The 71,684-nt window shown below is 41.5% G+C and overlaps 5 protein-coding genes across 14 annotated transcripts; 2 read left to right on the plus strand and 3 right to left on the minus strand.

The window, feature by feature from the left end:
• Positions 1-6,042: 6,042 nt before the first annotated feature.
• Positions 6,043-8,382, minus strand: gadd45ab (growth arrest and DNA-damage-inducible, alpha, b). The gene is made up of 4 exons (XM_083767047.1): positions 8,200-8,382; positions 7,669-7,770; positions 7,287-7,500; positions 6,043-6,836 (listed from the first exon to the last, which is right to left on the minus strand). Exons 1-4 carry the CDS (start codon positions 8,247-8,249, stop codon positions 6,723-6,725), a joined length of 480 nt encoding a protein of 159 aa, XP_083623173.1. The 5' UTR covers positions 8,250-8,382; the 3' UTR covers positions 6,043-6,722.
• A 3,566-nt stretch (positions 8,383-11,948) lies between these two features.
• sec16b (SEC16 homolog B, endoplasmic reticulum export factor) lies at positions 11,949-26,184 on the plus strand. 4 transcript variants are annotated; one of them, XM_083767661.1, is made up of 27 exons: positions 11,949-12,256; positions 12,450-12,548; positions 12,784-13,118; positions 13,526-13,623; positions 13,712-13,817; positions 14,492-14,703; positions 15,456-15,613; positions 15,726-15,787; positions 15,995-16,133; positions 16,269-16,499; positions 17,073-17,170; positions 19,008-19,089; positions 19,441-19,558; positions 19,654-19,765; positions 19,873-19,978; positions 20,285-20,422; positions 20,605-20,706; positions 21,024-21,108; positions 21,395-21,525; positions 21,562-21,620; positions 22,526-22,683; positions 22,838-22,866; positions 23,425-23,541; positions 23,627-23,689; positions 23,778-23,871; positions 24,976-25,025; positions 25,298-26,184. In XM_083767661.1, exons 3-26 carry the CDS (start codon positions 12,826-12,828, stop codon positions 24,990-24,992), a joined length of 2,808 nt encoding a protein of 935 aa, XP_083623787.1. In that variant the 5' UTR covers positions 11,949-12,256; positions 12,450-12,548; positions 12,784-12,825; the 3' UTR covers positions 24,993-25,025; positions 25,298-26,184. The 4 variants fall into 4 exon arrangements, with proteins under 4 accessions (XP_083623787.1, XP_083623785.1, XP_083623786.1 ...); XM_083767659.1 differs by having other exon boundaries at positions 21,395-21,620; XM_083767660.1 differs by having other exon boundaries at positions 11,957-12,064; positions 21,395-21,620.
• Positions 22,568-30,540, minus strand: znf648 (zinc finger protein 648). 6 transcript variants are annotated; one of them, XR_014569404.1, is made up of 4 exons: positions 30,397-30,487; positions 28,396-29,988; positions 27,578-27,680; positions 22,568-22,668 (listed from the first exon to the last, which is right to left on the minus strand). XR_014569404.1 is itself a non-coding variant. In XM_083767666.1 (3 exons), the coding sequence occupies exon 2, from the start codon at positions 29,864-29,866 to the stop codon at positions 28,412-28,414; it is 1,455 nt and encodes a 484-aa protein (XP_083623792.1). In that variant the 5' UTR covers positions 29,867-29,988; positions 30,397-30,487; the 3' UTR covers positions 27,266-27,680; positions 28,396-28,411. The 6 variants fall into 6 exon arrangements, 4 of the variants coding, with proteins under 4 accessions (XP_083623792.1, XP_083623791.1, XP_083623790.1 ...); XR_014569405.1 differs by having other exon boundaries at positions 27,578-29,988; XM_083767666.1 differs by lacking the exon at positions 22,568-22,668 and having other exon boundaries at positions 27,266-27,680.
• Positions 30,541-43,799: 13,259 nt separating this feature from the next.
• Positions 43,800-47,782, minus strand: glulb (glutamate-ammonia ligase (glutamine synthase) b). 2 transcript variants are annotated; one of them, XM_083767313.1, is made up of 7 exons: positions 47,524-47,782; positions 46,635-46,832; positions 46,326-46,487; positions 46,088-46,234; positions 45,882-46,009; positions 45,493-45,692; positions 43,800-45,157 (listed from the first exon to the last, which is right to left on the minus strand). In XM_083767313.1, exons 2-7 carry the CDS (start codon positions 46,798-46,800, stop codon positions 44,839-44,841), a joined length of 1,122 nt encoding a protein of 373 aa, XP_083623439.1. In that variant the 5' UTR covers positions 46,801-46,832; positions 47,524-47,782; the 3' UTR covers positions 43,800-44,838. The 2 variants fall into 2 exon arrangements, with proteins under 2 accessions (XP_083623439.1, XP_083623438.1); XM_083767312.1 differs by having other exon boundaries at positions 46,635-46,814; positions 47,524-47,780.
• A 15,974-nt stretch (positions 47,783-63,756) lies between these two features.
• Positions 63,757-64,622, plus strand: LOC310859912 (phosphatidylserine synthase 2-like; the record flags this gene model as incomplete). Its single annotated transcript, XM_083766678.1, has 1 exon — positions 63,757-64,622. The coding sequence occupies exon 1, from the start codon at positions 63,792-63,794 to the stop codon at positions 64,620-64,622; it is 831 nt and encodes a 276-aa protein (XP_083622804.1). The 5' UTR covers positions 63,757-63,791.
• Between the last annotated feature and the right edge of the window lie 7,062 nt (positions 64,623-71,684).

Consider the following 71,684-nt stretch of genomic DNA (forward strand, 5'->3'; position numbering starts at 1 on the left):
CGTGTGTTTCTTCAGACCCGCCCAGTTTGTTGTTTTGAAAAGAGTTCATCTGAGTATTTGTGTCACTGATAATGAGCACCCCTCTGTGTAAATTGTGGTAAAGATAACAATCTGCTGTTGTTGGACGGATGGACTAGTAAAACACACGGATGTTACAAGGAGAGATGCTAAGGAGAGAAATGGAAAGGGTAAAGGTCAATGCCAGTGATGTGCAGAGTCAGACCCCACCCCCACTGCTGGATTTGTCTTTGTGATCAGTTGCTTTAAAATCTATTATTTTTAAAAGCAAAAGTAAATTATGCATCTCTATTTATATGGAATTGCAATTTGCCATGAAGCTCCAAGGAAAAGTATAGAATTGTGCACTTAGTGTTTTAGGTAGACCATTGAGTTCTGGCTTTGCAGCTTTGTAAGAAAATTACATGCCATCTTTCTGTCATTGTGTCTGTAGACTGTGGGCTCCATCTTGCGCCACCCTTATCCCTAAACTTATTTGCCATTTTTTACTATTTTGAAAATAATTTGAATATAGTTCAACTAGCCGATCTACATCTACATGTTGTGAGCTTGTAGATGAGCTATTTTTAAAATATGTAAAACATGGCAAATAAGTTTAGGGATAAAGGTTAAGGGGTGGCGCAAGATATAGCCCTGCATGTTTATCCTTGTTCTTTTCCATGGAGAAAAGAAGTTCACGTTTTAATTGGCCTTAACCAGATGAACCCTAGTACAAACATGCCCCTCTTCTGGGCATGTCATACTTTGCAAAAATACATGAACCTTCTGCTAAATTCGTTTTTTTTTTTTAATTAAATTAAAATAGCCATATTTCGCAAAAATGGGTAAACATTTGTAAGAAATAGCAGATCTACAAACTCACACCATTGCAATGCATTGCGAGTTTGTGGATTTGCTATCTCCACTATTTGACGTACAATGAAGTAGGGTCCAAGCGATTAATGACATTTGATATATGATATATGACATTTTGAGAAACCAAGCAACAAACAATAGAGGTTGCTTGTTGATGCAAAAGGTCTGTTGGTCTGTTGAACTTTTCACAGTTCTATCTACAGTAAGTGTTTCCACTGTAGTAAGCCATTTTCTTATATAATGCATTGTAGTTAGTGTGTGTATTTACTGTATACACAGATGTGGCAAAGTATGCTGACAGCCCCAGTGATGTTTTTAAATCAGGCAGCAAGTGGGTTGATTCTCTTCACAAAGTGTTTCTCAGAACCCAAGTTTTTATTGACTGGCATTGTCATTTATTTTCCTTAGGAATTAATATGTAACAATACATAAAATAATCCTCTTGTTATTCTGTAACATGATACAGGTGGTAAAATGAAATTGATTGCAGATCACGGTATATTCAGATGTGATCCTGTAAATGAAATATGCCTTACATTGATGTAAAAACACACTTGTTGATAAAGAATAGTACATTTCTACTAAAAGAGGGCATTAAGGCCAGTCTTCTTCTCATTAGATGTGCAATCATGCATATTGTTTCTCTTTGTTCTCTGTGTTTTAGTCTGAACAGTTTTGGGTAATCCTAGATGTACTGTGTCACCTACATGGTATTTTACAATCTGTCTAAACGTGAAGACTGTTATGACCTATATGCTTTATGATTTTGAGAGCGGAAAATATAGCTGAGCATTGCTCGGCTACATTTTCATCTCTCACAATGATTATGTATAGCCGTTACTTTGTTGACGTACTGTTTATGTGTGAAAGGGGAAGTGGCTGCCTGTTGTTGATCTTTATGTATTAGCAGCTGTGTGTTTGTGCTCATGGACAACCAAGCCAACTAATTCAGATGCTTATAGCCAGGCTGGACCTTAATCCTACTTTCACCTCTTTAACTACCTTGTTAGTTGCACTTCTCAAGTGCCATTGGTTAATACTGAGAACAACTAAATACAGGCCCCTTTTGATGAAGGGAGGACATCTAATTATAGGCCATTGACACAGCTGATGTCACTATGTTTCTACTGTAAAATGAGTGACTGATGTTAATTGATTTACAACATTAAGATAAGATATCACCTGTTCCACAAATCTGTGGCATTAGCTTGAAATTCATACAAATCCAGTATGATTGTATTAATGCAACCAAATCTAAACTGTTTTTTTTCTTCTGTTTTGTACCTCACATTACTTCACCCTTATGAATTTGATGTTGTTTTGATAGTTGATCTTTGTCAGCAAATAATATAAATGATTTGTGTTTTATATTAGAAAACGTCACTTTGTAATTGATTCCTCGCAAATAATGTGATGTGTGTTAAATCTAAGTAGCATTTTGCTATTTAAGCTACCTTTTAACTGTGTTTTGTAGATGTCAATAAATCTATTAAAAAGCAAGACAATTACCTGATTCATAACTATTTTTGTAAGATAAACTAAATCCCACCCACAAACAGACTTGATATGTTACACTGTTATTGTCTCCACCAGGCCGAAGGCATGTGGGGAGAGTATGTTTTGCACTCCGTCCGTCCGTCCGTCCGTCCGTCCGTCCGTGTGTCCGTGTGTCCGTGAACAGCTAATCTCGGCCACCGGTAACCCGGTCGATGCCATATTTTGCACACACACTCCCTGGATGCCAACCATGAACCTCTGCCTCAAACTTTCCAGAACGGCCTGTTATAGCGCCACCAGGAGGCCGCTTTGTGCAAAACAAGTTTTTGCACAGTACACCTACAGATTTTGTCCAAACATCACGCAAATTGGTACACAGTCTCTCTAGAGCCATTCAACGAAACGGGTCTTTCAGATTTATCAGACTCCATCCTGATTGGTTAAGATTGGCTTCCAAAGTTCACAGGAGTGCTCAGTTTCAAACAAAATGCTGCAAATCATGAACACATCGCGTGATTTCCGTGAAATTGTGCACCCACATTCCCACTAGGCCGAGGACGAAATGCCACATGAACAATTTCAACTCAGCCTCAAGGTGGCGCTATAACTGGCCGAAAAGTGTTTTTACCTCTAACTGCACGGATCTGTGGATAACCTGGTGGAGACCTGTGCCCGGAAGGGCACTTTTTCTAGTTTGATATTCCTTTGCTCTAATCTGTGATGTTACGTGTAATAATAAAAATGTGATTCCTATTTCGTGTTCAATCATGAAAGAGAAGATCTAAATATGCAAATGTGGAAGCTTCACGTCTGACAGACAACATCTTAAGTGAATCAGATATTGACATTTTGGACTCACTGAATATTTTATTCACACTTTATATCAAAACAAATATGTGCCCATAATAACCCTGGAAAAGTACCTACTGTAGGAGTATAGGCCTGATATCACTGTGTCTACACATATTCCCACTGTCAGCGGACCAGCTCAATGTGTGATCATCGCAAAGAAGCCTCTCTTGTTTCTCGCTTTGGGAGATGCTCGTTGTTCACACACCACATATCATGTGTCACACCCTGGCTTCCCACGGATCGTGGAATTTGTGGAATACCACAGAGTTTAGAGAAACCTGTTCTTGACAGGAATAGTAGGAATCCTAATCAACTTAGCAATAGAATGTGCATCAACAAAATCACATGAATTATGTTTAGAGATACCTGCAACCTGCAACTCAAGTGCAATATGAGGTTGATGCATGGAGCATCCTTATCTAAATCAAATGAAAGATGCAGTAAGTGATTATCTTACAAAATGTAACTTCTAATTCTAATAGTAATCATTGCTGTATAGTTTGTTCAGTAACGGGTCTCCCTAGCTGTCTCTCCAGCTCTTTAGTAAACAGAAAGTCAGGTTGGGTACTTGGGATACCAATATTATTATGCAATTAGGGGGATAACTCAAAGCAGGATACATGATAAACAAGTAAAATTAAAAAATAAATGTGCATAAAAAATTGGAACTAGAACATTATACATTTGAAGCTGATAAATGGGTACTATCCTGATTGGCTGATATTGGCAACACACGTGAAAATATATTTTATTTTCTGTTTACTAAGCTGGAGAGACTTCTGTTACTGAATAAACTATACAGCAATGATTACTATTAGAATTAGAATAGTTATGTTTTGTTTTAACCAACCAGTTGCAATACCTTTAAGAAACGTTATTTAAATTAAATTTAACTCTGTGACTGGTTCAAGACCTCAGGTCAAAACACTTGATATGCATTTGTTGAATATCATGAAAGCATATTTGGAAAAAACAAGCACAATCCCTGGATTAAGTGGCCATATTCAAGTACATGGCTTTATCGCTCTTGTGTCTACTCTGGGACATTTATCTTTTTTTTTAAATCATGTGTGTTCCTGTGCCCTGGGGGCAAGGCAGAGCTGTTATGCAACAATCCATGTAACTCTGAGCATCCCTTTCTCTCAATTGGTGTGATGTTACACTCAAAACCAGGTCAGGCCATATTGGTTGGCCCACATTGATGTAATTCTCACACCAGTGCGATGGTGTTTCTGACTGGCTTTGTGGCGATGATGATTGTGTTACCTATCATCTTGGTGGAGAAGCGCCAGGATAACCCAGACTGGGACCAGAGCAGCCATTCAATATCTCGCATATTTGCTCGCATGGTTCTTCCTTTGCGTGACAAGATGTTTTTTGTCAGGTAAAGAGAGCTTCTGTTTAATGATGGGCGTACTGTTTTATAGGACATTGAGTTTCTCCATGAACACAAACTATTTGGCATCACCTATGTCCTTTTGTTTTGAAGGCCTCTGCTTCTGCTAAGATGCATCTCACACTCTGCACTGAATACCATTTCAGTAGTTTATGTAACATTGTCATTCAAATTACAAACTTCTCAACAAACCTGCAAAGACCTTTGGAGAACCAACCTGCTGTGACTACAGTGTTCTGGACATCATGGCCACAGTCTGGAACGCTCACTCAGGGATTGTTGCCAAATCTCTCCAAATTCCAGAGTATACCGGGCTGAAGGAGAGATATGTGTGCCTGACGTAGGTCATACCGTCATAATCACATGCACATGCTGTACCTACGTGCTACCTTCACCCAGTTGCACTCCACACAGCAGACATTAGGCGCTGCCGTATGATGGGACAACAGCATTCCATTGAGGGTGGACTGCATGTGGTGTTGACTCAACTCTTACCCCATCTGTATTCTGCACTCATTGGTTCTATCTGATATCAATATCTCCATCTCTGTTGCTCTTTCAGTGATTTCACAGTCACACCGACATCGCTGCAGCTGGTCAGCCCCCCTACTTAACGTTGGCTATTAATGAGGAGTACTGCTATTGTTATGGCTTTGCTGGTCAGGGTTGCGCCCCTATTCATAGGACTATTTTTAGCCATGTGGTTGGAAGTACTGCACAGTGACTGAATAGCCCTGACTCATGCACTCATTGTTTCATGAGCTTCTATTTAGAAAGCTTTGTCCCACCTCACTCTGCAAAAGCACCCACAAGTACTGGTGTCCTCCAAGAGTACTATTAGGCATTTGCCTTTTATTACCTTTCTGCTATTTTTAGTACTGTAAATAGTTAAGTTTAGCCCCTTTTTGTTTGATGATGGTGTAGACGTCATGGTTGATTGCTGGTTACACGGTACATAGTGGGAATTCCTCTCCACAAGATCTAATCTTCAGTCACCTGCAGTGTGGAACTGACTGTGCACGAAGGCCTGTAGTGAATGTATTGTAACACAGCACTATGGACAGTCCTCTAGCATGTTGTAGAATTAGTCAATTAGACAAGAAAAATGAATTTGTTGTAATATAATAAAAGTATTTAGACCTTTAATGTGATATTGCCTTTGTTACCAGGTTCAAGAGAGGCAAGCTACTGAGTAGGCAGGCTGCCTCAATGGGTTCTAGAAATAAGCAGAATAGGTCCATAGTAGCCGAACACGCCAGGACAAAGCCCCACCCTTATGGAACTACAAGTGTTTCATATAGGCTTGTTAGGGCAACAAAATCTGTTGTTCTTCTGTACTGACAGTTTACAGCTGGCAGTGGCATAGAAAGCCCTGCACTGACTACAAATCATTAATTCAATGACACTTAAACATTTCTCTCTTGTTTGTGTATTTGTTTATTTTTTTCAACGTATGAATAAGGTAGTATTCCATGAACTATGCAAGAATAAATACAATTCATTAAATTAATTATTCAGAATGCAAAACACAATAAAGTTAGTGGACATGTCAATACATTACTCTGGCCTTTTAATAACATGCTAATACTTTCCCTTTTGACTTGAAACAAACGTCTCTTACCACCTTAAATACCATTAAATAAAATCACTTTAGTCTTTGTTTAGATTTGGTCTAATTTAAATAAATTATTCTTCGGCCCGAAGGCCCAGGCTAGTCCAATCCAGTGTATTCCAGTCCTTAAATCTCAGCCCTTGAACAACTGAGGCTCTCTTGTCTGTGTTCCAATCCTGAGCTCACCACCACGTGTGTCTGTCGGCTCACATGGTTCAATATCCTGTGTGGAGGCGTTTTTTCTCGGCAGAGAAAAAGGCATGCTATGGAAATCCTGTAACCCAGATTGCTGAGTCACTCTTCCTTGGCCCGAATATCCACTCTGACTCGAGGAGTCTGTTGAACTTTTTTTCCTTTATCTTATTCCACCCTTCCCATCTCTGCCCTTTATTCTCTGGGGCCCAGCCCGAAGAAGTCCGACGGAGACCTTGCACAGGTCGAGTGTAAGTGATCTTCTTAAATGCACACAATACATTGATAGTTGTTGAAGCATCATCGGTCGGGCAGGTTAATGACCGGCACCCACTGGTCCAGACATCGACTGTCTCTGCAGAACCCGTTGACTTTGCTCAGAGCAGGGTCCTTCCATGGTGAAGACTGGGTGTTCTGAAAACACAAGAAGACAGGACAAAGATTAACTCTGGGAGTCTGGCTTTATGGAATGCACAGACCTGGACTGGTAATACATTTCGGTGTACATTAATGTTGCTTGAATTCTCTGCAGCAACTGGCATCAGACAGTGAGTACCATGTTGCATGTACATGTGCATCATCATCTTCAGTGGAATCCTTCTAATCTCATGCTCTTATGCAATAATTATTTTTCCTAGAATGTGCCTCTGGGGAGGTGAGCAGTGGGAGCCGTCAGTAATTAGCACTGGGTAGATGCCTACTGGGAACATAAAGATATCAGACCCACCCTGCTGCAGCCTGGCTGTGCCTAAGGCTATAAACAAGAGATTGAAGGAAGGCCCAGACAATTAAAGAACCCTGGGTATGGCCCAAGGGACTGTCGTCTACATGCTCTAACCGTAAGGAGCCATGAGTAATACTTACAGTCACGAGAACACAGTGCAGATCCATGGGCTCCCCTCCGGTTTTCACCCCACCGAGGATCTCTGCCAGACGCCTCATGTTGCTGACTCGCAGGATGTTGATGTCATTCTCACAGCAGAACGCCTGGATCAAGGTGAAGTGAATCTGAAGGGCAACATCCTCTTTGTGCTCCTCGTCTGTGGCCAGAAGACACAACACCACATTGTCTGGATCCCTAAAGACAACAAAAAACAAATGTGTTTTAACAGGTTTTATTGAGTATTAATGGAATAAAAAGGACCATATTGGGTTCTGTTGTGACTCTTGCATTTCAAGACTGGAGCAGGCACGATTGCATTCATTTATTTATTAAAGTAGCTTTATGGGTCGTCTTATAACTTACGCATTCAGTGACTTTGCTGCCTCGTAGACACCAACAGTGATGCAACCCTGAGGTAATGCAGAGCTGAGGACTTTCTCCAACGCTATGGCCACAGATTCCATCCTGAAAGGACAAGTCACAACAAGCAAATTAATAATTGGAATTTGCCGAAATCAACACGCAATTATGTTCAGCAACCCTACTTCCCCTTAGTTAGTTACTAAGGTATGAACATCATTGTTGCGTTGCGTGCAACCAAATTAGCATTTCCCCCGCTCTGTTGGTTGGCTGTGTGCCACCCGGGAGTGAATCACATAGCAGAACAGGTTAACTCAGCTGTTTAACAACGTTAAACATACGACACGGACACAGTCGACACCACGACATTGTCGCTTGCCGACAAGAACTGTTTTACAAACGCGTGGAATAGTTTTGTAGATCCGTTCTTGTAGGACATGCTTTGCAAGCAACACCCTGAGGAGACTTCGACGGGAGGTAAAAGTTTGTTCTGCAACTATGCATTAAATCGAAAAACAAATGGACGCAACTCACCTTTCTGAAGAGTTTTCTCCACTAGGTTCTTCAAAAGTCATATTGCACATCCGATCGGACGAGAGAGCTAGAATATCCAGAGACGGCGCGTGTGTCTCGGACGGTCCTGTGATGTGATATTATCCACACGGTGTGTTCACTTCACTCTCGCTAAGTATCTCTGCACAGTGCACACACTGATCTTTGGTTTCGTGGGAAACGGCTTCTAAGGTTTTGAGAATATTTGCATGACTCTATCCCATTGGCTATATGCAAATATTATGCAAATACGACGGGACAGCCCTAGTGGGCTCTCTTGGCTGGGCTCATTTTGGCCAGCGCATCAGAGCTATTGCGCCCCCCTGTGGCGATAATATGCCATTATTATTTATTTTTTTAAATTGAGTAATAATTAAACAAACAAACTGTAGCCTATTTGAGCCAAAGGTTTTGCAGATATAGAGCACTATAAGCTTAACCTTTCAATTGAGTTCAATGGACAGGCCAGGCGCACAATTAACCGAATGCTGCACAAATGGTGCATAAACATTATGTTCAGGACCTTTGCCATAAACATGTACAAATGTTGTGTTGTTGTGAATAACCATTAGCTATGTGCTATGGCCCCGAGAGGCAGAAAGAAAGAAAGAAATAACATTCTGTATAACCTGGGGAACGAACATAGGGATGACCTAAGCCTAAGATTTAGACTCTTGTAGATGTATTTATCGATTCTGACATCTGATGGCTAGGGTTGATTGGGTTGGGGAGAAGGTTATGCAGTGCACCTGGGTGGATGCCAGAAGCAGAACCTCGTATGTTCAGTTGTTCACGTTTGGATCAGCAGGCTACAAGTCAAGTTGTGGACAATGCGTTCTTTTCCTGTGTATAATACATGAAGTCCGACTATAGTCCCCAAACGGACTAGTGCATCAGCACCAAACGGGCAGCTGTGGGTTAAGTAGCGGAAAATTTCTAACCTCGCGTCACGCGTCACGCGATGAGTTCTGGGACCAAGGCTTCGCGTCACTAGGCTTTTCCACCACGGAGGGAAACTTCTGAATGTGAACTGACTGGCTCCGTCTTATGAGCTAATTTAGAACTTCCTGTCTGAGAGCTAGCTAATTTAAGACATCCGGTTGCCTTCAGAATAAAATAAGGTTATTTAATTCGTTAATTAAATAATTATTACATTACATTATTAGTATTATTATTACATCACAGTTATTGTAAAGACACACATTATGTTTCTGTGTAAAAATAAGTAATTAAATAACATAAAAAAGTTATCTAAATGTATAAATGCTATTCACTGGAGTGCATGGACTTTATAAAGTGGACACTGGAGAAAAGACGGCTCCGCGAGGCAACTATCTGGACATACCCACCCACGCGTTCGGGGAGATGTCCTGTACCACACCCCACTCTCCGCTAAGCGGGAGAGGTGTAAAATTCACAGCAGCAGACCTTCTACTGAGGTCAATGCTCAAAAAAGTACCGTTTCCAGACCCAGAATGGACACTGGACAAAGAGGCCTCCGCGAGGCAATATCTGGACATACCCACGCGTTCGGGGAGAGGTCCTCTACCACACCCCACTCTCCGCTAAGCGGGAGAGGTGTAAAATTCACAGCAGCAGACCTTCTACTGAGGTCAATGCTCAAAAAAGTACCGTTTCCGGACCCAGAATGGACACTGGACAAAAGACGGCTCCGCGAGGCAACTATCTGGACATACCCACGTGTTCGGGGAGATGTCCTGTACCACACCCCACTCTCCGCTAAGCGGGAGAGGTGTAAAATTCACAGCAGCAGACCTTCTACTGAGGTCAATGCTCAAAAAAGTACCGTTTCCAGACCCAGAATGGACACTGGACAAAGAGGCCTCCGCGAGGCAACTATCTGGACATACCCACGCGTTCGGGGAGATGTCCTCTACCACACCCCACTCTCCGCTAAGCGGGAGAGGTGTAAAATTCACAGCAGCAGACCTTCTACTGAGGTCAACGCTCACAAAAGTACCGTTTCCAGACCCAGAATGGACACTGGACATAGAGGCCTCCGCGAGGCAACTATCTGGACATACCCACGCGTTCGGGGAGATGTCCTCTACCACACCCCTCCACATCTAACTTTTGATCAATTTATGTGTGTGTGTTTGTGTGTGTGTGTGTGTGTGTGTGTGTGTACAATGTTTGCACTTTATGTTTGCAGTGATGCTTTGACCTATACCTTTTTATACATTTGAGTGATGTGTGCACTTAGGTAGATTGCATGTTGTACCATATTATACATTTGAGTGACGTTTGCATTGAGGTACATTGCATGTTGTACCTAAGCTTTTGAGTAACGTTTGCACTTGGTACATTGCACGTCTTACCTTTTTATACATTTGAGTAATGTATGCACTTATAGGTGCACTTATAGTACCATTTTGTACTTTTGAGTGATGTTTGCACTGATTGACTTTGTAGTTTTTGCATGTTTTGCATGTGTTTGAATAATGTTTGCTGTATTAACACAGATGCGCACACACATGCAGTAAATTGATCAAATCTGTGACTACTAAACTATTAAAGTAGCTTCTCAGTCCACATTAAGACAAATTGTGATGTTTAAAAACAAATATTGTAGGGATTTGGAAACTTTTAAATGAGCGTTTTATTTCTGATTGTGATGATCATTATTTTGCAGAGTGATTTCTTCTTCTTCTGTGTAACAGTGAATGAGAAACACCGTAAGCAAACTGTATGCCTTTTTCTTTCCATTGAATTGATTGATTGAATGATTAATTAAAAGGTATTTATTTCTAACTTTCAAAGCCTGGTCTGTATTATTTTATTCTTTTATAAATGTAATGCTATGGAGAGGGCCACTACTATATATATATAACGCTCGATCGTTGTCACCTCATCTATACCGATGAGGCACCGCCCAGCCAGAAAGATGGGTTGGAGGAGTACAGGACAGGACAACAGGAATGTATAAACACAGCACTGTAAAAATAAACTATTACTGTTAATGGACCATCTACATAGTGAATGACATTACCATTGTCATTCATGCAGACATTAGTGTTTAAACACCAGTAATTACCAAAATAATTAGTATTACTTTTACTTTGCAAATGCATGCATGTTATAGGCCAGTGATTTCATGTCAATGCCCCAAGGCACAGCACTTTTTTGAGCGTTGACCCCAGTAGAAGGTCTGCTACACCTCTCCCGCTTAGCGGAGAGTGGGGTGTGGTAGAGGACATCTCCCCGAACGCGTGGGTATGTCCAGATAGTTGCCTCGCGGAGGACTCTTTGTCCAGTGTCCATTCTGGGTCCGGAAACGGTACTTTTCTGAGCATTGACCCCAGTAGAAGGTCTGCTGCTGTGAATTTTACACCTCTCCCGCTTAGCGGAGAGTGGGGTGTGGTAGAGGACATCTCCCCGAACGCGTGGGTATGTCCAGATAGTTGCCTCGCGGAGCCGTCTTTTGTCCAGTGTCCACTTTATAAAGTCCATGCACTCCAGTGAATAGCATTTATCCATTTAGATAACTTTATTATTATTATTATAATTACTTATTTTTACACAGAAACATAATGTGTGTCTTCTAGCATCATTTAAATGCTTAATTTGTAGTTTTAATGTGCAAATTAAACTTTTTTTCAATACTCTAGAGGGTACTCTTATTTTGAAGAGATCGTCCACCGGACGTCTTACATTAGCTCACTAGATTAGCTCACTAGACAGTGCCGAACTGACTGCAGATCAGCCAGCCAGCCATCCTCCAACTCTTAACTTCATCCTACTCTCTCTCATGTGTATGACGAAAACTCTGACGGTCTACTACTCGTCAACGTGGCAAGGCGCAATCCATAGTGTTTTTTTCTTCCCGGTATAATCCAGCAGATTTCTGACTAGTCTATTTTAAAAATGGCTGTTTATCGAAAATGACATCAATTCGTAGAAGTTGAGAATACGTTATTTCATTTTGTATAGCCTTCGGAGACTCAGACTGCAGCTGTCAAAGGGCGTGTCCCAATGTGCATGGACTATGTTATTACGCCTATATTAAACCAAGATGAAGGTCAGAAATTAAATTATTTACATACCGGTATAGAAATAGTTTAATGTAAAGTGTTTGGCTGTGTAGTCTATGATCATCATAATTCCCATGTAGTTATAGCATGGCCTATTCATATCACATATTTGCAACTGCAAATTGGTGTGATAGGTCACGCAACACTTACACCTGAACTTTATCCCCTGTTATCATGCAGGTCACTTCAGTTCATGTTGTGTTTTCGTGTGAAGTGATGTGGAAGTTACAGTTGTACTTTGACTGAGTCTGAGTGAGATCACATACGGACGAGGTTGAGGTGATTATAGCCTGCTTTGTTTTTTTGCTAGTAGGCCTATATGTGATTTAGCGTTGGAAATCTTGAAAATCACTTTTATGTTTACCTGTATCAATGTTGGTTTTAATTGAGACATTAATTCAAATCATTAACCTATAGAAAAATTGATTTCTATGATTTATTTTTACAATAGGCCTATGCCTACACTACACAGCAAACCTTTTTCAACTTGTTTTCCTTTGGGGAATAAAAACAGTGATTTCTGAGTGTATGAAGAGATCGAGGGAGTGCTGCCATCATGGACCCCTCAGGTCACAGCTGGTCAGAAAGTGGACGACAGTCGTCACAGTCCCTTAGAGTGAGAAGCAGAGAGGACCATTCGAGTTCTGGCCACCGTGGCAGTGACCAGAAGTATCCTCCGTCAGCCGACCCCGGAGACGACAGGCATGGATGGATGCATCCAGATGCTCGCCACAGAGCCTACTTCACTAGCCCTTCACCAAGACCAGCAGACCACACTGCCACCTCTTACATCACACACGGACATGACTACCGCCGATCAGCACACTCCACGACCACACCACAGCCCAGGTGAGTTCAGTGATGCAGTGATAGGCCTTCTGAGTCTGTGACTGGAGCTAAAAGTATACTTAGGAAAATAACTGATTTTAAAATGCAGGATTGAAATGCTGGCCTAACCAATTCAACCATATTATGCTATGTTGACCTGTCCCAGGCTAGGGGCTATATTAGGCCCCCTCCTTTTTTTTCACTCTACACCAAATACCTATTTTCCCAGAATGGGAATGGGTTCATTTTAGGCTCTCTCTCTGTGTGTGTGTGTGTGTGTGTGTGTGTGTGTGTGTGTGTGTGTGTCTGTGTGTGTGTGTGTGTGTGTGTGTGTGTGTGTGCGTGTGTGTGTGTGTGTGTGTGTGTGACATGTGTGTATTTACACAGACAAGAGTTGGTAAATTGGTTTGGTACACCTCCGTTTTCAGGCATGGGTATGACTATCCACCTCACAGCTACTGGGATTACAAAGGGAATTATGGATACTATGACCAGGATTATTACACAGCCCAATATGGACACAAAGGTACTGTTATTAATTGGTGTACTATACTATACTACAGTCTATACTAAAAAACAGATTATAAGATTCTGTGTCATTTATGTCTGTGAAGATGCTGGCCAATGGGCTGCCCAGGACTGGTGGAGGTCGGACCCAGGTCATCACGAGAGATCATATGAGCAGGAGCAGCCTGGACGTGCCTACACAGAACAGTACATGTCAGTCCCTCACAATACCGCTCAGCGCTCACCCACACATTTTTGAGTGGTGCAACCACTCCATTACACAGCTATGTGTGTCCCTGGGTCTGTCTGTCCAAGCACGAAAATAGTTTGGTTGGTAACTCTGTCATTTCTCGACCGTTTCGGACGCAGGGCGGCTCACCTGAACCGGGCCAGCCCCCTGGGCACGTTCCTGGTGGTCTCGATGTTCCAGGAACCCCCCGGGGACCCCCACACGTTAACTCTGTCATTTCTCGACCGTTTCGGATGCAGGGCGGCTCGCCAGAAATCCAGTAGTTTGACAACTGAATTTTAAAACCAAAATGGTGACACTGGCACTACCATTAACAACTCTATTTTTTCATTCTTTATTCTTTTCATTTGTGTCTTGGCTGATGGTTTATTTTTTCACCCAATTTAAGGGAAAGTGGGAAAAAATCCCTTTCTGGCCAAAAAGTACCGTTTATACGTGTGGTGGGGGGCTCAGAGTACTTCCACTAAGCAAAGTAGGCTTTCTAATGACACAACCCGCCTTTGTTTTGGTGAACTTTTTATTTACGCTAAAGAGGAGAGGCTGGTCTGCATTCATGCGAACCGTGGAAGTGCATTTAGAGCTATGGACCAGAGCTAAGCCAACTGGTAACCTGTATATTGATAATCTCTTCATTTAGCTATGACCAGCAGAGAGACAGCTCCAAGGCCCAGTCTTACGTAAATGAATCTGAGGACCGTTCTTCCAAGGACAACGAAGAGGCCTCCTCTTTTTTTCCGGGTAACCTAGCAAGCTCCAAAAACTCAGGGATGTCTACGAGTAGCTGTGAGCTCAGTCAATACATCAGTGGAGCTGAGCATAGTGACCCAGTCCATCACTCATCTGATACAGGTGAACGCACGCACGCACGCACGCACGCACGCACGCACGCACGCACGCACGCACGCACGCACGCACGCTCACACACACACACACACACACACACACACACACACACACACACACACACACACACACACACACACACACACATACACACACACACACACATACACACCAAAAAACACCTGCACACTGTCTTCACTTGCTCAATTAATAAAATATGTTTTTATCGCAACGTTCTGGCCAAGGTCCAAAATTTTGTTTTTTTGCTTTCCCTTATTGATCAAGCAAAGGCGAAGGCATGAGCTGGTGCTTTTTATGCTTTGATCTGTGTACAATGTACTATGTTTAGTCCACCAACACACCTATCGCATAGATTTAGCTCAGGTGTACAAAATACTTTAGATTTCTTCATTTCAGTTTGGCGTCTTGCTCAGGAACACTGCTGTATTTACTAATCTACTGCCGCCCCAAAAACTCTGAGAGTAGAAAATGACCCACAGACACTGTGTGAATGCAATTATCATCCGGTACAATTAGCCGTGGTATCTGTGGACAGTGGACACACTACAAAATCCCCAGTGTTAATTTAACTCTGAGTCAATTGTAACACTCAACATAAATTAACACAAGAGAATTTAGCTATAGAAGGGCCGTAGTTGAGACTGATCCACTGTTATACAAAGAAAGAAAGGCCTGGCCGAAATATGTTTGTGGTGATATTTAACAGTGATACTTGTGTTGTTATTCTTTGTTGTCAGACCATGCTGCTGTGACAGTGCGTCAGATGGCAGTTCCTTTTAAGTACACAGTGCCTCATCCGGTTGTCAGCTTTGGGCCTGCAGGCCAGCTGATCCGGGTCAGCCCAGGCATCTCCATACAGGAAACCCCAGGCCAGCTGGAGATCCACAGTCTAGAGGCATGTTCAATACACTGTCAACCTGTACGAAAGACTTAATTATAGGAAAATGTCGTTTCTTGGAGCAATAGGATTATGTCACTGTGATTACTGTACCGTTATTTCTCCTCAGGTCATTCTAGGAGAGACACAGGAACAGCTGGAGATGAGAACATTCCCTGGGCCATTAGCTAGGTATTGCTTTAGTATTTGTCTTCAAGTACGTAACAGTTTTAATGTCTGTCTGTCTGTTTCTTTCTTTTCTATTATTTAAATCCAGTAGTTTGACAACTGAATTTTAAAACCAAAATGGTGACACTGGCCCTACCATCCAACAACTTTCTTTTTTCATTCTTTACATTTGTGTCTTGGCCGATGGTTTCTTTTTTCACCCACTTTAAGGGAAGACTTGCACAAAATAGATGCCATTGAGTTTGCCCACCAGAGGGCAGAAGCATGCTTGAGAGATGACAAACTTCCAGACAGGAATGCTGCTGCTCTCTTGTGGAATCTCCTGATACTGCTGTGCAGACAGAATGGAGTAAGTGGGTCATGCCAAGTGATATACATTACCTCGAAGTACAGTACATCTCAGTGCACTGGGAAATACCTAGCAGTCAAAATTAACATCGTGATTCTGTCTGAAAGTGATATCACTTTATTTCCATGGGATCAGCGGATAGTTGGCTCGGATATCGCGGAGCTGCTGGTGCAGAACTCGCAGGCAGATGGATCCCGGGTCCAAGATGCTCCCACACTCATTGATTTCAGTGAGAACCTGGCACCTGAACCAGAGCCTTACAAGGAAGAGGACCTGCTAACAGGACATCTCAGCAGCTTCAGCTCTGAGAGCTCACAGAAAGACCTGGACAGCTACACTAAACTGCTCCTGGCTGGGAGGAAAAAGGTTACTTCACCATATTCACCATATCCCTCTTCTCTGTTGCCCCAAGCACTAGAATAAAAAGCACTTACCTATGCTCAAATAGGTAAGTGTATTATTAAAACATGTTTGGATTTTCTTTTTGCCTATAATGTCCAAAATAGGGACACCAAAAGCTGTTTAAAGTAATGCTATACTGCACTCTGATTAGAGATAGGAATTCATAATATTTCCATTCATAATTCTTACTGATTCTGGATCAATGTGGAAAAGGTAGGCTTGCAAATGTTTTCAACTATTGTATAACCTCTGGGTCTGAACACAGTAAAAGGGCATAAATCATGTCTGCCTAATAACATTTGAACATTAAAAAAAGTAGTAAGTAAGTTATCTTTTTAGCAGCATGGACACATGACTTGAATTGAGCTTGAAAACATACAAAGTCAGTTATCGGAGTTGACGATTCTGATAATTTCATGATTCTGATTGCTGATTCTTCCCTAACTCTAATAGGTCATAGAAATTGTGTTGTCGTGACTCATGACCCGCTCCCACCCTGACATTTGCTCTCTTGTTGTGTCCCATCTGGTTCCATAGGAGGCTCTAGATTCAGCCATGAATAGTGGTCTGTGGGGCCATGCACTCTTTCTGGCCAGCAAAATGGACAACAGGTCTTATACCACTGTGTTGAACAGGTAAGAAAGGCTGTCATGTCATCTGAGACATGACAGCTGCAGGAAATCAGAGTACTGTTCCCATATAAGAGTACACAAGACCAGTAATGTGTGAAGAATGTCCACCACACACTATGCTTACAGTTGAATGTTCAGGATTCAACAACAATGAAAACAAATGAAAAAAGACACATACACAGACAGTATAAGCATACGTGTATTTAAAGTATGCATTTATGTACCTCGATGTATGTATTTGTAGTTTGTATTGGGAAGGCCTGGTATGAAACTATGGAGATAGAAGTTGTTTATTTTGTAGGAAGCACTTCTCTGGGTTGACACTATTCAGGGATTAGAAAATCTTTACAAATTCCATCATATCATTATTAAATTCAAGAACCGCTGTCTGTCTGTCAGTCTGTCCCTTCCCTAGCACAGAGCAAGACAGCTGCTCGTCTAGAACGCCTCCTCACAACTCCACAACGCACAAACAGACTCAGGGAACCTAGCGCCGCGCAGCCCTGTCCTCCAACCTAAATCTGCCCCGCATTGCACACACCAAACATTCTAACAATCATTCTTAATTAAATTAATTTGTGTCAAAAACAACTCATCTCCCCGCAAATCACATGTCACCAGTGTCACCAGTGAAATGCATGTTGGGACGGACACTGATTAATACTGGGACACAGTTTTCCGCGCAACATTCCACCTCCCCTTTTCCACACCGCCCCCAGGCAGGCATCAGACCTATACATCACACCCACATGGGGAAAACAACTCAGACCCATAGTAGCCAGCTACTCTTGCGTCCGTCGACATCACTTCTTCTTTGGGGAAGCATCGCGGCCAACGCGGGGGTTGCGTGGCACAGGCACCTGAAAGCCAGCTCTGACAGTTGGACGGGGCATGTTCATGTGAACACACGTACGCGCTGTTTCGACACGAATGCTTATCTGTCGGCGACTCAGGCTGGCCAAATGGAGACGTTTACCATCTTCAAACAGTTCCCCCCTTGGGAGTTGGTTGGTGTGAGCTTGCCACCATTGGTATGGGGATGTGGGAAGTGAGGACGCTGGCGTCGACGGTTCGCCACTTCAACTCCCAATGTATGAACTAATGAACCATTGTAAAGCGCTTTGAGCACTTGGAAAAGCGCTATAAAAATGCAATTCATCATTACTCTATGGCTTGCTATTCATGATGTAACCCTATCCATTCACTTGCTGTTTTGCCACCCTGAGTAGTATGTCTCAGAACATACTTTATGTCAGGGCCACACGAGAGGGGCGACTAGTTGTGGGAATTTAAAGGGTGGGGGACTGACAAGACGTAGGCAGTATGCCCTGTTCAGACCTGCCATTAAAATGTATCCTTGCCTGGGTGATGTGATCACCCAGGATACAGCTTTAAATACCGGTGTGAATGCACTCAATTGGTTCTCAAGACATTATGCGATATGATCACTCACACCGCATTAGCAGGTGGCCTGGGAAACATACTGTATGTCAAGTCAAGTGTATGTATGCAGTGTAGTGTGAACGCATTCAGGGCAGTCTAGTCACCGACATTGCCACACCATACAGTAAAATGTAGTGATTTAAAAATGTATTATTTCATGCTTACAAAATGGGACTTCACTTTGTGTGCTGGATGTTTTTGAATTGATATTTCTATGCAAGGTTTGACGTACAGGTTTGAAATACAGATGAGGTCATAGTTTTAACCACTTACAGTACTATACTTTATATATTTCTTTGTATGGAAAATAGTGAAAGTAGCGTTCTTCTGTTCCCATACAATGTTGCCTTGTGATTCTGTTGGTCACTGTTTCATGACACAGTGGCTCTGTTTGCAGGTTTACAAGCCAGCTAACAGCCAGTGACCCCCTGCAGACCCTCTTCCAGATGCTTTCAGGGAGAGTCCCTACGGTAGCCACGGTAAATCCCAAAGAAGATGATGTGTGCTCTCAAGATTTGTGTACTCGGTTAAGCCCTATAGCAATTTCCAATAAGTGCTATGTAGGGCGGGTTGGCACTTTCTTGTTTTTTCACCATCCTTACTCAACAGAAACAACTAAAAGATAAATCTATTCTATTGCCACTTTATTGGATTAACAGTCAAAAAACCAGTGGTATACACTACAATGACACTATTTTGACAATATTAAAATAAAAATAGTTTAAAAGAATACATGGAAAGTAATTGTTTACATTATGCAATAAATGTTGCCACTGAGACGTGTTAGTAGTTTAGTAGCTGATCTGTTGGATTGGATATTTTGTTCCCAGTGCTGTGGTAATGAAAAATGGGGTGACTGGAAGCCCCATCTGGCTATTGTGCTCTCCAACGAGTCAGGCGAACTTGCAGTCCAACAGAAGGCCATCATCACCATGGGAGACACACTAGGTATGAGCAGTCTGAACAACACATCCTATGATGGAAGCGCAAAATGGCTTCCATTTGAATACGGTCAAGAGGTGGTGTTTTTTGGTCTTTTCCAGCCTCAAGAGGCCTCCTACATGCTGCACATGTGTGCTACCTGACAGCCCGCACTCTCTTTGGAGTGTTCACACACAAAGCAGCAAGGCTTGTGTTGCTGGGCAGCAGCCACATGTGAGTGAGATACAATTGTCAACATCACTCAACCTCATTTTTTATGCTTCTGGCAAAAGTTGTCCTGACAGTTGAGCTGAGAACTCCATATCCTATTTCTCCTTTAGGCTCCCTTTCTTTGAGTTTGCCAGCAACGTTTCCATTCAGTGCACTGAGTTGTTTGAGTATTGCCAGACACTTGGAGGAAATGTATTTTCAATCCCATCCTTTCAGGTAGTTACTAGTTCATATCATCCATCTATATTTAATTTCCCATTGCTTTTGTCTTTTTAATTGCATTCTCGTGTGTCATACACCTAGATAAGCTCATACTCAAGCTTATGCTGTGTTGACACTTTTCTCTGTTGGAAATATGTAATCTTTGTACCAAAATATTAATTGGCCCTTTAACGTGTGTTTTCCGCCCTATTCAACGGTCAACAGAGATCTTGTCTACTACATTATATACATTTATGTACATGGTTTTGATACTCCAAATCAACTTTTTACGATTGACACTAATATTGACATTGTGGCCAGGTGTATAAATTCCTGTATGCCAGTAGACTGCTGGACTATGGGCTTGTATCGCAGGCGTTCCATTACTGTGAGGTGGTAGGAAAGGCAATTCTTCAACAACAGGAGCCGTTTCTGGTGCTTAGTGGAGAGGTTATTAAGGTATGGTCCTAACATTATTCTCATACAACTGTGTTGTGGTCCAGAAATAGACGATCTACAAGAGCACAACCTCCTGATCGGCTATTTCTGGCATGTAACACTATCATACGATGAAGTATAAACCAGGCTTAATGCTAAAACAACTAAAACAAGCTGTTTTCTTTGTGCTTGTTTCTACTCAGCTAGCAGAAAGACTGAGACAGTGTGAGGGTCAACAGCTCAGTGGAGATGCACAGGACCCCAACTGGCTGCAACAGCTGCGCTTGAGGCACCATGACGTACAGGTAACAATGTCAGGGCTACCATTCCATTTATTCCACAAACCATCATGTCCACATTACACTATTTTTCCTCTGAGATATTTCATGCCAAGATGAAAACTGATCTTTCATGAGAAATGTCCAAATCTAGGTTAAGGTGTTTGGCAGCCAGTTGTTGATGTAATACAGTCCAGCAATGTTGTAGTTGATTACTCTTACTCAACTCAAACAAAAAATGTGCTTCATTATAGTCAATCTTCTATTTAAAACCTAGTTTGGCTTTCAAGTAATAATTTACACTCACACATAAACAGTATGGCTAAACATGTGATTTTGCTCAGATGGGGAGATATGCTTGTAATGATACATACCAGTCACCTGCTGAGGGAAGTGCTTTAGTCCACGGGGAGAGCAAAGTGTGTTCAGGTAATATTCAAGACCCAGGTCATTATTTCTTATGATACACTTAGTTGTGCGCCTGTGCAGCAGATCTACAAGAACTCACAGAGCTTGTAGATCTGCTATTTCTGGTGTGTGGTGACACAGCACACAACCAAGTATAAATCAGGCATAATTATGTGGTGGTCTTGACACCAGAAAGCAGTTTCTTATGCTTCACACACTTGCAGGTGATGAACTATTATCAAGTCCTCCTGCTGTGGTTAGGCTAGATTATAGAGGCCTTTCCCTTCTTTCCCTTTTTTAACTACAGACTCAGACATAGATGACCTAAGAAGTGATGTAAAGAGTCCAAAAGCTGAGCTGCTTTACTACAGAGGAACGGAGGAAGAAGAAAACCCCTGGGCCCAGGCTGCAGGACAACAAGATAACCCCTGGGCCCAGGCTGCAGGACAACAAGAAGATAACCCCTGGGCCCAGGCTGCAGGACAACAAGAAGAAATTACAGCATGGGGCAGCAGGGGAACTGAGAACTGGAGGTATACTGTACAATTTGTGCCAAAGATTAATTTGTTAACTACATTCCAATTACACTAAATTCTTAGTCTCAGACGTAAGAAAGATTGCACTCAGTACAGTGGATAACGCTGCCAACACTAGGCAATTGTCAAAATATTAAACTGAGAAAACAGCCAGGAAAAAATAAATGACATTGTTGAGCCGTGCACCTAGAGCCTTTTGTTTAATCTGGAGTGTTGCGGTGATTCTGCTTTGCAGTACTTTCTCTTAATTGTCAAAATATGCCATTAAAACAGTCAGACCTTTACACCGTAAAAATGTCAGCACTTGCTCAGGAAACAGCGTTTAAATCGGGGGTAGAAGAGGAAAGTTCAATTTTTCTATATTTTATACTCCATTACACCTCAGAGGCAAATATTTTACCTTTTACTCCACTACAATTATTATTATTACTTAGCAGATTTAGATTAGCATTCACCATTTTGTTCTTATAGAACCGGTCGCATCACAGCGCAATGTATTTTTACTATTACCTTATTTGTTTATTTGAGGCAGACAGCAATCAGTACAGTACAGTACAGTACAGTACAGTACAGTACAGTACAGTACAGTACAGTACAGTACAGTACAGTACAGTACAGTACAGTACAGTACAGTACAGTACAGTACAGTACAGTACAGTACAGAAGCAGTGTAAATATATGAAGAGTTAGCGAATTCTGAGCTGGTACATTGACAAAGAAAAAAGGCTTGACATTTACTTTGGTAGTTTTAGTATGCTTTTGTAATTTTACTCAGGAATACAGGTAATGTATCAGAGCATTTCTACATTGTGGTATTGCTACTTTTACTTAATAAAACAATCTGAGTGCTTCTTCCACCCCTGGGCTCACTGTGATACACTCCACTGTCCCTTTGTCTCTAGACCACAGGCTAGTCTTACACTGCCAGTGGATTCTGCTCCTCCAACACTTGTGATGGCCGGTAGCCAAGACAGTAGTTATCACAACACAGATAACGCTGAAGTCAAATCTGCTGCTTTGCGTTCTTCTTTGGAGTGGCTCCCTCCTTCAACAACAGAGAGTAAGCAACAGATAATAGCACAAAACAAGATTTTAAAATGTTAATTAATATAATTATACATTAATGTATTATTGATAGGGATAGATAGGGATAGATAGATGACTGTATGTGCAATATAAGAATGACTCATTCTTTAAATTCTTTGTTTCACCAGGTGGTCAGTTTTGTTCTGGAATAACCAGGGTGAGTATTATGTACTGACAAATGGTATAAATTAGCACTTTGGTTTAATCTAGCAATCACAGATAGGCTGAGATATTCAGTTACATAATGTGTCATCACCACATAGGCTATACAGTACTAGGGATGTGCCGATGAGACATTTTGGCCGATATCGATATCCGATATAATTAATTGCTGTTATGGCCGATAACCGATATTACCGATATGATCTCATTCTGTATTGAAAAATTATAATTATAATTATATAATTATATTCCATTCTGAAAAATACATGTAACAGGGTATCTGCACTGCTTAGGCAAGTCAGATTTAACTTAAATACCTTATATTTATTATTGTGAGCTTGTAGATCTGTTCAAGCTGTTACTTTGGGCATGTTTATTTGTAAAGACAGACCGATTAATCAGACCAATTAATTAATCGGTTTGATTAATTAATCGAACCGATGCCAATTAATCTAAAAACAACTAAAATCGTCCGATACCGATATGTTTGCCGATTAATCTCCCATCACTATACAGTACAGTATGTGTCATTCTTATATTTTGTTTGCGTCAGTTGAACACCATGGCAGAGACTGACCACAGTCATGGAGTTCACAGTCAACAGCCCATTACACAGGAAATGTCTATGCTTGGCATGGGTTCACAGCCAGCCAATACCCTTCCCAAACAGGTGTGTGAATCATGTTTACAACTTTATAGCAGTTATGCTTTTATCTTACATAAGTTTTAATGTGTCCTTGGTTTTTGTTTTGCAGAGTACCAAAACAGGATGGTTTAGTGGCTGGTTCAAGTCCAAAGATGTCCAAAATGAGAACTCAGTGAGATTTCAGTATTAATGTTCTCCTCAACTTTATTCATTTGACCTTTTCTGTCTTAGTTGACGTAAGACATATTTTCTTTTCTCAGGAGTCAGTGCCCGCTGCTGGCCACTGCCCCCCTCCCCCACCCATGGGCTCCCATACTTCGCCTGCTGTCGTCAATCCCCTTTCAAAATATGCAGGTGAGTTAGAGCAGTGGTTCACAAAGTTTTTCATGTCAAGGACCCCCAAATTGACACTAATTAGCCTGCGGACCCCCATTTGAAAACATATGCTATCTCAATGATGCATGTCTCTTCACAAACGTCCATGAACCATATGACGTGGTTCTCAATAATAAGCCTGGGTCCCTATCAAAAATACATGATCAATGTACAACAATCAAGGACCTCATTCAGGGTCAATTGTGTGGCATGTTTTATATATTGTACAAATTACATTTTTAAGTAATTTAACACAATGATTGACACTTTATTTCATTTATTGACACTGAAATTGAATTATTTGTTGTTCACCTCAGTGATGGCACTCCAAGTACTGTAGAGGAGATGGAGTGGTTGTTCTGTCATGTGTGCATTATGTGGGATCTTATTGTCTCCACCAGGATGAAGGCATCGGGAGAGTATGTTTTGCAGTCAGTCAGTCTGTCTGTCTGTCTGTCTGTCTGTCTGTCTGTCTGTCTGTCTGTCTGTGTGTGTGTGTGTGTGTGTGTGTGTGTGTGTGTGTGTGTGTGTGTGTGTGTGTGTGTGTGTGTGTGTGCGCGCGCTGTGTGCTGTGTGTGTGCTGTGTTCAGGTTGTTATGATCATGGATATTGATGTTAGTTATATCATCAATATCATAGCCTAATATATAGCCCTGCTGGGCGCGGCTGCACTAATAACTTTGGGACAGGCCCGTCTAGTTTAAATGGACAGGAATCAGTCAAAAGGGAGACATCCAAGGGATGGATGGGGAAGGATCAACAAATGGAATGTCAGAACAGGTCAGCTCCATATATGGAGATCTAAGGGTTTGAGGTTTGAGTTGCTGGCCAATATTGATGACATCAGGGATCTCCATATATGGGCTTAATATTGATGACATCAGAGATCTCCATCCCTGATGATGTCACCTGATGTCACATATATGGTCATGCCTGGGGGGGTGACGGACTAACTAACTGACGGGAAATGCACGTTTTCATAGTAAAAGTGGTGTAGTAGTCTGTCACTGATGGCATTATCTTTCTAATCGTGAATGTGATATGATGTCATAAATATTTATTTTCTCTCTTTTTGCATAATAGGGCAAACGGGGGTGTAGACACCATATCAGCGCCTCCATTCTGCATGCCAGGTAAAAACGTACTGTAGTATTTGTTAGTAGTTGTACATAGGCCTGTCACAATTATTTGAGATAATCGCAATTATTCATACGTACAAATGTATCTGTTGAAAAACAGCGAAAATACATAAATACATAAATATTTGGTATTTATATGTTCCAATGTTCAAAGTCAAATAAATTATTAAATCATTAATCTCAATTGTTTACATGACAATTGATCGTCAAGTATAATTTGGTCGTGACGGCCCTAGTTGTACAGTATTTCTCTTGTGCATTTCTAGGGTCATTGACACCGCTCCTACTGACCTCATGACACACCATCGCCATGCCAACAGCCTGTTTCTTTTTTTGGATGCCCTTTCAATTGCACAACACTCCCCTCAAGAAGTATGTAGGTTATTGAGATACAGCGGACGGGCTGGTAAATCATATTCTCAGAGGGAGTTAAACAGCTGTGGTGTGTTTCCCTGACTGCTGACAGCGTGATATTAAAATGGATGGAGATAGAAGGGAATAGAGATGTATGAATCACCTATATTTGATAATAATAATGCACAAGGGAATAATGCTTTCCTGCAGGTTGACTGGCTGGGTATGAACCACTGGGATGAGTTTTTGCCAGTGTTGGAAAGTAACTAAGTACATTTACTCAAGTACTGCACTTTTTGCACAATTTTGAGGTAATTTGAGTATTTCCTATTTTCAATCATTTTACTTCTACTCCACTACATCTCAGAGGCAAATGTTGCACTTTTACTCCATTACAATTATTTGAAAACTTGTGTCCATTTGAAAATAACAGATCTACAAGCTGTGTACCTGTAGATCAGGATTTTATAAATTTTGAACTTGTGAAATGGGACATTCTTGAATAACTTGGTACTTTAACCCATTCTGACCTGAGATCAGATTCATACGAGGTTTCCGCCGGACACACACTGGTCTGATGAACCCATTCTGACCTGAGATCAAATTCTAAAAATGTCAGTCGTTCTTCGATTTTTCAAAAAATAGCAGACCTACAAGCTACAAGCTACAAGCCTACAAGACCTATCGCGCCACTCGGTGGCGCGATATGAGCTTGTAGATCTGCTATTTTTCAATAGCTAAAGCATAACATGATGCCAACACCAAAATGGGTGCCCGGTCAGAATGGGTTAAGTTTGAGGCCGATACTTTTGTACTTTTGTTTTCTTATTTTGTACTGTACATTTTGAGTACGGGACAAGTATAGTATTGATACTTTTATTGATACTTTAAAACTTGTGAGTACTTCACTGGCTTTTGCAGGGTATCATATGAAATATAACAATTGTAAAGAACTATGCATCAGTTAATCTTACAACTTGGAATAAATCCAGTACGGCTTGGTTCCAAATTAAACCGTTTCTAGCCTAAAGTAGAGAATAATAATAATACATTTTATTTATAAGGCACCTTTCAGGGCACTCAAGGTCGCCGTACAGGTTAAAAACAGTACAAAACACAGTTAAAAGCAGAACAAAACACAGCTTGCAGCAGAAGACACAGGTCACGCAGAGTCATAAGCCTGAGAAGTGCATTTAGGCAGAAAAAAATGCCACAGGCATTTTATCTTAAATCCAGCAACGAAGTTTAAAAAAGCGCTGTATAAACTAACTAAATGCTGTAGTTAACCAGTGCAAAGGTTGTGCTAATTTATACTTGTCCTTCTCAGTAGTTGTTTGACATGACCACGCTGAAAGAAAGACTGCTAGCATGTTTTTGTCGTTGTACATTATGCACTGTTGTGAGCTTATAGATATTATGTGAGCTTGTAGATATTAGGTTATTTTTTACACAGGACACTTTATGTATAAAATAGGGCTTAAATTTGGATGCTTCTTATAAATGTCATGTTGCTTTTTTATTGCCAGTTTATATTGTGCCAATGTTTTCCAGTACCAGAACAGTTAAATTGAAATATATCCACAATATCTATATCTATGCTTTTGGTATAATTTCTTTCTTGATGTCTCAATGTGCTGCTAAATTGTTGGTGGGGCACAAAACTAATATAATGCATGAAATAGAGCAAGTGTCACCCTGACAGGTGTTGGTGCCAACTGAAAATGTGGAATAGTGTAACAGTTTCACTTCATACCCTTGAAGAATCAAAAGGCTATGCAGTTAAGATATTCTTCAAATAATGACCTTAGCGAGAAAGGAAAAGCATTCTCACTTTGAAAATAATTAACATTTTGTAAACACTTGTTTTTTATTGACATCATTACACATAACTTAGAAATTCTCCAAATGCAAATAGCATATGATGTGTTGTTGCTGTCTCAGAATATTAGATCACGTTATAGTTATTCAATATTATGGTTTGGGAAAAAGTACCAACCACACATGCTTGTCAATATGATAATGATAAACATCCTTGTAACTGAACAAACACTACTACTAGGCCTACTACTACTACTACTACTACTACTACTATTTAGAAAATATGCATACAAACACTCGTATAGATATGTCTGGCGTAATACAAGAGTACAAGTGAGCTAAGGATTAAGAAGTTGTTTTTATATTGTACTTACATTCTGGGAATACACTTGATAAGCCATGGCCTTGTACTCTCTGAAAGCAGCTTCATATGACAAGCTGGTTTCCATTTGAGTTAAACCTCTTGATCATGTTTGCCTATGTTTGAAAGGAAACTCTTGTTAATGATTCAAAGGTATATGGATTTACTTTACTAAAAATGAAAAATGTTCTCACAGAATTTAAATATAATTAGAGCCAGAAGGATATATCGGCGAGTCCGATATATTGGCCATTATTAGACTATCAGTATCTTGTATGCAGTAGTATGCAGCCAAAAGTCAGCTTTTCTAATGTTTCAAAAATAGATCTACAAGCTCATAATGTGTTGCACACAATGCATTGTGAGCTTGTGGATTGGCTACTTTTTTAAATAGTGGTTAAATAAATCAACCACTAGTTTAAAAAAGTTAGTTTTGGTTTAATATTATTTATTTATATATTTTTCATCAATCAAAACGCCGGCAATTGGTGGTCATAGGACTCTAAAATTGTGATCGGCATCAGACTCAAAATGTTTGGCATCGGTTAGTCTATCTGCTATTAATTCTATAGGGTAACAGGTCATCTCGCCCCTTTGCCAACTCGCCCCCGCGAAAACGACGGCTCGCCCCAGAATTTCTAAGCCGTGGATAGCTCCCCCCCAAAGCGTGGATATCTCGCCCCAAAGCGTGGATATCTCGCTCCATGTTTATTTCATGTTTATTATTACCTCTCATATTAGAACATTTAGAATCAATGTTGTTTGTCAAAGGAGAACATTTATATAACTGCTATAGCTACAGAGAACAGTGGTGCTGCAACATAAATGTACCTGTCCTGAAAAAGAGTCACAAATTCTTGTCCTTGTGGCTCAGCGTGTGCTGTGCAAGCTTGGACACACATGGGAAAGATTTGTCACACTCTGTACAGACAAAGATTCTCCCAGCGCAGGTCTGCTCCTGGTGCTTCTTCAGCATGGTGATTTGGGTGAAGCTCATGTTGCAACCTGTACAGCTGAATGGCTTCTCACCAGTATGAACATACTGGTGACGCACCAGACGGGATGCCATGGCAAAGGACACCCCACACTGTGTACACTTAAAGGGCCGCACGCCAGTGTGAATGGCCTCGTGCTCGATAAGATTAGATGACTTTGTGAAACTCTTGGCGCACACGGAGCAGACATATGGACGCATGCCTCTGTGTGTCTTCTGGTGCTCTGCCATGCGGCTTGCCAAGGCAAATGCTTTCCCACAGTCGGGGCAGCAGAAAGGTCTTTCTCCGAGGTGTTTGCGCTCGTGTCGCTGCAGGGATAGGGGTTTGTTGAAGGTCTTGTCACAGTATGTGCAAGGAAAGGGCTTGTTGTTGACGTGCATGTTGCGTTCATGCTTCCGCAAGTCAGAGGAGCGCACAAAGTCCTTGCCACAGGTGTCACACACATAGGGCTTTTCTCCAGTGTGCGTACGGATGTGCTTGCGGTAGTCAGAGGACCAAATGTAGGTTTTGACACAGAAAGGGCAGTGATACGGTCTCTCGCCCGTGTGCAGGCGCTTGTGCTGCTGCAGTGTGCCTTGATGAGAATAAGCCTTTCCACACACATCACATACATGCGGCTTTAAGCCGCTGTGCGTTTCTAAATGACTCTGCAGGTTGCAGAGCTTCTTAAAGGCCCAGCTGCAGTGGGGACATTTATAAGGACGGTTCTCTGCGTCGGTCTGAACTCCACGTTTTTTCATAGCTTCAAAAAGTCGACGGACCTTGCTGTCCTCACAGGCGTCAAACAATAAAACATCCTTTATAAGAGGATCATTACCATCGCATTCCATGTTCACAGCGCTATCTATAGAACATCCTTGTCCATCAGCATTTATGTTTTTCACATTCCACAGCATCTGACTGGCAGTATCGTCAATTTGTAACTTCTGGACCTTGGCACAGTTGGTTCCATTCTGCTGCAAAGTGTCTGAGTATGCATTCCTTGGTCCATGTGTTTTGTTGACTTTCATATATTGAGTGCATTCATCTCGACGGCTGCAGTCTTGGTTATGACCAACTTCACTCTCTTCTCCTGATAAAAGGCCAGCAAACTTGTCCATAAGGGTCCATTTGGGTGTTTGAGGGTTCAGATAAATCATCCCAGTGTCACTACAGCCCCAGAGTGTGTTGGCATCATCATTATAAGTGCTGTCTGGGATGAGATGAGCAACTTGCTGTTTTTCCTCATACTTCCTTAGATTTCTCTTTGAAATGTATTTCTTGTCAGCTAACCTGTCAGAGGTCCACATCGGCATTTCCTCAGACATCTCCCTAGCCTCACGAGCCAGCCTCAGTTGTATTCGATTAAACAGAAGCAAATGAAATCAGTTGCATGGGTTGCGAGTTCCACTGGGAGTTCCTGACACTTTATATTCCCTCTTGGCAGGAACTGTAGAAACAGAAAGAACAGCTTACATATGAGTTATAAATCTGTGTGTGATGTGTAGTAATGTAAACTTAAGCCAGCACTATATGAAAAAAAGAAGGAAAAAATGGTAATTTATAAATTACAACATCAATGCATGAAGTAAGTAATTGTACCCAAGAGATGTATAGATTATAATGTAGGCCTGTACTATAGCTCCAATTCTTTTGTATTGTATTTTTGTAAAGCCAGTTTCGTACCATGAAAAGCGCAATATGTCATATTATTTATTAGTATTATAATTATAATTATTTATTACAGCTACAGTTCTTGTTCTATGTGCAAACAACTGCAAATAAATAGTAGATAGGCTACTACATCATCACAGGCTACTTTCACCTCTCAGATCAGGACAGTGGTACTGGTATTCACCTCTGCTTTCCCAAAAATGTACAGCAACAGTTACATCACATCCACAGCAATAAGCAACTCATTCAAGAAGAGAAGTGTGCTCACTCACTGTGCTATAGTACTCACATGCACAACCAGCGGAGTTTAGGAGGAGTTAAGCGACGGTAGTAGACAGTAGTAGTAGGGGTATACGGCGCAGCTACAAGCTGCCGTTGTGAGCTTGTAGATCGGCTATTTTCGGTGACGACGGAACGTAGCCTACTGCGCGCACGCAGAAACTTGAGCCAGATTCCCCAGAGCCTTTGAAATTGAATCGCTCAGATTCACTCTGCCTGCTGGCGACAGGCTACGACCTATATATATATATATATATATATATATATATATATATATATATATATATATATATATATATGCATGGTGCATGCCCATAGGCCTAATTGGGATGGAAAGGTCGAATCAGGCGAGGATATTGATGCTGCAAAGTTATCTGGAAACCAACATGGGAAAACACTGCCACCATGCGGACCTGCGCCCGTGGTGCACTTCCATTGGTCAATAAAAACAGAAGAGGGGGGGGGGGTGTAAGGAGATGATGATGAGATGAGATGAAGTTTGAGCGCTTATAGAGAGTATGCACATGCATGATTTTCCCATCAGGACACGCCCCCCTCATCTAGACTGAGTGGCAACTGGCAAAACATTGAGCAGCATGGAGTGTTGGAGTTTGGAAGGGCTCATCACTCAAACTTCTTGCGTACCACCTGTTACTAAATGTCACATAATGCAGGAGGCAGCAAAATGTTGTGTTATTGAAAACAAGCAATTCCAAACTCTGACACTGCAATGCAGGGCATTTATTGACAGAAAGTAGCTCATAACGTTTCTATGGTGGATTTTCATGAAACAAAAACTTTTCAGATAGAAAGAGGATAATTCAAGCTTTTCGTACAGCTGCAATGTTGGTGAGTTTATATAACATTGTTTAATGCAATCAGGCAGGACTTTTCTGTTTGGATGAATGGGCTGTCAAGGCCAGAAAGTAGTTTTTTGCCACTCAGTGGGCGTTCCCGCATAACTTCCAGGTATATGATGTCACGTGCATCCATCTATAGCAGTGATCCCAAACTTTTTCATGTCAAGGACCCCCAAATTGACATTAATTAGCCCATGAACCCCCATTTGAAAAGATATTCCAGGGACCCCCATAAGAGAAGATTTTTTACGGCTCTCGCAGTAATTCTCAACACGTTCATTTTCAAGGAGCCCCCCAGTTTGACATGCATTAGTCTACACTCTTGCTTTTAATTGACCTTTACATTTTTTTGTTATTCATGTCCTCACTGTATTGCATTACTGCTATTATTTTTAATGTTTTATGCCTTGGTTTTTCTTTCTTTCTCCATTGCTCTGTAAAGCACTTTGAGCTGCATTTCATGTCATGAAAGAAAGTAGCCCCTCTCGGAACCCCCTGGGTCAGCCCAATCCGAACCGGGCTGACCCGTAGGGTACCTGTGCGGTGATGTGTTTTCGTATGGAAATTATGGAACGCAGACATAAATACCTTCTCTTCCTTCCTTGTTTATTGACACCTCATTGTACCGCCTATCTGGCTAGCTAGTGGCACTATAGCTATGACAGAGCAGATCAGAGGCAGGAACGTAGCCACGCACAGCGGCACAAGCCAACCCCGCAGCGGGAGGCGGTACAATTGGACGTCAATAAACAAGGCAGGAAGAGAGGAATCAAAGCTTCCAAATCGGTCAAACAAAGTTACTTAACGGCTTCCGCGGCACAGGAGAATTCGCAGTGGTTTTTATAGGTACTTATAGTTCACACATTCAGAAGCCCTCAAACGAACAGAAGCCCTCAAACAGCGCAGAAACCACGTATCCGACGGTATTTGTTTATTTATGTTCGCGTACCAGGTGGCAGGGTAGAGGTGGAGCCCATGGTAACTGGTTCACAAAAATGTCAGAAACTTGGGTTCTGCTTGTGGGGCTAGAAAGAAAGGTGCAAACTAAAATGTATTATTATTATTATTATTATTATTATTATTATTATTATTATTATTATTATTATTATTACTAACGTAGACTAATGCATGTCCGTGGACTGTCGACTCGACGGACCCCCAATTTATATTGTAAAATCAATGTTAATTTAACTCTTATGGAGTGTACAATTTGGTTCCATTTGTGCACTCTGCATGGGTTGGGTTACAGACCCATAAGGGTCCATTTGGTTCCAAACTATTATCATTTAGCTGGAGACCCCCTATAACTCCATCAAGGACCCCCGGGGGTCCCCGGACCCCACTTTGGGAACCACTGGGCTATACTATTGGATTTTACTGAGTCCTTTTGCTTTCCACCACGTCCACGTCTGTTTAAGAGTTCACCATGTTTTCAAGGAGTGTCCTCCTCTCTACACTACAGTTCCGTGTAGGCTGAACAGAACATCCTGTACAGTTTCTCGTAAGCGCTGCAGCCAGGTTGTTGTTTAACCTCGCGTCACCATGTGTTGGTCCTCCACGAAAAAGCTTATAAATAAAATGCAGTACCGTTTTCTGCCAGAAGAGGTAATCATCACCCTATTTTCTTCAGCAACCTCATTCTCCCTTATTCACTGCTTTCTTTGACACTTTTGAGATTTTAACTTTTGCTGTGATTTTCAGCGGCCTCTCTTCATTTATTTGAAGTATAGGCCTATAGGGGAATATCTATATGGCTTCCAGACATTCAAATGTAGCATATATTATATGAGGACTTTGAGGAGACAACAGGGATTCAATACAACTATTGAATCCCTGTTTTGGGCAAAATAAAAACATATCTACTAAAAATGCATTTTTCTTTCCTTAAATTTTTTATAAAAGGCTTAAGTGGTTAAACAGTAGCGCCTATGACAGCAGTTACCAAATCCAGTAACCAGACAGGAGCCAGTGTGAGACAGAGATGATGGGTTGCACTGTGCCACTGCCAGTGTAACCTCGCCCACCAGGCTTCCTGCCAGTGTAGCCTAAAGTATTTAAGAGTTCTGTGGCTCCTCAATTAAGGGGTGGGCTATGGAGGCCTGTGGTTGTTGGAGTTTCCCAGAAGAGACTTGGTGAAACTTGGTTGGCAAATCAGGGCAGAGCATTATTCAAGCTGGTTGGCTGGTTGTGCAGAGAGCGGCTTTTTATTTTTTGGATGATGAAATGGTGTTGGTTTGGTGGTGCGACAGTTGTAGTTTTAGTATGTCTTTTGTTCCTGCTTACTGTAAATCGCTCTGGATTAAGAGCGTCTGCTAAATGCCTAAATTGTAGCGTAGTGTTTCAAATTGTTTTAAATATAAGCCCATTCATTTGAAATATCTTTGGTTTTCCATCATGTTTGGTGGGCCAGTCTAGGCATTTAGGGGGAGCATTGCCTGTGCCCATTCCTATATCGACTAGCCTACATATCTAGCCTACTTATAGGCAATACTGTCACATATTAACCACTTAAAACCTATATATAGGCTACTTTGTTGACAGGAGTCCCCCATTGGTCTCTAGTCTGTATGTATACTTTCCCCCCTTATCTACACCAAATCTCTTCCCCCGAAAAATAGACCATCTAGCTCACAATGCAATATATCCAATTTTCTCCTAATGTTCACCCCCAGAATAGTGTAGGCTAGGGTTCATGTGGTTAAACTCCATCTGCAATATCTCAAATAATTATCAGTGGTTTTATATTATAGCAAAAAGGTTAGATTTGGTTTCAAGTGGACTAAAACAGTAGAGCAAGGGTTGAAATATGCCCTAATATCTGTCTGATATGTGCAGCAGGGAAGCTGTCACAACAAAGCTGCAGGCAGAGGATGTTTAACTAGTACTCAGTTCAAACAACTGAACTGCTATAAGGAAAGTTATAAATGAACAAGGCCCCCCAAGCTGTCAGCCGTCACGTGTGACTGTGGTCCCTGTTGTGTTGAAGCAAATGAAGTCAAGTTTGTTAGTTTAGCCTTCTTTTGTTTGTGTGACTTGTAGATTCCCCACTGAATCATTTTTGCCCTACCAGCAGGGGCACATCAGAGATAAGGTTAAAAAACCCTCATGTTTGTTTGGTTTTAAAATGTGAGAGAAAGATGTTCATGTGGATTTCCCAGGTAGTGGTGATGTTAAGAAATACAGATTTTAGGTTCCGTTGCAGACATGAACAGAGCAAGGAAATAGACTTGAGTGCAGAATGGGGCATGCTGGATTTTCTTTAAAAGTGCAAAGTCATCCTGGGGGTGGTTCTTCAATTTTGTAGTGGAGAAGACCAGCTTAATTGAGAACATACCCAATGGAATTTTCCACTGTAGTGCATTTGTATACTGGTGTGGTGGCTCATACATTAAAGTTAGGCTTATACATAAATGTTACCCAACAGTAATAAAGTAGCAGTGTAGCCTTGAATTTTATATAATTATCATACAATTCAAAGGATTTGATTTCTTTAATCCAATTCAATAGAGAGGAGGATAAATTAGATGGAGTTGGGTTGGTTAAGCATACTGTACACTGTGTACAGTATGTTCCCAGCGTCCTGATAGGTTTAGTATTTTTCAGAGGTTCAGGTTGTGGTTAGGGATGGGGTTAGTGGTTGGGGTTAGAGTTGGATTAGGGTTGGGATGTTCTTCTGCTTAGTGCTTACAGTAGTTTGTGTTCACAAACATTAGCCTGTTTCGGCTGTTTTCATCTTTTATAGGCTACATCAGAACACAAAATGGACAGATGAATGAAATGCTTTGTCAATTGTTTCTGTCAGTAAGCACTTTGTTATCAGTGTGTAGGAGCATTGTGGTCCAAACAGCGTACAGTGTCTGAGAAACGTCAAACTGCCCCCCCCCCCCCCCCCCCCCCCCAAATAAAAAGCACAAACATTCTCAAATGTGACGTCTGTGGTAAAATGCATGAGGGTCGTGATCTTGCCTAGGGACCTGTGCTGTGAGTGGTCCTTCACGTGACACATAGTTTAAACCGGCTCCACCCTTAACCTCACACCTGTTGTCTGCTGTTTCACAGCCTGTCTAAACTTTTTATCTCTTTGAGTTTCCCCCAAAGCTTTATGGGGCGAGTCTGAATTTGCCACAATACACGTTTGTCTGAGTCAGTTGCCCTACTTGCTGTTGAATTTGGCAAATGGGTGGTGGAGAGATATAATTTCGCTGAAAAACAAAGAGAGTTTCTGCCTCACTGAAGTATTTCCCCCTATGATTATGTTAAGATCTGAAGGTCACTTGGGTAGATTTCCTGCATTGTACTAGAATGTCAGCTGCCCTGTAAATATAAAGAGAAGATGCAGACGAGGGGTTTAAATGCCCCCTATGTTTAGATTGACGTGTCGGATATGTGCTTCCAAATGATGTCTCACCTGCACATGATGTGCACGATATATACAAACGTCTATGCATAGCAAGCTATGGTCTGTTACTATTCTATTGCTACACTGCATGTCTCTGTTACTAGCCTAAAAAAAATATATATATATATATATATATATATTAAGATATTTTTGGGAGACTTTCTGACTTTATTAGATAGTGACAAAGTCAGCTGACATGAAATGGGGGAGAGAGTTGTCAAGAGCAAAGGTCGTCGGATTCGAACCCGGGGACAAGCTGTCAGGCTGGATTAGCATCCTAGGCCACTAGGCCAGGAATATTTGACATATCTGTTTTGTATGCATATATTTTACTCTATCAGCTTTAAATCAGCATTAAACTTAGACAAACATCAAATTCTTCTTTTATGCATATTTTCTACAGCTCTGAATGTTGTTTGCAGATCAGTGCAGAGTGCATTTCAATCCACAGTCATCGATATGACATTTGACATGTTAAAGACACGTGTTTTCTTATTAGCCACTTTCAACCTGGTCCCTATTTTGGGCATATGATTTTAGGTGAACATTTTCAAAATGTTCACATTCTTTTTAATATAAAAAAAATAAATAAAGCAAAAAAAACAATCTGCAAGATCACACATCACATCTAGTCAGCTTTTTTCACTATTTCTGAAATAGAAATGATACCTTTCATCCAGACATTGAACCCTAACAATGTGTCGTGCGTGCGTGCGTGGGTGCGTGCGTGCGTGCGTGTGCACACATGCGTGCATGCATGGTATGTGTGCGTGCATGCATGGTACGTGTGTGTGTGCTGTGCATTTGTTTTCCCTGTGCTGCTTACTTCTTTGACCTTTGTAAAATTCCATTATCAATGCTGGTGGTGGATGGGGGAAGGGTCAGGGCATGTAAACTTTACTAGAAGATGTGAATGGACGGTTGTCGGTCGGGGGAGGTGAACCAAGCAGACTCCAAGAGACTCTCTTTTGATCCTGAAGATTTCCTAGACTGAGAAGTGACAACCACCTCTTCATTTCTGTACAACTTCTCATCATTTGTTAAGTGAAAAATAATAATATTGCACTATATATCTTATTCTCATTTCTCAATTATTAGGATTATAAGCATTGTTTATGGACAATAATATTACTGGTACAGATATGAAAGGGCCATTTAGTTTGGGTGGTATGAGTCCACGTTATTGAATTTAGGGAGCTGTTTTATCTTATTTTGTCTATTATATTGAATGCTAATTTGCTTGGAAAAGACTATATTATTGTTGACATGGGGATCACCTCTTCGCTGTGACCAGAGGCAGCATACTTAGCTCTCTACTGTCATGCACACTAATGTCCTGCAGACTTGTCAGCCAAGATGTCTGGTCAAGAGCTCTACTAACTATTATTTCACGAAGACGATAATAGCTGATCTACAAGCTCAGAACATGAAGCGCTGTCATGTGTTGTGAGCTTGCTAGTTTCTGTGTATAACACGAAAATCAGGCTGTGCAGCGGTGGCCGAACGGTTTGCGGAGCGGTCTTGATACCGGAAGGTCGCTAGTTCGTATCCCCGGACCGGCACGTTACAATTACCACAGCTGAAGTGCCCTTGAGCAAGGCATTGAACCCCTACCATGAAATGTTCTATGAGCAGGGCCTGGCTGTAAACAAGTTATTGAGCTTAGTCCAGTTACCCTGGGTAAACATAGTAACTTTGCTTTGCTTTACCCAGAAAATGCTGACAAGAGGAGAAAGTACATGAACAGGAATACAAACAGGATCACAAATGAGGATGAAGTCATCCCTGAACTCTGGGGGCACTTGTTTTACTTAAGGGCACCTGCCACCTGCCCTCCCAAAAATCTGTGGAGGGCCCTGGTTCTAGTTATGCGTGGAATAGGGGAGGGGCGCAGACAGTCCAAGGCATATGTGTTGTGTTAGATATGACTAAAGGTCCGCAGGGCCAGGGACAGAATGTGACCTGAATTGTCTTTTCACATCCTACGAGCTTGGCGAGGAGCTGCTGAAGAAGAAGATCACCATGGTTGGCACCGTGACACGAAACAGGCCTAAGCTCTTCAAACTCTGCTCACAACACAGGGGAGAGAAATTACACTTGATTCAGATAGCATGTGGTTTAGACTAGGGCTTCTGTTTTTTTTCTTCGATTTTGCACTTAATTTGCTCTTGATAAGAGCATATAAGAGCAATCTAAGAGCAATCTAAATTGTAAATTTAGGCACGTTTTGCTTCATACAGTACATCCCAAAGATGAACAAGTACAGGATCTTCCTGAGGATAAACCCCTAATGTACATTAAAGGCAAGCAAGAGGAACTAAAGGAGGATGTTTTTGGAGGAGCTCAGAAAGGCCCTTGTCATGCAAACTAAGGCAAAAGTTTGTCTTCTCTACACACCGTATGAATGGCCATACAGCATTCTGAATCTCTGTGGCCATCCCGCAGGAAGCAGAGTTCCTTTTCCCTTCCAAAGGGAAAAAAGGAGGAGATGCGTTTTCTGCCTGACAACAAAGGACTGCAAAACAAGCACAGCTTGCTATGATTGTGGAAAGTGCACTTGTAAACACCACACCTACGAAGTCTCCAGTTACTGCCCCAAATGCATCAGTTTTAGTAGTGTAGCGTGCGTAGAGATGTGTATAGTATAGTGCCTTAGTGGAGAGTACATAAATGTTGCTTGAGATACTGAAATGAAAAAAAGAAAAGTTCAATAACATTCTTGTAGTCTTTCAGTTGAGATCAGACAAACAACCAAAATAAAATCATACAGAAAGGGGTTTTTCCACACAGTAGGCAGCCTAAAAACATTATAGAAAATGTTTTTCAAGAGTTTTTACATTGTCAGAGTTCTTTTTAAACAAAGACCTAACTAGCCTTCAGTAGGCAGAAAGACAAATATTGCACAAGGAGAACATTTTGTCCCAACTTAGAATAAGCAATTTGACACCATAGCATACAGTTTGGAAAAACAGGATGAGAGAAAGACTCAAGAGTTTGGTTTGTCTTGCACGCCATTAACCACGCTCCAGAGAGAAATACTGTAGGTGAGGGGATATGACCCTACAACTTCTCATGCTCACGGCGACTTTTGTGCAAGCCAGCTCACATCCTGTATAGGAATACAGAATAAACACACATGCTGACAAGGATGCACATGTAATTTTGGACTTCAATATTTTGAGAGAACAACAGACCATTATATCACTTTGCATTAAAGTAAAATAATTGAGTAAAACTATCTGGCTGCCTTTTTTATTATCATCTGTAGTTAACTTCAAGCTTATTTTCAGCAAAGGTTATGCAAAGGTTAAGTATAGTATGACTATGATGTCACATCTATGCATATAGGTTAACTAACTTAAACATGCGCCTGTGTGACCTACATATTTTGCACATTCACGTGAGCATTCTGGTCTCACAGAGGCCCCTTGCATATTTCCTTTCTCAAGTTTCTTATCAGCTGCACTGCACGTGCAGCATAATGGCCCACTAAACTCGCTATGGGCTCAGACAAAGGATGTACTTGTCTTACTAAAATTAACACGTCCTCCCTATCCCTCATTCAGATGTATAACTTAAAGCATGAACTCTGCCTCCGTCCCAGGCAGTCAGGCACACACAAGAAACCAAACATAAAAATGTGGTCTTTTGAGCCAATCATGTGGAACATGGTATCCTTACAAGTTGTCACAACCATGCGTGTGATTGCTGAGGATTATTTGTCCCTAGAACTGATAACATTCACAATAAGAGCATGGGGGCTTGAGTATGATCTGTTTCAAAGTCCCAATGTCCACTGATCTTTAACCTATCTCACCGCATGGATCTGCTTTAACAGCTGCTCAAGTTTCCAGTCTCAGTGGTTTGTCTCACACACAGGGGAGACAGAGAGTGGGGAGTTGCATTCACAGCCATGTCTGCTGACAACAACAACACAGCCATGCTTGTTGTGGGACAAGTAGGGCTCTGCCACCTCCAGAGCAAAGACATTTTCCCCACATTCACGTGACAGAATTAGAAACAATCTATCTGCGGGTGGCACTTCATTTGGACTTTCACAGAGATCGCAAGACTTCAATTTTCGGACATTGGTCTTATTAAGCCTTGAAATAGGCTACTCTGATTGAATTGAAGTTCACGTGCCAATGGTTACAAGCTTGGCCATGCTGTAAGTAGTATATTGAGATTACATAACCCACATGCGTGGTTGGGGGGGGGGGGGGGGGGGAACAATGGAGCTCGCACAAAAACAAATTTCACCCAATGTTTTACACCTGTATAAACCGGTGATCTGATTTTGATTCTGGGAAAGGAGCCTATAGAATAGATGAAAAGGTGTTGTCATAGTCCATTAAAACTTATGCCTTGTTACTTAGTTTGACATTGTGCACTATGATGCATATTATCATCCTCTCTGGTGTTATGTAATAGCTTGCGCGTAGCCTATGTGGCAGTCTCGTGTTGACAGACTGTTGCCTCTGACAATTTCCATATGCTTCATAGCATTCAGAGAATGTGAATATGTGAATAGTTGTCTGGCTACGTGAGACTACCACTATGTGGTAAAGTAAAGTGTGGCATCTCTGTATTGAAATAGGATTAATCGTCACCTTTTAGCCATTAGATTATTTAAGTAGCTGTCATCACTTTATATACTCTTGTACTATCAACATCATAACCTTTATTTCAACTCAGAGTACAGACTGTACTCCGAGTAGCCTACAGTACTCACTGTACTTACAGTTGAGGGTCAGGCATAGACATTCATATACAGCAATATTAATAGATGGAAAATACTCAAACATTACTGGAAGGTATAACCCATGATAATAGTCGAAATATATCAGTCAATTGGAAAATACATTTGTAAGAATTTGACGTTTGGAAACTTAATGATACTGCATGGAGTGGCCTTGGCCGGCCTAGTGGTCCGGGCACCTAGGCTGCCAATCCCAACGACCTTTGCTGCGTGTCACTCCCCATCTCTCTCCCCCATTTCATATCAGCTTGTACTCTATCTAATAAAGGCAGAAAAAGCCTCCAAAAATATATTTAAAAAGATACTGTGTAGACTGTAGAGTATTCATCTAACAGCAGTATATTTTGACTGTCAAGTTCATTTTCAATTTTTGTATTAGGGCGCAGTTACACCGAACTTTAATTCTGCCTATGTGGGCGGATTCTGCTAATGCTTTTCAATGGGAGCAGAGAACAGCTTTGTTGCCATTTGAGGATTTCTGCGAAAAAGAACGCTCTGTTCCCATTGAGACACATTGGCAGAATAGCACAGTTGACATTTCTCTTTGGAATTCTCATCCACTTAAAATAATTGTTATCGCTAAAGTTAGACTAACCAGTTTTCCTTGTGTCAAGATGAAAAGGTATGAAACTAATTAAAACTCTAAGTAGCCTATCACTTGAGGCCAGGTGAGTAGCTCAACCAGTTAGTGCACTGCCACATGATGCTCCTTGATGCAAGCATCAGGGTTTGAATCTGACTCCCATTGTCATGGCTTCCGTAGCTCCCCTCTCTCTGTCTCTGCCCTACACTACATTTTGTAACCCATAAAACCACACTACTCTCCCTCTGCCAACCTGGCTGGGGAGAGCCCCGAACTGAGCTCATGCTTCCTTCAATGCATGAAGAGTGAGCAGGCCGATTCTAATCACCTGACAGGGGGAGTTTCCCAGTTAGGACGTAGCACGTGGACGGAGCATGTTATTCTTTTTTTTTTTTTTTTTTTTTTTTTTTTAGCGGCTTACGCCTTTTATTGATTTTTGAAGGGACAGACAGTAGGCTGACAGGAAACGGGAGAGAGATGGGGGGATGACATGCAGTAAAGGCCGTGTCGGGTCCGGGAGTCGAACCCGCGGCACACTGCGACTGGATTACCAGTCCGGTGCCCAGACCGTTACGCTACGGCCTGGGCCGGAGCATGTTATTCTAACCCGTTCCTTTCCCCTCCATCATCCTGGCTGACCAGGGGAGGCAGTATAGAGACCAAGATTACTGCATGTTTTTTGAGTGGTGCAACCACTCCAAGGAACAGCAATGTCCGTGTTCACCTATGTGTCCGCCTATGTGACGTTAATGAGCACCAGTATGACTATTAGTACCAGTAGGGGCGCTGTTGTGCCAGAAACAGAGAGAGAGATGGTGCTGCACTGTTGCCTGCTAATGAGAGAGAGAGGGGGGGGGGGGGTTCACACGGGTGTGATTTTTTTATTATAGCCTAGGGTATAAAAAGGTAGGCCTGTGACCCAAAAGAGGAATTAGACATTTGCCCGGGACCCAAACTAGTGAAAATGGCAGATCTACAAGCTCACAGAGCTTGTTAGATCGGCTATTTTCACTATACTTCTTAAACATTTGTTTTCTAATTAATTTTGTATGTTCTTAGATTTCTATTTGATTTAATAATTAGATTACTTTCATTGAATTTCTTTTTTCTTTTTTGGGAATGTTGTTTTTTTGTTTTTCCAACTAATATTAATTAAAAACAAAATGTGGGAAACAAAAAATAAAGGGACCCATAAAAGATTATCTGTGACCCACAAATGGGTTAGGGTATGGGCGCTGAGGAGGAGAGAACACGCCCCCAGCAGGAATCGAACCCAGGGCTTTCTAGCTGTGAGGCCGACAGCGCTACCGACTGCCGTGACCTCAATTGTCTTTCTAATCTCAAGTAGTGCTGGAATTACCGGTCATCACCTTTTTCTGGGCTGTTTGCCACATATACTGACAAACATTTGCTCTTGTAAGCTACTGTATATTCAAGAGCAACCGTTACCTACCCCTCCTTCATTAACTTCACTGACCTACTTTACAACTGGATTCATGGATGTCTACATTCCACTACAGATATTGCACATTTATATTTAACAGCTGAAAAATAAATGTGGTGTTTTCTCGATCCAAACGTATAGTCCGGCAACCAACTTCTTTTGTTTAAAGTGGGAAATTTGGTATATAGTCTTTTTTATTGGCCTAAAATATTGTCTATAATTTACATACATTCATGAATCCACTTGCTGACCGGCTGTCACTATTGGGCAATTTCTTTTTCATTAACATCCTATGGCAGGCAAAATTTCCTTATGCTTTAAGTAGCATGTGACATATCAAACTAGGGGGTTTTCATTTTTGCCTGCCATAGGATGTTAATGGTAGGATCACAAGAAACCCCTATAAATTGCCCAATACCAAAGGCCGGTCAGCAAGTGGATTCATGAATATATGTATATAGACAATATTTTAGGCCAATAAATAAAGACTATATACCAAATTTCCCACCCGTCCACCTTTGGTGACTGCCGGACTATTACCACTAAATTCCAGTTCAAAATGAGCAAAAATAGCCAATCTACAAGCTTACAACGCAGCACATCGTGACTTGTGTGAGGATCAGGCTATAGATCTGCAATTTCAGAAAATGTCTTGATGTTTCTTAAATCCCCCCCTCCCCCATTTCTGGAAAATGTTTGAAAAGATTGTATGGATTAAGTAATCAAGATGTTGGTTTCCCCAACATCAGGACCTGGTTTAATTGGTCATGGGTACCAGGTCCTGATGTTGGGAAACCAATGCTGTAAAGGAGCAGGGTCACTTGATCTTGTAGTGAAGTCTTTGAAACACAAACAGGGTATGTTTGTCTGTAATTAATCACAGCTCGTCAAGCATTACAGTACACATTCCATTTCTAATGATTACAGTTGCATCCTTATTTCAACTAATTCAACATACTGCACAAGACAGTTCAGACATGACCTTTGCTTTCAGAAGTATGTGGTAAAAAAAAGAAATCTTTATTTTTTTCCAGTGATTGAAAACAATCACATGCATCATAAAAACATGATATTGACTTAAGACAAGTACACACATAATATTTGGGCCTACATAGATACAAATCAAACATTCAAATGCATTCGGGATCCTTTGGGTTAAAGTTTGAGCTCAACACAATCCTGTCAAGACCATTTACAAATGAATGACAAGCAGTATATATATATATATATATATATATATATATATAAAAAAAAAAAAGATTCATTCCACCCCACCAACAAATGTGTTGTTCCAGACAAAAAAAATGCAGCTCATGTCAGGAGGCAAGGAACTGTAGTATAAAAAGCCTTATGCACAAGGAATGTCAGACTGCGTCAAGCAGTCCATCCATTACTCTTGCAATCATCAAGGCCATACTAGTCATGCTTTTGGGCAACAGTTATATTTTTCCTCACCTAAACATCATTGATGTTAGTTTAGTCTTACAATTCCATTGGTCAAGATATTTGCATATAAATACCCCACACAGAGGCAGAAAGTCACACAACTTCAAAATCTCTGGACTCTGAAATTTAACAATTGCTAACCTTTAAGTAAAATGCCTGTAATATATATATTTTGTCATTAGAATGTCTAGAACATGTTTCATTTATTATTGTGAAAGATATCCCCCAAATGTAAATTTTATTATATATATTTTTTAAACATGTTCCTCTGCTAAGTACTAGTAAGGTTGAAATATTTTTGCAAGTAGAAATATATCCGGGCTTTGAAGGGTTAAATACATTTGAAACTCAGTGTACTTGACATTACTGCAGACTTTTAATAAGCCGTTCGAGGAAGTCAGGACATATTTCAGCATGGTACAAAATTGGCTTGGGATAGGCAATGATGTTTTTGGTCAAAGTTTAGTTTTGCATTTACAATGTCATCATAGTTCTTGGGAAAATAAATAACGTTTACAGTGCAGTGATGTTAAGCAAACACGGACTCAGAAAATGTGAAAGCGCCAAACAAAAAATAAAGCAAAGGAAAATGGTCGATGTTTAGGCAAGATATAAAATGGCCGGATCTATGAATAGACAATGACCTGTATAGACACCGGCATGGTCCTTTATCAAGATACAGTACTGGCAATGATAGCTGATCTGCAAGCTCACAATGCTACTCATCGTGCGCTTGTAGCTCAGCCATTGTTGGTGCACACAAGCAACTATAAATCAGGCTTGAGGTCTGTACAGTACTGGTAATGACACTTATGCTTGACACAAGGTGTGTTTCAAAGAGGGCAGCAGAGGATGTTCACTTGCTATAGTCTGTGGGTTCATCCCCTTCCTCTTTGAGCAGACATGTGCGTATCAAAGCCTCGCTGACAACATAGGGGTCACAGTTGGCAGATGGACGGCGGTCCTCGAAGTAGCCCTTCTTGTCAGAGCCCACTGCACGGGGGATGCGGATACTGGCACCACGATTGGCCACGCCAGCTGAGAACTCGTTAATATTTGAGGTTTCATGGTGACCGGTCAGACGCCTGGCATTGTCAAGCCCCCCCTTTGGGTCATAGGCACGGATGTGGTAGGCATGTCTCTTGGCCAGACGCTCAATCGAATCCTCAATGGCTCTGTATGAAGAGAGAGTTAGAACGGTTTACAACAGGATGCAGCATGTAATGCAGTCTGAGTGCAAGAAATAGGGGTACAACAAGTCATCGAACAGTTATTTATTAATCTATCCCAGGATTTGGAAACTGCGAAAATAGCAGATCTACGAGTTCAGTCAAGCGTTGCAAGCTTGTAGATCTGCCAGTTCACTATTTTTGCATGACACCATAGTGCAACAAAGTATAAAACAGTTAAGTGGTTAATCAATTTGTTTAAAGACAAGACGTCATTATACAAAAAAGGTGTATAAATAGAAAGTTAAAGTTGCAGCCCTCTCAAGAAAACATATCCTTACTTCAATCCACCATCTTCCCGCATCTCCTTAGTGCTGAAGTTAGTGTGGCAGCCAGCACCATTCCAGTTTCCAGGAATGGGCTTGGGGTCAAATGTGGCCACCACACCGAAGTCTTCACAGACTCTGTGAAGGATGAAGCGAGCCATCCACAGGTGGTCACCCATATTGATTCCTTCACAAGGCCCTACCTGGAACTCCCACTGAAAAAGGTAACAAAGACACTAAATACCAGAGTAAAGCAGAATACAGCCTGTTTATTTTGAATGGGGGGGGGGGCTGGGTGAAGTGCCTTTGGGGGAAATGCACAAAGTCCATAGACTTGGCTGTCATATGATGTCACAGGGGAAAGCCAGACGTTGGAGGGACTAGGCCTCCTAAACATGAAATACCTGAGCTGGCATGACTTCAGCATTGGTTCCACAGATCTGAACCCCAGCATACAGGCAAGCTCTATAGTGGGCCTCCACCATGTCCCGTCCATAGGCCTTGTCAGCTCCCACACCACAGTAATAAGGGCCTGTGAGGATCAATCAGTTTTTAGAACCCAATTTGCATTCAGTCTTCATTGACAAGAGCAGGAACACCACAAACTCACCCTGAGGGCCAGGGAAGCCATTCGACGGCCAGCCAAAGGGATGTCCATCTGTGCCTAGAAGGGTATACTCTTGTTCCATACCAAACCAAGGGTGCTGGTTATCAACCATGCCCATGATCTGCTTACAGGTGAGCCGTTGGTTGGTTTCTGTTGGAACAGGCATGTAGATTGGTTCCCAATGATACAACTTTTGTGAGATAGGCCTATTGCTATAATCCATCCTAAAGAATAAATTTACCAGCAGGCTTGCGGTTATACTTGAAGACTTCACACAGAACCAGCTTGTTGGGATCTTTCCTGAATGGATCTCTGAACATAGCTGCAGGGATCAGATACATGTCACTGTTGGAACCCTCCGACTGTTCGGTACTGGAGCCATCAAAGTTCCACTCAGGGATATCTGAAAGAAAGAAAGGCTGGCTAAAACAACATTGCCTGACAGACACTGTGCATACAGGGTTATTTGTCACGCACAAGCAGCGAAATGTCAGTGTGTCACACTCTCAGTAGTCAGTATGTTCCGCAAGCACACATACACACATCTTACCTTCAATGGATTTGGGCTCAGAATCCAGAGTTTTGGTCTTGCAGCGCAGTCCTTCTCCAGACCCATCAATCCATATGTACATGGCCTGGACCTTGTCTCCTTGAGGGAGGTCCATGTACTGCTGCTTCACAACTTTACTCAGGTTTGCACTTGCTGAGGTGGCCATTTTGACCCAAAAGCCTAGAAAATACAATATACCTGTAGATGAACGTCACCAATTTTCTGCAGATACATCCATGCAACCCAGCATACATGGGTAAAACTTCATGTCATAACAAGATGTACTTTAGAAGCGAATAGCTCCAGGAGAAAGTCAGGCTCACATCACGAAGCAATTGTGATACAGTGCAATGCCAATTACAGTGATATTAAAATAATTGATTTAAGCACATCTGACGTTACTGGGAAATGCTAATTTAAGACATTACTGATCAGCATATTTCCCGTTTGAAATATGATGTTCAATGGCGATTTTATTAGTCTTTGTGTAAGAGCAGACACCTAACAACAAAGAAGCCAGCCATATAGACTGCTTTATACATACAAAAAAATAAGACATGCCTGACAAAAAAAATGCATCATGTATTATTTTATACGTCTTTTCGTACAGTGTCAGGGCCTACTGCGAAAATAACGAATATAGCCTAAAGTTCACAACGCGTCTGCTACTTTCGGCAGGAGGAACTCAGGAAAGTGTGATTCGAGCACATTTGGAAAATGTGATGACAGTTTTAAATGTGCGTTAATAACTAAATAAATAAATAAAAAATAACACACTTGGTGTAAAAATTATAGGAAATCATGTCAACATCACATCAAAACACGATACAAATAAAAGAAAACAGCAATTAAAGAACACTTGTCTATAGAAAAGTGTAAATTAAATTACCTTATGTTAACTGACAAAAAGAATGAATCGACTGCCACAGCCCCTGGAGGTTTTGTGTAGTTCCTTCTTGTGATTGTTGTTTTTCATTCCTGTTTGCTGTTCGTTTCCACACTGGATTTATAGCACCACTGAACAGCTCCTTGCACGTGATTGGTGGACCAGACAGAAACGTGATCTCTTCTCTTTGACTTTCATCCATATGCTGAGCTGCTCATAGTTAATACAACAACAACTACAGGAGGTTCTCTTCCTTACAATGAAGCTTATTTCACACAAACCACCCAGAAACATAAACCAAGGCTATAGAAACGTCCTCAAAAGGTCCACACAATGGAAAAATACAGTTCAACACACAAGACAAAGATCTATTTTGATGGTTAAATACAAATATGATGCCATCTAGTGGTATACAATGGGATTTTTTTTACAAATGGAACAATTTGTTCTTGGTGGTGATGAAAATTTTGTTTTTGTAACCCCCCTCCTCCAGTCCACCCTCATAACCATAATTTCAAACCTTAATAATAAAAATAGTGAGATGAAGAGCGTAAATGGGATGCTTTCAAGTGCAGGTTTCTTAAAGCCAATATTATATTTCTGTTAAATTATATTGTTGTCTTGTATGAGTGAGTGACAAATACCCCCTTTTGGCCTCTTGAATCTATCTTCAAAAGAAGGCAGACAATAATATGCTATAAGAACATTAAAATGAAACAAATACAATAATATTTCCATTATCCTGCATTGCAGGGGCAACAATGAGCACCGCCAGCATCCTATCCAATGACCGGCCTGATGGTACCCCAGCCCCAGAATGCTAAACATTCATGGGCTCATGCAGGTCAGAAGTGACTCTCACTCTTCTAGTGCCCGCAGTAGTAATGGGCCTGTGTTTGGGGTCTTGAAGAGGGCAGCCACACGATGGAGCATTACAGGGTTGTTGACATTTTGCAGAACTAGGATCTAGTTACATCCTTAGAGACAGATTCAGGCTAAGGATGAGCAGCAGTTTTATGTCCCTATTATTTCACTGGCTATAGTTAGACCAATAAAATAATGAATAAGAGTGATCATAGGTGTTATCTCCCCACATTATATAGATGTAGAATGTGGTACTAAATCTAACCAGCCCCTGGCACTAAATCTTTTGAAATGGGTGTCTGCGGACTAATATGTATCATTTTGGAGGTCCATGACATAAACATTTTGAGAACCACAGCCATAGGCGGAGCTTGAACTAGACGCCAGGGGGTGCGACAGCTTGGCGAGCGACCAGCGATACAATGCCCTAACCCCTAATTTTTTTGTTATTTAGGTAGTACAGCAGCACACTACTACCTGCTGTACTAATGAAACCCCGTAGTGCTGTGTGTGTGTGTGTGTGTGTGTGTGTGTGTGTGTGTGTGTGTGTGTGTGTGTGTGTGTGTGTGCACAGGGTTTAATTTTTTTTGCTGCACGCCTGAAACGTGACCCGACATTACGGAGGCACCGTCATAACTCTGAGCAACAATTGGGATGTTTTTTAAACCACCCATCTCCAGTCCTGTGTTTATAGCGTCCACTATAGCAGCTGCACCACGAGATGCTGAGCAATCAATAAAACACAGAAAACGCTCCTTGATTTCAAGCTGCTCAACGTATCTTAAACAAATTGACAATTGTTCCGTTTTAGAGGACCTGGCCTCGTCGGCCATAATACTGAAGAAACCAGTATCCTGTAATGGGGACCGTACCCAAGTTCCCTCAGGCCTATGTTCCCTCAGCCCTATGTTCCCTCAGGCCTATGTTCCCTCAGCCCTATATGCCCCCTGTAAGGCATCAATTATACTATAATGCTACCCATACAGTAGTTCACCCTGCAGCAACAGAACACATTACAGATACCAAGTTACAGCAATGACACTACTGCATGGGGTCTAGTCTATCTACTTTGTTATAGCAAATGCTCCACAACAACACAGTGAAACAGTGAACAGTGAAACATTGCTTTTAAATCCTGACATGCATGAGTAGAGTACACACCTTAATGAACTGACACCAACTATTTAAGCTACGTTGACAAACAAAACTAGTTTAGCCTGTAGAACTTCCTGTCTCCTCATGTCCCCAAGTAACACTGTCCTCTGAAAGGCCATCTGCAATAATTCACCATTCACCTTTGCAGCTAAGGGTCCCTTTCTCGGACTGCAACTGTACTTACTGTATAAGACCCATTTATTGAAATCCCAAACATGGAATATACTTGGACCATGCATTATGCCACATATAATGCCTGTCTCAGGACGGCCACCTGCCAGTATACAGTGGATAACTGTATGGTACTGTGCCAAGAGAACTCACAAATCAAGATAAACGCACGCACACGCAGTCAAGTTGTCTACCGATGTTATCTCAAACCCTCACCCTAACCTAACTTCACACGGGACAGCACACCTAAACCTAACCTAACCCTTAACGCACCCCTCACCAACCTTAATCCGGTCGTCTTAACGCACCCCACACCAACCTTATGTCTAACCAAAGGATGCCTTCCGAGCCACTTCCAATGTGATTGAACTATCTGGGGCTGACATATTAGCCCCAATGTTGAGTAAATCAACAAAGGTGTTGCAGCACCAGGAGAGTGTGACCCAACTTGATGTGTTTTAAGAGTCTGTTTAATTATTTAATAATTTCGTTTTATGAAGGTTTACAATTAATACTGTGAATTAATTACACTAGCAAAGTGTAACATGCAGTGAGGACGGAACGTTTGTTCTCTGGGGGGAGTGCAGCTTCCGGTTCCCCTCAGTTACATTCTGGAAAGAAAAGCAACACTCATTGCTCCGTCTTTATCCCTGTTTATTCAGGTTCAGTTTTATTAATGAGGTACTCAGCAGCCCTGAGAACCGTAACAGAGGCTTGTCATATCAGCTGTCAATCAATCAACTCAATGAAGGCCAATGGAAGACGATTTATTGGGCTGTAAAACAATATGCCCATTTTGACCTATTTGTTTTCCTCGAAAAATATTTTATGCTGCTGCTTTAGATTCTACCAGCAGAGGCCCACAGCAGAGCATACCCTGCTCTACGCAGGGTATGGCAGCATCCTGGGTCCTAAGGCCTTCAGGAGGCTGAAACCCTGTATTGGCATAAGCCAGCTGGATGGCCTCCTGCACAATACACCGGGAAAGCCATACTTTAGTAATATGGGTTTCCTTTAGCTCTGGTACCCCATGTCACAAATCCTGAAGGGAGATGTCTTGGTCATGTCATGTACAGTCTGAATATTTCATATATTTTGTCAGGTGTGCGCTGTGAACAACAAGTCTGACTCAGCGTTTTTACACATTACCACATTTAACCAGACAAGGAAGGTAAAAAATATATATATACAAGGAACAAGGAACTGAAAAATTATACTCTGGGAAATCGAAACAATAAAGTTCCTTTAAGGACAGTTCCGTGAGTGCTGGTATTGTCTTGTTTAACAGGTTCTTCCTAGACCGTGCACCCGATAAAAGACATTAAGATTAATTGCTGTCGTGCCTGCTTCCTTGATGCGTGGTGAGACGAGAAAAAAGGACGAGACGAGAAAAAAGATGAGAAAAAAAGACGAGACGAGCTGTTTTGGGGGGAAATAGTACCATCTAATGGCAATTTCATTGGGAAAAAAATGCTGTCTGTATTAGGCCTACTCTTATTACACTATTACACTATTATACTTATTACACTATTACACTAATATACTTATTACACTATTACATTTATTACACTTGCACTTATCGGATTGAGGGAACATAGGGTCTGTTTTTAAATGGGAGAACATACTAGGCCTATGTTCATAGTGAGGGAACATAGGGCTGAGGAACATAGGCATGACCCCCTGTAGGGATTCTGCAATATCTGCATAAACCAAGTTTGCACAGATATCAATTATTTCGTTCTGGAAATTTGGGGATGTTGAATTAAAATGATTTGACTGCATGCTTTCAACAGAGGCTTGTCATATCAGCTGTCAATCAATCAACTCAATGAAGGCCAATGGAAGACGATTTATTGGGCTGTAAAACAATATGCCCATTTTGACCTATTTGTTTTCCTCGCAAATATTTTATGCTGCTGCTTTAGATTCTACCAGCAGAGGCCCACAGCAGAGCATACCCTGCTCTACGCAGGGTATGGCAGCATCCTGGGTCCTAAGGCCTGCAGGAGGCTGAAACCCTGTATTGGCATAAGCCAGCTGGATGGCCTCCTGCACAATACACCGGGAAAGCCATACTTTAGTAATATGGGTTTCCTTTAGCTCTGGTACCCCATGTCACAAATCCTGAAGGGAGATGTCTTGGTCATGTCATGTACAGTCTGAATATTTCATATCTTTTGTCAGGTGTGCGCTGTGAACAACAAGTCTGACTCAGCGTTTTTACACATTACCACATTTAACCAGACAAGGAAGGTAAAGAAAATATATATACAAGGAACAAGGAACTGAAAAATTATACTCTGGGAAATCGAAACAATAAAGTTCCTTTAAGGACAGTTCCGTGAGTGCTGGTATTGTCTTGTTTAACAGGTTCTTCCTAGACCGTGCACCCGATAAAAGACATTAAGATGAATTGCTGTCGTGCCTGCTTCCTTGATGCGTGGTGAGACAAGAAAAAAGATGAGAAAAAAAGACGAGACGAGCTGTTTTGGGGGGAAATAGTACCATCTAATGGCAATTTCATTGGGAAAAAAATGCTGTCTGTATTAGGCCTACTCTTATTACACTATTACACTATTATACGTATTACACTATTACACTAATATACTTATTACACTATTACATTTATTACACTTGCACTTATCGGATTGAGGGAACATAGGGTCTGTTTTTAAATGGGAGAACATACTAGGCCTATGTTCATAGTGAGGGAACATAGGGCTGAGGAACATAGGCCTGACCCCCTGTAGGGATTCTGCAATATCTGCATAAACCAAGTTTGCACAGTTTGGGCTGTAAAACAATATGCCCATTTTGACCTATTTGTTTTCCTCGAAAAATATTTTATGCTGCTGCTTTAGATTCTACCAGCAGAGGCCCACAGCAGAGCATACCCTGCTCTACGCAGGGTATGGCAGCATCCTGGGTCCTAAGGCCTTCAGGAGGCTGAAACCCTGTATTGGCATAAGCCAGCTGGATGGCCTCCTGCACAATACACCGGGAAAGCCATACTTTAGTAATATGGGTTTCCTTTAGCTCTGGTACCCCATGTCACAAATCCTGAAGGGAGATGTCTTGGTCATGTCATGTACAGTCTGAATATTTCATATCTTTTGTCAGGTGTGCGCTGTGAACAACAAGTCTGACTCAGCGTTTTTACACATTACCACATTTAACCAGACAAGGAAGGTAAAAAAAATATATATACAAGGAACAAGGAACTGAAAAATTATACTCTGGGAAATCGAAACAATAAAGTTCCTTTAAGGACAGTTCCGTGAGTGCTGGTATTGTCTTGTTTAACAGGTTCTTCCTAGACCGTGCACCCGATAAAAGACATTAAGATTAATTGCTGTCGTGCCTGCTTCCTTGATGCGTGGTGAGACGAGAAAAAAGGACGAGACGAGAAAAAAGATGAGAAAAAAAGACGAGACGAGCTGTTTTGGGGGGAAATAGTACCATCTAATGGCAATTTCATTGGGGAAAAAATGCTGTCTGTATTAGGCCTACTCTTATTACACTATTACACTATTATACTTATTACACTATTACACTAATATACTTATTACACTATTACATTTATTACACTTGCACTTATCGGATTGAGGGAACATAGGGTCTGTTTTTAAATGGGAGAACATACTAGGCCTATGTTCATAGTGAGGGGACATAGGGCTGAGGAACATAGGCATGACCCCCTGTAGGGATTCTGCAATATCTGCATAAACCAAGTTTGCACAGATATCAATTATTTCGTTCTGGAAATTTGGGGATGTTGAATTAAAATGATTTGACTGCATGCTTTCAACAGAGGCTTGTCCAGCTGTCAATCAATCAACTCAATGAAGGCCAATGGAAGACGATTTATTGGGCTGTAAAACAATATGCCCATTTTGACCTATTTGTTTTCCTCGCAAATATTTTATGCTGCTGCTTTAGATTCTACCAGCAGAGGCCCACAGCAGAGCATACCCTGCTCTACGCAGGGTATGGCAGCATCCTGGGTCCTAAGGCCTTCAGGAGGCTGAAACCCTGTATTGGCATAAGCCAGCTGGATGGCCTCCTGCACAATACACCGGGAAAGCCATACTTTAGTAATATGGGTTTCCTTTAGCTCTGGTACCCCATGTCACAAATCCTGAAGGGAGATGTCTTGGTCATGTCATGTACAGTCTGAATATTTCATATCTTTTGTCAGGTGTGCGCTGTGAACAACAAGTCTGACTCAGCGTTTTTACACATTACCACATTTAACCAGACAAGGAAGGTAAAAAAAATATATATACAAGGAACAAGGAACTGAAAAATTATACTCTGGGAAATCGAAACAATAAAGTTCCTTTAAGGACAGTTCCGTGAGTGCTGGTATTGTCTTGTTTAACAGGTTCTTCCTAGACCGTGCACCCGATAAAAGACATTAAGATGAATTGCTGTCGTGCCTGCTTCCTTGATGCGTGGTGAGACAAGAAAAAAGATGAGAAAAAAAGACGAGACGAGCTGTTTTGGGGGGAAATAGTACCATCTAATGGCAATTTCATTGGGAAAAAAATGCTGTCTGTATTAGGCCTACTCTTATTACACTATTACACTATTATACGTATTACACTATTACACTAATATACTTATTACACTATTACATTTATTACACTTGCACTTATCGGATTGAGGGAACATAGGGTCTGTTTTTAAATGGGAGAACATACTAGGCCTATGTTCATAGTGAGGGGACATAGGGCTGAGGAACATAGGCATGACCCCCTGTAGGGATTCTGCAATATCTGCATAAACCAAGTTTGCACAGATATCAATTATTTCGTTCTGGAAATTTGGGGATGTTGAATTAAAATGATTTGACTGCATGCTTTCAACAGAGGCTTGTCCAGCTGTCAATCAATCAACTCAATGAAGGCCAATGGAAGACGATTTATTGGGCTGTAAAACAATATGCCCATTTTGACCTATTTGTTTTCCTCGCAAATATTTTATGCTGCTGCTTTAGATTCTACCAGCAGAGGCCCACAGCAGAGCATACCCTGCTCTACGCAGGGTATGGCAGCATCCTGGGTCCTAAGGCCTTCAGGAGGCTGAAACCCTGTATTGGCATAAGCCAGCTGGATGGCCTCCTGCACAATACACCGGGAAAGCCATACTTTAGTAATATGGGTTTCCTTTAGCTCTGGTACCCCATGTCACAAATCCTGAAGGGAGATGTCTTGGTCATGTCATGTACAGTCTGAATATTTCATATCTTTTGTCAGGTGTGCGCTGTGAACAACAAGTCTGACTCAGCGTTTTTACACATTACCACATTTAACCAGACAAGGAAGGTAAAAAATATATATATACAAGGAACAAGGAACTGAAAAATTATACTCTGGGAAATCGAAACAATAAAGTTCCTTTAAGGACAGTTCCGTGAGTGCTGGTATTGTCTTGTTTAACAGGTTCTTCCTAGACCGTGCACCCGATAAAAGACATTAAGATGAATTGCTGTCGTGCCTGCTTCCTTGATGCGTGGTGAGACAAGAAAAAAGATGAGAAAAAAAGACGAGACGAGCTGTTTTGGGGGGAAATAGTACCATCTAATGGCAATTTCATTGGGAAAAAAATGCTGTCTGTATTAGGCCTACTCTTATTACACTATTACACTATTATACGTATTACACTATTACACTAATATACTTATTACACTATTACATTTATTACACTTGCACTTATCGGATTGAGGGAACATAGGGTCTGTTTTTAAATGGGAGAACATACTAGGCCTATGTTCATAGTGAGGGAACATAGGGCTGAGGAACATAGGCATGACCCCCTGTAGGGATTCTGCAATATCTGCATAAACCAAGTTTGCACAGATATCAATTATTTCGTTCTGGAAATTTGGGGATGTTGAATTAAAATGATTTGACTGCATGCTTTCAAATCCAGTATCATATTTAGAGAAGAATCTCAAGAAAATTGCCCTGTGTTTGTGAATCTATCCCCTCCCTGTGTCCACGGAAAGTCAATCCAAGTTTAGACAATAGCCTAATAATATCAACAACTTTGGACAGATACAACCTGTTCTTCTATAGAAAATTCTGCCCGGGGTAAAACACCGGATGTGATGTTTTTGGGCGTTCCTGTCTTGTTAAAAAACCGGCTGTGACGTTTTTGGGCGTTCCTGTCTTGTTTCGTGTCAGTGTATTGGTTGAGACTTGAGAGAGCAACGATGTATTGTCTTCTGGCGCCTCCATCAGGCCAAACTTTGACTTTCTATTTTGTACTTTCCCAACGTTAGTTCACCCTTCTGCAATCTGTACTGTTCAGTGCATGGTTCAGTGTGGCCACAGAAGAAGACCCATGATGCCCCATGATAACCCAGCTGTCCTCCCAAATTCCAATCATACACACACGCACACGCCATTGTCGCCATCTATCCCTTCCGACGTAATATCCAAGCCTTCACACCTGTTGTTTGCGTGCCTGGCCATTGGTCAAGCTGCAGAGGCGCCACCACTGCTGAGAAACGGTCAGTGTTTTGGTTTTGTAAACATGTACGCCACGCCACGACACCACCGTCATAATAATGACAGACTTAATTTAGGTCTTGGTATAAGTCTGCTGCATGCACTCACGTGTTTAATAGTTTTTTAGGCTGGTGTTGTAAACATAAACGCCACCCGACACCATGCACCAACATAATAATAATAATAATAATAATGAGAGACTTTTAGGTCTGCACTCTGCACATATTGTTTTAATTGTTCATTAGGTACACAGTACAGTACACACGTAAATTCATCTAATTGGTAAAAAGTAGAGAGCTCAGAGCAGATTTCAGAACATGACATTTTGAAAATGTTAGATAGGCTACAACGTCAGAAAATGTAACATGTTGGACAAGAAACAACAAGTTTGTAGCCTAACAATAAGCCACATGGACATATTTGTATAATGTTGGAGTGAGATGTGTTTACATGTAGGCTATAGTCATTTGTACCAAGTGCTGTGGGTAAATGGGGCATGTATTGTGCATTGTATTGTGTGTAGGCCTATGTTGTGTACTCTGTGTGCACAGCTGCATCTGAGTGTGTAGCAGGGAACAGCACAGGCCAAGGTCAGCACAGACCAGGCCTGGTTGCATGGTGAAGAAAGCTGCTCTGAGTGATGCCGGCTGGTCTGGGTCATGGATGATGCTGCAGTACCATTTGCCCAGACGTTAGAAGTTAAAACGGATATGGTGTGGCTGGGGTGTTTGATAATCTTATCAGCTTTACTGACTGACCATCGATTGTATATCCTGGATGGAGGGGAGGTCACATCCTCTGATGCTTTGGACTGTCCACCCTCTGTCCACCCAGATCTTGGTGGTTGTGGGCAGTGAAGTCCCCATACCAGGCAGTGATGAAGCAGTGCATGGTGGCTCTGTAGAAGGCCCTATATAGGATCTTAGGCCCATGCCGAACCTCTTCAGCTGCATGAGGTGAAAGAGGTGTTGGTGTGCCTTTTTCACCACATATGGCCAGTTAGTTCATGCCAGGAGTGGTCCTCTGTGATGTGAACCGCTGAGCGCTTTAAGTAAGGTAACTGCATTGATTGACATCAATTAGGGCCTGTCAGCTCAAACCCACAATGCAATACTTTGTTTTGCACACATATGTCAGTAGCATTACACAGTTATACAAAACAGTACCCCGCTATTTTCCATTCAGAGTGTGTTTGTCTTGGCCTCCCTGCACTGGCTTCCTGTGCATTTCAGGGTTCAGTTTAAGGTACAGGTGCTCAATGTTGTTGTCTACACCTCCCAGGCCAGCAGTGTATGTTGTCTGTGAGAAGGACATTTTCACAATGAAACTCTTGTTTATGCAGGCTTACATACACCTCCGTAAAGAATGGAAAACAAGATGAGCACAAAAAGCAGGCTAATTCCGTTCCATTATATATAAGACAGCAGCAGAAGGAACACGTGGCTTTGTGTGTGCCCCCCGTCACGGGATGTGGCAGCCAAGTCTATCGACTTTTTACGAAACAGTTTATTCTGTGCAAACTTTCAGGCCAAGTCAATGGCAAAATACATTTACTATGACGTAGTGGGTGCCACAGTAAACTATGACGTAGGGGGTGCCACATAAAAGGCGCCGCTCACTTCACACAAGTGATTTTCTTGCCAAACTATTATTAGTTGCCAACTAGCCTACAGTGCCTACTATTGGTTACATTGGTGACCATTGATTTTCACCTGTAATATAAAATTTGTCCATAGGAGGGGGACAAAGTCCACAGTATAAAAGCAATTTGGAGTCCACAGTCATTTAATCACATTAGTGACCAATGGTGTTGGAATGTATGCTAAATAAGTAACTAGAATGGTGCGCTCAGTAGAGGTCTACCTTCCTCCTTCTATCTGTCTTTCTGGGGAATGGAAATGTTATGGAAATGTTTTGGGGTTGTCCGTGTATATGAAAAATCATACCCATGTGAAATGAGGGGCGCTCTTGTCATCATCGTACATCAATTTATGTTAGTGGACATTTGACATTGCTACATAAGGTACATAAGGTGGTCCCTTATTGGCCAAGCGCTCCCACCAACATGTGATTCGTTAGCCAATTTTCTTGTTTACGTATGACGTAAGTTTTCCTTTCAATGTCAATGGCGTTTAATGTTTTTGATGTTTAATTTACGTCATATTTAGTGGAATTATCAGCTCTTATCATCATACATCATCATAGATCATCTCATACTGGCCAATCAGAATGCCTGTTGCCTGTGATTGGTTGGCCGATTTGCTCGTTTACATATCGTTAGCCTCATAGGATAAATGCATAAGTCATTTTTTATGATTTTCGGATAATAAGGAAAAACACATTTTCTCGCAAGTATGTAAGAGTTTTTAATGCAGATTTTTACAATGGTTTCCTGAGGGGTTAACAAAATGTTTTTTACAAAAAGATAAACATGAGAGTCATTCCATAACAAAAAAAAGTGACTTAGGCCATTTTCAAGAAAATAATCTGTGACTTAGGCATTTTTTAATACATGTCTACTAAACACCTGGGGGTCTATTAGAGTGATGTTAACTCCATACTAAACACCTGGGGGTCTATTAGAGTAATGTTAACTCCATACTAAACACCTGGGGGTCTATTAGAGTGATGTTAACTCCATACTAAACACCTGGGGGTCTATTAGAGTGATGTTAACTCCATACTAAACACCTGGGGGTCTATTAGAGTGATGTTACCATACTAAACACCTGGGGGTCTATTAGAGTAATGTTAACTCCATACTAAACACCTGGGGGTCTATTAGAGTAATGTTAACTCCATACTAAACACCTGGGGGTCTATTAGAGTGATGTTAACTCCATACTAAACACCTGGGGGTCTATTAGAGTGATGTTAACTCCATACTAAACACCTGGGGGTCTATTAGAGTGATGTTAACTCCATACTAAACACCTGGGGGTCTATTAGAGTGATGTTAACTCCATACTAAACACCTGGGGGTCTATTAGAGTAATGTTAACTCCATACTAAACACCTGGGGGTCTGTTAGAGTAATGTTAACTCCATACAGAACACCTGGGGGTCTATTAGAGTGATGTTAACTCCATACTAAACACCTGGGGGTCTATTAGAGTAATGTTAACTCCATACTAAACACCTGGGGGTCTGTTAGAGTAATGTTAACTCCATACAGAACACCTGGGGGTCTATTAGAGTGATGTTAACTCCATACTAAACACCTGGGGGTCTATTAGAGTAATGTTAACTCCATACTAAACACCTGGGGGTCTATTAGAGTAATGTTAACTCCATACTAAACACCTGGGGGTCTGTTAGAGTAATGTTAACTCCATACAGAACACCTGGGGGTCTATTAGAGTGATGTTAACTCCATACTAAACACCTGGGGGTCTGTTAGAGTAATGTTAACTCCATACAGAACACCTGGGGGTATATTAGAGTGATGTTAACTCCATACTAAACACCTGGGGGTCTGTTAGAGTAATGTTAACTCCATACAGAACACCTGGGGGTCTATTAGAGTAATGTTAACTCCATACAGAACACCTGGGGGTCTATTAGAGTGATGTTAACTCCATACTAAACACCTGGGGGTCTATTAGAGTAATGTTAACTCCATACTAAACACCTGGGGGTCTGTTAGAGTAATGTTAACTCCATACAGAACACCTGGGGGTCTATTAGAGTGATGTTAACTCCATACTAAACACCTGGGGGTCTATTAGAGTAATGTTAACTCCATACTAAACACCTTGGGGTCTGTTAGAGTAATGTTAACTCCATACAGAACACCTGGGGGTCTATTAGAGTGATGTTAACTCCATACTAAACACCTGGGGGTCTGTTAGAGTAATGTTAACTCCATACTAAACACCTGGGGGTCTGTTAGAGTAATGTTAACTCCATACAGAACACCTGGGGGTCTATTAGAGTGATGTTAACTCCATACTAAACACCTGGGGGTCTATTAGAGTGATGTTAACTCCATACTAAACACCTGGGGGTCTGTTAGAGTAATGTTAACTCCATACAGAACACCTGGGGGTCTATTAGAGTAATGTTAACTCCATACTAAACACCTGGGGGTCTGTTAGAGTAATGTTAACTCCATACTAAACACCTGGGGGTCTGTTAGAGTAATGTTAACTCCATACAGAACACCTGGGGGTCTATTAGAGTGATGTTAACTCCATACTAAACACCTGGGGGTCTATTAGAGTGATGTTAACTCCATACTAAACACCTGGGGGTCTATTAGAGTGATGTTAACTCCATACTAAACACCTGGGGGTCTATTAGAGTAATGTTAACTCCATACTAAACACCTGGGGGTCTATTAGAGTAATGTTAACTCCATACTAAACACCTGGGGGTCTATTAGAGTGATGTTAACTCCATACTAAACACCTGGGGGTCTGTTAGAGTAATGTTAACTCCATACTAAACACCTGGGGGTCTGTTAGAGTAATGTTAACTACATACTAAACACCTGGGGGTCTATTAGAGTGATGTTAACTCCATACTAAACACCTGGGGGTCTGTTAGAGTAATGTTAACTCCATACTAAACACCTGGGGGTCTGTTAGAGTAATGTTAACTCCATACAGAACACCTGGGGGTCTATTAGAGTGATGTTAACTCCATACTAAACACCTGGGGGTCTATTAGAGTGATGTTAACTCCATACTAAACACCTGGGGGTCTATTAGAGTGATGTTAACTCCATACTAAACACCTGGGGGTCTATTAGAGTAATGTTAACTCCATACTAAACACCTGGGGGTCTATTAGAGTAATGTTAACTCCATACTAAACACCTGGGGGTCTATTAGAGTGATGTTAACTCCATACTAAACACCTGGGGGTCTGTTAGAGTAATGTTAACTCCATACTAAACACCTGGGGGTCTGTTAGAGTAATGTTAACTACATACTAAACACCTGGGGGTCTATTAGAGTGATGTTAACTCCATACTAAACACCTGGGGTCTATTAGAGTAATGTTAACTCCATACAGAACACCTGGGGGTCTATTAGAGTAATGTTAACTCCATACTAAACACCTGGGGGTCTATTAGAGTAATGTTAACTCCATACTAAACACCTGGGGGTCTGTTAGAGTAATGTTAACTCCATACTAAACACCTGGGGGTCTATTAGAGTAACTGTTGTTTGCTGTGTATGCAATGTAAAAATGCCCAAGTCACACAAAGTGAGTTAGGCGGCAACGTAAAAATGCTCAAATCACACAAGTGACTTAGGCAGATCATCATTTTTGAAGATTGTGAGCTTTGTGATTGGCTGAGGACATAGGCGATGATCCAGAACGATGCAGCAGCCCCAGGAGATCACCTGTATGCAGAAATCTCAATTTCGCCAAAAAATGACTTAGGCATTTATCCTATGAGGCTAACGATATGACGTACATTTTCCCTACAATGTCAATGGCGTTTAATGTTAATTTATGTCATATTTAGCGGAATTCTGATGTCATTTCTCCATTCATTGGCTACGTTTACATGAGCAGTTAAATCCCCATTTCATTCCGAATAGAATTTCAATCCTATTAAACGTTATGTAAACACCTACAAAAACTTACATCCGAATGAAAACGCTCGATGCGATCTAAAAACCATTCCGATGTCACTGGCCGGATTACTCCGATGTTCAATGCGATTGAAAGAAAATTGGACTCATGTATACACTAATTCGGATGTAAGTTCATTCTGGTCTTTCTGAGCATGCTCCAAGGCGCTCATATCCAAGGCGCGCCGAGGAGTTTGCACATAGAGCGCGTTATTTCGTTCCTTTTTTCATATCCGAAATCCACAAAAAAACGTGGAGCAGCAGCAGATGACGATAACCCTGATCTGTGTGTATGTGTGTGTGTGTGTGTGTGTGTGTGTGTGTGTGTGTGTTCAACGGTCTCTCTCTCTCTCTCTCTCTCTCTCTCTCAAAAATAACGAGCGACCTGATACAATAATAATCAGTGTTGCGACGTGCCCTGGCCGTGCTGTAGATAATAAAGTACAAATAAAAACGAGATGATCACCTTCCCAGCGGAGAAGCGGAGCCGCAGCGGGTGGGAAAAAATGACGGTAAACATATTTGCCCGTATATTAGCCTCAAAGCTACTGCGGAATGAAATGATGGGATTTCAAAGTATCGTCTTTCGTCTGTAATAATTGTATTGTTGAGACAGTCACAATGAATGAACTGCCTATATTTTATGTGTCCAACAGATGGCGTATGTATCATGTCTTCTATCACTTCTCCATATAAACACTCATTCGGAATGACCATTTCCCATGTATACTCGCGGGAAAAAACATTACATTGGATGTATTTTATTCAGAAGTATTTATTCGGAATGATCACCCTTCATGTAAACGTAGCCAATGGCAAATATTGAGACGGGCGGGGGGGGGGGGGACAAGATTTAGCAGACATTTGAACAGAATTCCTCTTTCATTGTCAATGGCAAATCTTGAGACGTGTGGGGACAAAAGCTGTTTATAGAAGGGGCTAGCACCCCTTAAAAATCACACTTGTGTGAAGTGATGGGTGCTCTTATCATCATACATCATCATACATGACATACTGTGCTCAGCCAATCAGCTGCGCAGTGAGCACATTTCGTGACATATGTGGATGACGTGACAAATTTGAGTTTCAAAGTTATATATAGGGAGGGAGGGACAGTAAGTTGACAAGAGTCAGAGATAGGTTGCGCAAGTTGTGAGCTAGAGTGCAATTCTAGATTTATATGTTTTATAATGTTTTATAAAACTTTACTTTATACATTTGTCGTTATAGATACGTATGTCATGTATACATAAATGACTGACTAAACCCCTCCTCAAGTAAGTGACATCATTTCTCACGCTCAGTCTAATATTGACCTCTTAATCTCAAAGGCTATTTGAGTGAATAAAGCATTAAATGAAATGCAATAAAGACAGCGATGAAAGACTCATATCTGTTCCTATCAGAAAACCAAAACAAGATTAACTTGTCTGTGGAAATATCGGTGGCCGCCGGGCAAAGGTCTGTGGATCACAGTTTACGGAGAAAAGCCAAGCAGATGAAACGGCTGACTGCCATGGAGAATCTGACAAGGAGGAATACAGAATCTGAAGTAGAAGACGATGGAACAAACACGTTTTTCTGGCGTGCTCATACAGTAACAGTGTTGTTTATTCTGACATGTGTTCTTGTGTATGCGACTCTGCTGGATGATACACCACACGACACAACTTATAATATCAAGAGAGGTATTGTTGCCAGTATTCTGATGTTTCTGTGTTTTGGCGTGACCCAGGCCAAAGATGGACCCTTCACCAGACCTCACCCAGCCTATTGGAGATTCTGGTTGTGTGTGTCAGTTGTTTATGAACTATTTCTCATCTTCATCCTTTTTCAAACGGCACACGATGGCAGAGGGTTTATGAAGTTCATTGATCCGAAACTGGGAGTTCCACTGCCGGAGAAAGATTATGGAGGCAACTGTCTCATCTATGACCCTGCAAGCCCCTCTGACCCCTTCCACAACGTCTGGGACAAGATGGATGGCTTTGTCCCCGCCCACTTTCTGGGTTGGTACATCAAGACCTTGATGATTCGTGATTGGTGGATGTGTATGATTATCTCTGTCATGTTTGAGTTTCTGGAGTACAGTCTGGAACATCAGCTACCAAACTTCTCTGAGTGCTGGTGGGACCACTGGATAATGGACGTACTGGTTTGTAACGGTTTGGGTATATACTATGGTATGAAGACTCTCAGCTGGTTGTCTTTGAAAACATACCAGTGGCAGGGACTCTGGAACATTCCTACATACACGGGTATGATTAAGCGCATTGCATTCCAGTTCACCCCATACAGCTGGGTGAAGTTTGAATGGAAGCCAGCATCAAACCTGCCACGTTGGTTGGCTGTTCTAGGAATTATCTTTATGTTCCTGTTGGCAGAGTTGAACACGTTCTACCTGAAGTTCGTCTTGTGGATGCCTCCAGAGCACTACCTGATTCTTCTGAGACTGGTGTTCTTAGTTAACGTGGGAGGCGTGGCCATGAGGGAGGTCTACGACTTCATGGACGAGCCAGGGTTCTGTAAAAAGCTGGGTCAGCAGGCATGGCTAGTGGTGGCCATCGTCGTCACAGAGTTCCTCATCGTGGTGAAGTACGACCCAATCACCATCATGCTTCCCATACCATTCTTCGTCGTTCAGTGCTGGCTGCTGGGAATCGTCCTCATCGTCACCTGGACAATCTGGAGATTCTTCATACGTGACATCACACTCCGCCACATAGAGACCCGACATCGCAAACAGGAAGTCCCTGGAGACCGGGAACAGCCCCTTGGCAATCGTAACCCGGCAACCCCGTCACAGTGAACTCGACGTCACCTCTGATGAGCAGGAAGTCTCTGAGGGTGGAGAAAGGAACTTTTTTTCCCCGCTGTCAGTAGAATTATAGACACCTAGGTGTCTCATTCGCCGCTGCAGTTCATTGGAGTGACCTGTATCACGGCTGCCATATATGGCACGCTGCCACAAAGTGACTACTGCCCAATCACAGCGTGTCTTTCCCGGGACTTGCAAGAATCTAGGGTCTGTTTGAATAAACAAGTGACCAGAGGGCAGTGGGCACACCAGTGTGCTCAGTGCCTACAGTATATCCGAATGCACCCTGGGTTACGAAAAGACCCGCCACCTGCTTCTGATTGGCTTTTCTGAAATGACACCCGAGATACAAACGTCGAGAGCCAGAGGAGCCATTAGGCCTAAGAAGACCCGGAATATTTCAAATCGGCCCACTCTGAATCACACACTGAAGATCCTAAACAATGCAGAGTCAAAAGTGATTTTAATTTAGACCCATACGGGATGGCACAAATGGCACAAGTTTCCCCCCCCTACCAAATTAGATATAAATTAATCGATTGACTTCAGACTCGGCTGTATGTCACCAAGGTTCAACAGCTCCTTGGTGGTATTGCATAACCTGAAGGGTGTGTGTACACTTCTGTGTGTGTGCCTTATGAAAAGTTGCACCCTATGTCATATAAAGGCTATTTCCCCTAAATTCTAGGTATTTCACGTTGTGTTTTGATTGATTGATTTATTTATTTAACAGTTTGCAGAATTTGCAGAAGTTTGCAGAATTACAGTACATTTCAAGTTCAACTCAATACAAAAACTGTTAACTGTGAGTGGACGTCACCATAAAGAATTACACTTGTTTACAATAGTGCCCACCATTTTCAATTCATCAAAACATTTAGAGACATTTAGACATTTAGAGACACTACTATATAGTCAAAACAGGAAATCATCATAGGAGGTAAAAAGGGAAAAGAAACATATACAGTGAGGGGGAAAAGGGGTGGGTGGGGATTGTAATGTTGTACTCTTGTTTAATTCTGTACAGGAGTCAGTTACGCCGTTCACATTGACACACACACACACACACACACACACACACACACACACACACACACACACACACACACACACACACACACACACACACACACACACACACTAGCTTAAATATTCATACATTTGACAAAGGTTTGGTTCTCAATGTCAGGTCTGGGGACCACCAGGGGTCCCTTACAAGTCTGTAGGCTGAGAGTGTATTTTTGTGTGAATTCATAATGTCAGATCCACAATCCTGCCATACCTTCATCATCAATATGACATCATTGATCCTCAGGGAAGCCACATTGTCTTGTTTTAATAGTTGTGACACTTGTATAAATGTCGTGGGACGCAAAGAGGGGTGTTCTTCAAAGCTTTAAAGGCCATCTTCCGCACCTTAAATTTCTGCCGGAAAAGTAACCAATAACACATTTACTTGTATGATTACAATATGAAAGTGATGTGATTCAACTGTTACTTTATGTGATAGGAGTACAGCCTTATCTGACTTTTGTCAAATTGTTCTATGCAATAGTTCATTACAATATAAAGCATTACTTTGGTTTCAGTGAATCTTTGTTGATTGAAGCGAATGCTCACCTTTTGCAGACATGAAGAACTAATGCAGCAATCTTGAAGCAGGGACATTCTTATCAGGTGACTACATCTTCTGGTCCAGCCTAGGAATAGTATTAGAAAGTTTAGCAACACACATAATCATATTTCTGTCGCATTTTTGCAACAGATGAGCAATTCATTGTATTGTTGTCCAGCATGGCGTCAATCTTACTGTATGCCAGGTAATCCTACATTAATGCTTCTAAGACTATATTGGGGGACATAATTTGTATTCATATAGAAACAAATTATATAACTAGTACATCAGCAGTTGGAGGCGGTCTCCCTACTCTTCCATTTAAACATTTCAACCCTGGTGTTGTGTAGCTCACCTGCTGGTTGGCAATGTCTACTAAGTTATTGATTGGACACTAGATGCACCTCCATCATCATTGTAGTGTAGCCATGTTTTCAAATATGTCTGTCGGGAGAGGGAGACAGCTGACATAATTTACTCATTATACCTATTCATTTACATTACAGTACTCGACCGGTAGGCCTATAGTGAAATATTCAGAATCTCAAATTAGAGACAATTCAATATTATTTGACAGAGTTTAGATTAATTTGTAGGATGTGGAATAACTTTTCATTGCTTTTTTAGGAGCTTCCCGATCTTTGAATCCATCCATCCATCCGGAATCGGGTCACGGAGGTAACGGTTCCAGCAGAGAATCAGAGTTCTCCCTTTCCTAATGCGTCCCACTGAGGAGCCCGAGGCATGCCCAGACCCGAGGCATGCCCATACCCCCATCTGGTCCTTGGTCAGCTTGGAATCACTGAAGCTAAATTTGGTAAGCACTCATTTTTACATGATGTTCAAACACAAGGGGGTGCAATGTTTCCATCTATGATATTTGAAGAAAGTATTTTCTGAGGGGTAGATGAGAACTGAGAAGTTGATATTATATTACACTTGCAGGTGATTATTTAAAGACAATCCTAGAATTTGTATAATAAATAAAAGGTATTTGTGTTGTTGCAGCTCTATGTCATGACAGAGTCAGGGTGAGCAGGAAAACATCCTCTTACTGTAGAAAACGGAGAAATTAGAGAAATAAATAACATCAACATGTGCAGAGCAAAGTAAAGAAAATATGATGGCCTCCTATTTGCTCTGCTTGTCATTGTCAATATATTAACAAATAGGCACAAAGTAAGTGAATTGTAATATTTGCAATGTAACCATCCATCTCTTTATATGCCTTTAGAATGCTCAATATTTGAGTGGGGGTACCATTAAGTGGGGATACATAAATAAGTCAGAAACAACATTGGTCATTTGAACCCTCAAACAGAAATGGTAATTTCTGCTCTAATATGTGTCATAAAAGCCTCACCAAGCCCCTTAATTATGCCTCCGTGAAAAGACGTGCTATGCACAATAAAAACTGTGTCAATTAGTATGCAGAACAATGCTTAACATATCAGAAAATTAATCTACACAGCACTTATTAAAAGTTTCTTTCACCGAATAACTAGGGCAAGCCAGCAGAGAATGGTATTGTATGTGGTCTAGTTCATTGTAAATTACTCCTTTGTTAACACTAAGAAAAGCAATTAAAACAGGGATTTGAGTGTGGTCTTATTCTCCACAAACCTGTCATTGGTTCATGCTGAAAAATCCTTGTGCCTGCTTCTCTTTTGAATTGAAGCTCGGTCTCATTTATTCTGCGCCTTTGAGTAAATGTGATTCAAGAAGGATAAAGTATTGGGAGATTGGGTGCTCTGGAATGATTCTTGCCAAAGGATGTCCTGTTTATCCATGTTATTGTTAGAGAGGAGATAAGTCTCTCTGATATCTCAGTGCTATTAATGATGAAGGATCTGAACACTACCCATGGCTTTTCCTTTACATTCTGTGGCTTGTATCATGTACTTGGACTTTAGTCTTTTTGTCCATGCATTTTCATTTTTAGAAAAATACAAAATCGTTCCTGAAATCTATTACAAAAAACTTAAATTTGCAGTTTTGGAGACAAGAACATACATGTTTTCATTGCCATTGAATGTCATACTTTTTAAACAAGCAAAGAAAAAAATTGCTTCTAAATACACCTTGGTTGGTGGATGAGCAAGGGAGCGTTTATTGATGAGAGAAAGGAAAGGTGGGAAGGAACATGGCCTCATTTATGTGGTACCTTTACCAGGTGAGCCACCATGGTGCCCTCATGCCTTTAATATTTAGTTATATCTTAGCAGTATTATCCAGTACTAGTAGACAGTACTATCCTTTTTTCATAAGCTGTGAGGAATTAACACAATTTATCTTTTTACGTGTGGGCCTGTTAACACAAGCGGTAGGCCTATCCTTTTTAATCCCTTTATACATCAGTATGCTATGCTATCAATATCAACCAGCCATTCACAGTAGAATCTTAATGGCAAGAATAACACTCTATTCTATTGTGATGTTTAACAAGGGCTCTGGTTTTATCATTGTTAGCAATGCAGCTTACTGTTCCCAGCTAAATGTCAGCACCCTACTCATGGTGAGAGCTGCCCTGAAGGCAGGAGACAACGGCTCATTTCCCTAAAACACACTCTTTTAATTAAACAAACGAGCATAAAAAAGGAGAGGAAAGGATAAGAGACGGTCCCATAATTCCCCTGTGAGGAGCAGTTCATTAATATGTAGAGACCCCGTGGGTTTACAGACAATTTCTCCTGTTGTACCCCTGCCTGCACCGGTAACGAGGCAACTGTGGCTCAGTCAGAGCATGGCTGCATGAGAGCATGCTGCTGGTTCTTGAAGTTTCCTAACTATTGTACACTAGTGTACACTATTGTACACTAGTAGCATTACAGATGTACAGTATATGATTCCAAGAATAATCCCTCTCTATTTTCTATTTAGCTCATACTGGTGCAGACTCACTAGGAGAGAGACAAAGTCGATGGACAAACAATTCTCAAGTAATATGTTCAAATCTCCAAATTACGCACACTTCCATGTTATGAAATCAATTTTTATTTTTATTATTATTTTTATTATTTTATTGATTTTTATTTTTAAGGGACAGATAGTAGGCTGACAGGAAACGGGAGAGAGATGGGGGGATGACATGCGGTAAAGGCCGTGTCGGGTCCGGTAGTCGAACCCGCGGCACACCGCGACTGGATCACCAGTCCGGTGCCCAGACCGTTACGCTACGGCCTGGGCCAATGAAATCCATTTTTATGTTCTAGTTCTGTGATTCCATCTGTGTTTTCCCACATTGAGGATAGATGCTATTTTGTTTTTTATGGTGTCTAAACCGGGACGGAATGGGTTGGTTTGTGGTTTGAGGTTGGCCTTGTGAATGTCAGACATGGCGGGTTTGAAGTTTGGAAGCAGTGTGTGTGAACACAGTTAGTCAGTGCTGATAGAATGTAGCACTGGGCATAACATTTTCAAACTCTGTGGAGAGAATTACAGTTTATCACTCATGATGACACCCCTGTGTGGAAGTAAAGGCTTTAACCCTGTAAAACCAGGATTAATTTCTACTTGCAAAAAAGAGATTTCAACCTTACTACTACGTTTTACTACTAGGACTTATCAGAGGAAATTATGTAAAAAATGTATTATAATTTTTTGCAAATTTTATGCAGATTTATAATAATTATTATAATAATAATAAATTAATAATTTACATTTGGGGGATATCTTTCACAATAATGAATAAAACATTCGTTCTAGACATTATTACTTTTATCAGGATTGAAGGTCAAAGGTCATAGGTCAAAAAATCCAGAGATTTTTAATTTGTGTGAATTTCAGCCTCTGTGGGGGGTATTTATACGCAAATATCATGACCAATGGCATTGCAATGAACATAAATGATGACGTTTAGGTGAAAAAAGAACATGGGTTACAGGGGTTACAGGGTTTTAAGTAGGTTTTCTTTGGAATCCATAATTTCTAATCAGTTATCCTTGCAATACAACTGATTTGGCAGGCTATTGTGAACACAATCTCTATTTGTTCTTCTCCCAATAACCTGCTTGCAAAAATGCTTACATTTACAGAGCATACTGCAAGCCTCTTGCAAAAAACGGGTATCATAATGTAGCCAATAACCTCTTCAGCATATTTTGGTGACTCATTTTAATCTTCCAGTTTTTGGGATCAACAAAATATTTTGTTTCTAATCAAAGCGAGCTGTTGTGGTTGGATGTGAGTCCTTTAGGCTTGTTGTTTCCTTTGCAGTCATGGTGTTGCTTGTCACTTAATTGATGGAGAAAGTACATCAGAATGTTATGGATCGTGGGTGTTATCTACTGTCTAGCATCGCCTCGTCACCACAGAACTCATTTCTCACGTTGGCTTCAGGGCCTGGGAGAGCTCCTCTTTCCTTCCAACCCCTCAGAAGTCAGGTGGCCCTCAGCCATTCCAGCTGTCTGTCGGGTGTCATTCTAAATCATCGTCTGTACAGGGGTGTAAAGACAATCACACAGTTTTACATGCTACATTTACCTTTAATCGAGGGTAAATCACGCGCAGAGAAGACCCCCAAATACGAATTTCTAGTAACACTTCTTCTGTGCATGTGTAATTAGCACAGTAAATCTCCTAATTAGCTTGTTGCGTTGTCAGTGGTTATGGCGGCATTCGGGGCAGCAGAGAATGAGACGGGAGGGGGTGGGGCCCCGGCAGATGGCATCTTGCATGTTGTCTTGCAGGCATCATCGTGTGTGTGTGTGTGTGTGTGTGTGTGTGTGTGTGTGTGTGTGTGTGTGTGTGTGTGTGTGTGTGTGTGTGTGTGTGTGTGTGTGTGTGTGTGTGTGTGTGTGTGTGTGTGTGTGTGTGTGTGTGTGTGTGTGTGTGTGTGTGTGTGTGTGTGTGTGTGTGTGTGTGTGTGTGTGGGGGGTGGGTGGGTGGGGGGGGGGGGGTGTTGTGTCAGACGCTCCACTGTCAGGCCACTGCCAGAAGCCCCCACTCACCCCCAGCAGCCAGAGAGGCAGAAGATAAGAATAGAGGAAGTCTTGTCACATTGCATGTAGAACGCGTCCTATGTTCTGGGGGTGATACACACAAGGGCGCATTTGAAACAAACAACTGCTGCTCGGGTATGCCCCCCCCCCACCCACACACACCCTAGCTATTGGTCCCTGTTGGTCAGATACTGTCACTTTTTGTACCCTGTGTAGTTGAGCTTCAACACTGAGTTGACATAATCCATTGTGTATCTTGGATCTCTTTCATTAGGCTGATTGTATTAGTGTGTGAAAGCAGCACCGCTGGATTAGATGACATGTTATAAATGCATGTCAGAATGTTGTAAAATCTTCACTTTCCCACTTTTTATAAAATTTGTCAGGGGACCAGTGACAAGAATATTTTAATGATCTGACCATGACCTCTTCATGCATCTTTCATAAAGCCAGACGAGACAGCCAATGGCAAAACATTTTCAATTGAAAATCTTGTGT

This window comes from Protomyctophum parallelum (assembly GCF_964188405.1).
Source record: "Protomyctophum parallelum genome assembly, chromosome: 6".
Classification (NCBI taxonomy): Eukaryota; Metazoa; Chordata; class Actinopteri; order Myctophiformes; family Myctophidae; genus Protomyctophum; species Protomyctophum parallelum.

Coding starts and splice junctions, on each gene's coding strand:
- gadd45ab (XM_083767047.1), bottom strand. CDS start 8,249: ATGTGCAATATGACTTTTGAAGAACCTAGTGGAGAAAACTCTTCAGAA. Junction 7,771..8,199: donor GGAGAAAACTCTTCAGAAAG/GTGAGTTGCGTC, acceptor TTGTCCTTTCAG/GATGGAATCTGTGGCCATAG. Junction 7,501..7,668: donor GCAGCAAAGTCACTGAATGC/GTAAGTTATAAG, acceptor TGTTGTCTTTAG/GGATCCAGACAATGTGGTGT.
- sec16b (XM_083767659.1), top strand. CDS start 12,826: ATGGACCCCTCAGGTCACAGCTGGTCAGAAAGTGGACGACAGTCGTCA. Junction 13,119..13,525: donor ACGACCACACCACAGCCCAG/GTGAGTTCAGTG, acceptor CTCCGTTTTCAG/GCATGGGTATGACTATCCAC. Junction 15,788..15,994: donor TTCCCTGGGCCATTAGCTAG/GTATTGCTTTAG, acceptor ACCCACTTTAAG/GGAAGACTTGCACAAAATAG.
- glulb (XM_083767313.1), bottom strand. CDS start 46,800: ATGGCCACCTCAGCAAGTGCAAACCTGAGTAAAGTTGTGAAGCAGCAG. Junction 46,235..46,325: donor GTATAACCGCAAGCCTGCTG/GTAAATTTATTC, acceptor CTGTTCCAACAG/AAACCAACCAACGGCTCACC. Junction 45,693..45,881: donor CTGAAGTCATGCCAGCTCAG/GTATTTCATGTT, acceptor TACCTTTTTCAG/TGGGAGTTCCAGGTAGGGCC.
- znf648 (XM_083767665.1), bottom strand. CDS start 29,866: ATGTCTGAGGAAATGCCGATGTGGACCTCTGACAGGTTAGCTGACAAG.